Raw genomic sequence first — 68,840 nt, 5'->3', positions numbered from 1 at the left:
TGCCTCTGGTGTGGATGATCTGCTGGGAACCAACCCAGACACGTCGGCGTATTGGACAACACACGTTATCTCGGCCCCCGGGGCAGGCAGTGTCTATGCTGTTGCTCACAAGGCGACCAGTGGGATTCGGTGCCTGGAGGCTGTTGGACTGGGGGCCCCGCTCCTTGCCAGGGGCGGCCCCCTGACCTCGCCAGTGGCCCGCTCCATCAGAGACAACCCAGAACTCGCACCGTATTCATTGGTGAGGCCGAAGTGGAGGATCTGGGGGGCTACAGAATCAGGGTGCGGCCTCTGCTGCCGGGGCTCATTTAGAATTAGGAACACGGGCACGGCATGCATGCGCACATGCCACACACATGCACACACGGCGCCACACATGCATGCACACGTGCACACGCCACATCACACACATGCATGTGTCCACACATACCACACGTACACACACATCACACGTGCACATGCGACAACATACATGCACACCCCACACCACACACACATGTGCATATGCCACCTCAGACATGCACGCCCATGCACGTGCCACCACACGCACACACATCACACACATGTACGCACCACATCACATGCATGTGTGTGTCCACACACACCACATGTGCACACACATGCACACCCCGCACCACAATGCACACCCATGCACGTGCCACCACATGCATGCACACACCACATCACACATGAACACATGTATGCACCACATCACATGCATGTGTGCATGCACACGCCACACCACACACGTATGCACACACCCGTGAGGCAGGAGCGTCTGACCGTGCACGAGGATAAATGCGTCTGGAAAGCCGCAGCGGCGGGCACAGTGCCGGGGGAGTCCTGCAGAGCCGACCCCAGGGTCAGCGGGGGAAGTCAGGGAGCCCACGAGCCTCCCACACACACACACATCAGCCGTCACTTTGCCCTGCACACCTGCACCCGGAAGCATCAGAAGGACACGTGCAATAAAACCAGGGGCCCAACACCCCAACATGTTCAGAGGGATTTTGAGAATTAATGTCGAACATGCATGTCAGTGACGTGTGTCTGGCTCGACTGGCTGGGCCCTGCCTCAGGATACCTCAGAATCACAGTGAGGAGCCCCAGCACCTGGGCAGCCTCTGCCGCCGCACCTGAGCGACGGTGAACACGGCCCGCAGGCGCCCGGTCCTCAGCGAGGCTGTCTGCCCTCCGTCCCCTTCACGGACACGGCGGGGTCGGCAGAGTCCACGCAGAGGAACAGCGCGGCAGGCCGGGTGTGCGCACAGGCGTGTGCGGTGCTCGTGGCTGGGGCGGAGGGAGGGCGGCCCCCAGGCAGCTGTGCCCCACGGCCGCCCGCCTGATGTGGGACGCGGACACGGCCCAGTCGCCGCTGCTCAGCTGGGTCCCTGGAGGCCTCGGAGAGACGTGCAGATGCCACAGCCCCCAGCCCCCACCACCCACGGGGCACGCGCTGTGGCCTTTGCCCTGGAAGGTGTTTCTGCGTCCTTGTGCGCGGTCGGGGCCGCCGGGCACCATCCTTGACCCTGGGCCGAGGGCCCGCAGACTCGGGGGCTTCGTGAGCAGGGGGTCCCCTTGCGCGGGCAGAGCTAGGTGGCGGAGGGGAAGTGCCCGCGGTGCCCGGTGAGCTCGGGGTGACGAGCCCGGTGAGGGCCTGTGGTGCTTTCACCGTTCGCTGGTTTTATGCTGAACGGGAGCAGGGGAGTCTCGGGACGTTACCTTTGCCGATCAAGTGACACATTGAGGCAGAAGCTGTGGGGACCAGAATTCAAGTGGAAGGTGCTTTTGCATGTAATTTGCTCAAAATCATGTTTCTCTGGGTCCCATTTCCACAGGAGCCACGTGCCTCCGGGTGTGGCCGGGGTCACCAGTGGTTCCCCGCGGGCTAGCAGCCGCGTCCCGGTCCTGGCATCCCCGATGCGGTCCCGGCGGCTCTGAGGCGTCACAGCGTGGGTCCTCGGCCCTCGGCCCACGTCCTGCGCCAACACGCACCCGCTCTCTCTTCCAGCTCTGGCTCCCTGACGACTGCTGGCTGCACGCGGACTCCGGCCTGGAGCCTCGGGGCCTCGAGGACCCGCGGCCCTACTGCTTCAGCGTCCTGGTGGGCCACGGCCAGAGCCGCCGCTTCAGCGTGGAGCTGGGCAGTGAGCTGGCCGCGTGGGCGACGTCTTTCCAAAGAGCCACCTTCATGGAAGTGCAGCGAGCAGGGGTGAGTGCCTCCCGCCCCGCGGGGACGTGTGCGGTGCCCGACGCCGTTCGGCCCTCGGCCGCTTGTTCTGGGCCAAGAGGATTCTCACGGCGGAGCCTTCTCACCTGCGTCTCCAGGCCCAATGGCGTCTCCCGGGGGTGCGTGCGGGGCGCGGTGGCGACGGGTCCAAGCCCGGGTGCTTCGCGTCTCTGCGTGGTGCACGTCACGTCTGCAGGGAGCCACGCGCCTTCCCTCCGAGCCCCGGGAGGCGCAGGCCGCCCCGATCCTGGCTGTGCGGCCCCATGGACGGCACACAAGTCCCCGGACGCTGTCACGGTCAGGCGCTCGGTGGCCCTTCCTGGGTCCCGGCGATCCCGGGCAGAGTCTAGACCAGCTTGTGTGGCCGCGCTGCCCCTTCTCTTGACGGCAGACACGTCACTGATGCATCTGCGCGTCCTCAGAAGGCGTCAGAAGGAGTCACGATCCTCATCCTCCTGGATCGCGGGGCCCCCTTCTCGGGGACGTCACCCGACGAGTCAGAGGCAGGAAAGCAGCGCCGTGTGCATCCGGGAGGGGACGTCGGCACTGACAGCGCAGGGCTCCCCGGGCCCCAAAGGCCACCACGTCCCTCCCATCCCTGTGTTTGAAGAGGGAAGATCCTGTGTCACCGTCTGCTCGTATCCCCAGGCGGCTGCCACGGCCGGGGGTCGGGGTGGGGCCTCCCTGGGAAGGCTTGAGCGTCGCTGCCACCTGTGGGGTCCACACGTCACCCTTTGGCGTCCACGACCCTCTTCTTCCCTGGGGCAGCGCGTCTGGGAGTCGGGTTCTGATGCCCCCGGGGACCTGCTTGCCGGAGGTTCTGCAGGCGGCTGAGGGGGCCCCTGAGCCCCCAGACTCCCGGTCCCTGATGGCGGGGACTCGTGGGGACACGTGGCGGCTCAGCGCGGCTGAAGTACCGGAGTGTGGTGGCCCAGGTGACCTCGATGTCCTTGCACAGAGGCCAGCGTCACACTTCTGGCTCCCGACAAGGGGGAAGAAGGCGGCATCGTGCATCCGCCTGGTGTGCAGGGGCTGGGTCCACGCTGTCCCCGGCCGTGCCGCCCGTGAGGGGACGTTCGAGCCCCTGAGGATGGAGCGACTCAGTCACCGTCCAGGAGACTCACCATGACGTCCCGCAGTGGCAGGAGGCTGCGGGACCCACTCTCTCCTTAAAGAATGGGCCTGAGCCCCTCCTCGTGCCCGGGGCAGGGGCAGGTCGGGGCACCGGTGCTTCCTTAGCCGGAAATCCCGCCAGGGGCCGTGGCTGCTCCCTCTGCAGCTTCCTTGGTCTTAGGGTCACGTAGGGGGAGGCCAGGGAAGCCGTCTGACGAGGGAGGCCGCGAACCCCGGGCCGGGACACAGGGGGAGTGCGCCCGGCGAACTCTGGGGCAGTGTCCTCTTGATCAGGGCCAGGATCGAGACGACCAGGGCCTCGTGGGTGCAGGACACCAGGATGACTGTTCCTGGCGGGGACCGTCTGGCGACGTGCGTATGGGGTCGGCGGGCACAGCAGGTGCCCCTGGAGAGGCGGAGTCTCCTCGAGCAGGACAGGAGGGTCCCCCGTGGCCTCCCCGGTGTGCGATCCTCATGCCCACGGGGGCCTCTCCGAGACACGATCCTGCGTGTGTTGCACCCCAGGGGGAGACGTCCAGCGCTGGCAACTGGGTCCTGGACTCTCGGTTCTCGGGACTCAGATGTGGGAAGGAAGGACGATCCGGTCTGGACCGTGGGGGGTCGGGGCCTGGCCTGACCGTTTGTCCCTCCAGGAACGTGGGCAAAGTACTCCCGCAGGCTCCTCCGTTTAACCTGCTAATTAAGGATCGTGGAACGGACGCCGCAGCCCTCGAGGAAGCGGCGTGGATCCCGCTGCGGCGCGGCCCAGCGGTGTGCGGTTGGGGAGGGAGCCTAGGCCGCGAGCCTGCCCTTTCCCTTCACCGGGAGAAGACTCCGGGGTCACCTGGAGGGGAGCCTCGGGCGGCGCGGCCCCGGCGCTCTGTGTCCTGGACGCAGGCTTCCCCCGCGCCCGAGTCGGCCCCACGGAGCAGCCGGAGCCCGGCTTCAGTCCTCGGCACATTTGGGTCTGCAGCGCGCACCGGTTGTTTTCCCTGCTCCGCGTGCGGCGGGCCGCGAGCCGGCCGGGTCCTGCCTTAACGTCCTTCTCGGCGCTTCTCCCTCAGGATTCCCCGAACGAGAGCTCTGGGCGTGGGCTCAGGGCACCTCTGGTCCCGGGCTCGGCGGCGGCGAAGCGGGGGGCTCGCCTCCTGCCCGGCGCGGGCTCAGCCGCGTTTGCAGACTAATGATGTCTTGAGTAATCTGCGTGTTACGCCCCCGCACAGACGCCCGACGTCCAGGCGTCCTTCACACGCGGGGCCCGATGAGGCGCTTCCCTGCTCGGGGCGGCCGGGGGCGCAGTCGGGGGCGTCCGCCTGCTGGTTTCAGCTCAGGTCACCACGTCAGGGTCATGGGATCGAGCCCCACATCCGGCTCCGTGCTCAGTAGGAGTCGCCTTGGGGTCCTCTCTCGCCCTCGGTCTCTCATTCTCTGTTTCTCTTGAAAAAATGAACACAGAAGCGCCCGGGGGCTCAGTGGTTGAGCGTCTGCCTTCAGCCCAGGGCGTGACCCCGGGGTCCTGGGATCGAGTCCTGCATCGGGCTCCCTGCGTGGAGCCTGCCTCTCCCTCCACCTGTGTCTCTCATGGATAAATAAATAAAATCTTTTTTAAAAAATAAATAAATGCCGAGCCCCCTGGTTGTACAGACTGTGCGACTCCAGGCTCAGGTGCAAGGGCAGGTGTCACCTACGTTCTTCAGGTGTTTTTACGTGGACGGCAGCACCGGTTTTTCTTTCTTACTAAAAACACGTTCATCACGCACGCAGAGCGCTTTGTAATGTGCAAAATGTGCATTTTGTCCACGTCAATTTATCTATTTTTTCTTATTTACACCAGCAATGTCCTCTTAGAATTTAAGAAAAACAAACACTGTCTTCCCTCATCCCGACCTGCCGTGTAAAGTACCTGCATCCCGGGCGCTGCCTTTGGCCACAACGGCAGAGACGCCGGCCTTGCCCGACGATGACGCCGGGGACCGTTACCGTCCTGCTGCCGGGGCTTCCCGCGGACGCACCTGCTCTTCCCGCCTGCACCCAGCTGAGCTCCGACGTTCACCCGTCGGCCTGGAGCGTGAGCTCCGTCCTGGTCGCAGGCCGCAGGGACTTCTGCTCACCCTCCCTGGAGGAGGGCGCTTCTCCCCCGTGGTGGGAAGACGTGGGGTCACCCTGGGGCCTGAGGTCGCCAGGTTAGGTCACAAGCCCAGAGCGTTAAGCTGCCTGTTGGGGAACACCGTCCGCTGCCCACCGTCCGCTCTGGGGCCTGGGGTGCGGTTGGCCTCCCTCCCCGGTGGAAGCGGCGTGGACGGTCAGAAAGCTGGCGACCGGGCAAAGCTACGGGGCCAGGCAGGTGCGGGGTTGGCTGTGCACCCCGGGCCCACAAGGGTTCCTGGGTCTCCCACCCGCACCGTGGAGGGCACGGCCCCGCTCCTGCCCTGTCGGGCACCCGAGTCGTTTCTGTGGGTGCTTCTCGGAAACCAAGGACAGGATGTTCACAGCTGTGTGCCCGGCGGAGGAATGGTGGACGGACACCCTGCTCTCCGCCCGCGAGCGCCAGCACTTCCCTAGGGACACAGACGCGGAGCCAGTGCCGGGGCCACACGGACCCAGGGCCCGTGACAGGCAGGCAGGACACCGGGGGGCCCACGCGTGGACGTTCGAGCCAATATCGTTAAAGGTCTCGGCGCCTGGGCGTCACCCCCAGGCACGGGCATCCGCGCATTCTGTGGGATCCCCGGTGGTCCCTGGGCGCCAGGGCAGGGGGCTGCTCGGTGACTCTCACACCTTCTCTGGGCAGAAAACGCAGTAAATCAGCGACAGACGAAGCCTTGCCTCATAGATACTGATTTGTCGTCACCGAGTGTCGGGGAGGGACATCCGCCCCCTACGCTGTTGGACCTGCGGCTCCGCGAGAGAACCGCAGCTCGGCTCAGCGTCCGTCCTTCTGAGTGTCCTGGGTCCTGGTCCCTGCGTCCGACCGGGACGGCGGCCAGTGTGGTCCCGCCACAGCGCACCCGCCTCCGCCCACCCGACCCTTCACCTGGAGGCTTTGTACATGTCCACCGTCACCGCCGTCCGTGGAGGCTCACGGGGCCCGGGTCCCCGTTGCTCCCGGCGGCGTGTCCCTCCGTAGGGCTCCCATCGGCGCCGTCCCTGCAGGCGCAGCAGTGAGGGAGGCCCAGCCACCCGCGGGTGGGTGCAGGTGCCGGGCGAGGGCGGCTCGGGGGCAGCTCCTCCAGACGGAAGCCGCGAGGCCGGGAACCCACACTGCGCGAGGGCTCGGTCTGCTCCGTCTGCCTCCCAGCCTGGCGGTCGGGCCTCAGTGCCCCCGGCCCGCAAAGCAGACGGACGTCCCCAAGTCAGGGCGTGCAAGAGCATGTGGGTTTGGGGCTCATCTGCCGTCGTCGTGCAAGGCGGCCAGGACCTGCTGACCGCCACGGGGACCGGTCCGCGGAGGAGTGAGCGGCCTGTCATCGGAGGCATCCACAGAGTCCAGCTTCTCGGGGACGCAGCCACCGGCTGGACTGGAGCAGCTCCGGTGGGGGAGCAGCCTGCTAGGGCGCCCGCAGCCGGGCGTGTGCAGGGGCAGGGGCAGGGCAGGCCCAAGGACACGTCTGGGTGCGCTGGCGGAGGAGGGGGCCGGGTCTGCGATTGTGCACCAGCGAACTCCTCTGTGCAGCTCCCAAGTGGAGGCAGGAAGGGGGAGCACAGCCGCCCCACCCCCCGCCTCCCCACAGGGCCTGTCCATCCTTCCTCTGATCTGGGGGGGACACGCCTGCAGCCCCCGCCCACCTCAGCTTCGCCTCCGGGTCCGCCCGGCACCTGCCCGCACACCCGCCCTGTCCCTGCCGGGGGAGCCCCTCGAGCGGGCGCTGCAGCCGGGCCCCTGTCCGCGGCTCTGCTGCCCTGGCTTCCGGCACCTCTCCCGCCTTCTACCCCGCGGTCCCCCAGCCTGGGCGCCCCCAGCCCCAGGTCCCCGAGCTCAGGACCCCCCATGGTGATGATTTTGTGACGAGAAACAACTGAGCAAGGTCAGCCTCTGCCTGCGTGTCCTGGGACCCACCGGGAGGATGACGGCGGGTGCTTTAGCGTGAGGCGGTGACCGGGGCTCAGTGGGACCCCAGCCACCTGCTAACCCCACTTGCTGTCCCTGACCTGACGCCTCTGAGCTTCATCATCCTCCCTGGGCAGAGAAAAAGCATTTGAAGGATCAGAAGCATTTGTCTTTGAAGACGCCGTGAGCTGCTGCACCTGCGTTCCCGGACACCTCGGATACGGCAGACGGGACGAAGGGGACGGGAGGGCCCAGGAACACCGGGTCCCAAGGCCATGCAGGGAGCTCGCGGGCCCCACCAGCCCTCGTCCCTCCGTCCATCCATCCATCCGTCCGTCCCGCAGGCCAACCGCGGACTCTGCCCCGAGGAGGCGAGGCCCAGAGCCCTGGGCTGGCGGGGTCAGCGGTCCCGACACCTGGAGGCGGCCCTGAAGTCAGTCGGTCCCATCCGCGTCGGTCCCCCAGCGTCTCCTTGCTCACGTCCTCGTCCGGCGCTCGACCTTTTGGCCGCGTCTTCCTGGTGAGCAGGACACGGGACGGCTGAGCCGGGCGAGCGCCAGGACGGTGCTCGTCAGGTGGACCGGGCGTGGGCTGGGAGCGGGGCCTGGCGGGGGCTGCGGGGAGCGTGGGGGCAGGTGCTGTCCGCGGGGCACGTCCCAGCAGCACGACGGCGCTCCCACCACCCTAACAGGGGTGCGTGTGCTCACGCGCACGACAGGGGCATTTGCTGCATTTTTAAGTATTTTTTGAACTTGTAAGAGTTCAAAATGAGTCACGTTGACTTTAGTCCTTGGTTTCCTTCTCCCTAACGTGATGGGTGATGGCCGTTGTCTCTTGAAGTGACGTTACGAAGTGTAATTAATTGATGTTTATAAGGCGCTTGGTGTTGAAATATGCGCGACACGGTTCCCTTCAGTGCGTGAATCAATCTTCCAGACTCACGACCAAGAAATCCCAAGCTTGAGGCATTAAGCACAAGCCCTGCCGTCCCTGAGCCTTGGGAACGGCACGCGCAGTTCTACAGATACGCTCTTGGCTATTTCTCCCGGAAAAAGTGAACCCGGAGGACCTGAGGGACGACCCAGTGAGATATCAAGCAGCACGTGGGCTAGAATAGATTTATGGGATCATTAAAAGGTAATTATTGGTTCATGACCAGAAGCACCAGTTTAATTACACGATTAAGTTTCAGGTGGTTTTCGTTACGCGCGGGAAGCTTCCCGCAATTCCCGTTTACCTGCTGGTTTTGCTGATGTGGTTTTGCCGCCAGATTTAAGGAAAGTCCGTGATCTAACGGTGCAGCTGATGCTGGTCACTCTCTAAATGCTTTACTTCCCTCAAATACACAACATTCCCCCGAAAGACCTGCAGGGGCCTGAGCTCGGGGCGGGGGAGCCCTCTTCCTCCGTCCAGCATCCTCCTCTCGGACAAGGAGCCCCTGGGCGGTCACACGGGTCTCAGGGCCACTCTCCAGCCCCATCTGAATTCATGTTAAAATTGAGTTTTTTTTCTTTAAAATTTAGTATTTGTTTGGAGGAACAGTCTCTGTGCTCGACTCACGAACAACCTCGTTATTAAGCTCACTCGACACGATACGGTCATATTCAGACTTTCTAGAAAGGTCTGGGTGACCGTTGACGTGACCGTCCCGTGTCTGTCAGGCCTGCCGCTGTGTCCCACACGTCGCAAGCCGATGCTCATCGTTCTGTGTCTTCAGATGAGCCCCAGGGACACACAGGTGCCCGCGTGGCCGGCGGGACGGGGGAGCTCACCTGTCCTGCTCCGCTCGTCCCTGCCTGACGGTCACGTCCCCGAGCCTGGTAGATGCTGACGCGTCCCGGGACGGCGTGTCCCGCCGGCACCACTCCAGGCGGGCAGGTAACTGGGTGCACACGAGCGTCTGTCCACACTGAGCGCGGCCGGGGCTGCTGGCTTGGGCGGCAGGTGGGGCTTCCCGGAGCACAGCTCGGAGACACCGTCTGGGAAGGGCAGGGCTGAAGTGCCGCGGAACGCGACGTCTGTTCAAGGACAAGCCTGAGAAAACCGTTTATTCGCAGCCGACCTTGGGGGGGATTTGCTGAAAGTCACAGAAAATTGGTGCAGAGGCGTCCAGCCAGATGCAGCCCAACACCTGGAGCGTCTGCATCAGCTCCGTCCTGGCTTGGAGACCGAGCCGCCCCACAGCCCACGGGGGCCCTCGGTGCCAAGCTCCCGCTGTGGGCGCAGCTCCTCCCCCAGGGCCTGTGTGCCCGCCGCCAGCGCAGGGGCCAGCGTGTGCCTCAGAGCCACCGGCCCCCCAGGCCCACCCCGTCCTCAGGGCTGCCATTCCCCCTGGGCCCACCCCCATCCTCAGGGCCATCGTCCCACCTGGGCCCGCCCCTGTCCTCAGGGTAGTCGTCCCCCCCCAAGCCCAGCTCCATCCTCGGGGCCGCCATCCATGCAGGGCCCACCCTGTCCTCAGAGCCACCAGCCTCCAGGCCATTCCCCTGGGCCCACACCCCCATCCTCAGGGCCATCGTCCCACCTGGGCCCGCCCCTGTCCTCAGGGTAGTCGTCCCCCCCCAAGCCCAGCTCCATCCTCCGGGGCCGCCATCCATGCAGGGCCCACCCTGTCCTCAGAGCCACCGACCTCCAGGCCCCCCATCCTCGGGGCTACTGTCCCCCCTGGGCCAGCCCCTGTCCTTGGGGCCACCATCCCCCCTCCCCCAGGCCCAGCTCTGTCCTCAGGGCCACTGTCCCTCCCCAGGCTTAGCCCCGTCCTCGGGGCGGCCGTCCCCCTGGGCCCACCCCTGTCCTGAGAGCCACTGGCCCCCCATCCTCGGGGCCGCCGACCCCCCAGGCCCACCCCATCCTCAGAGCCACCAGCCCCCCGGACCCAGCCCCATCCTCAGGGCCACCGTCCCCCCAGTACCATCCTCCGAGGAGGCAGGGAGAAGCTGTCCCCTTCCAGGCTGCACGGCACTGGACGAGGACCAGCCCGGATCGCCTCCACTGCAGGCTCCTTCCTTGATCCCGCCTGCGAAGGATGCTCGTTCACAGGCCCTGGGCCTCCGCCCTGCCCGCCGCAGCGCTGTCCCAGGACACCGTGTCCGCCCCGTGCTCGGCCTGCGTGTGCGTCTGTGTCAGCAGCAGGCAGCCTGCGCGTGGGGCAAACGAGACTGCACACAGCTGGCGAGGGTGGGCATTGAGGCTGGACGCGGGGGAGGCACCTGCCTGCACGTCTCGGGGGACGATGGGGACAGGGAGACGCATCCCTGTAGGTGCACTGGCCCCGGCCCTGGCCGCCACCAGGGGACGGCCCGAGACAGCCAACGAGTGCCCGGGGCTGCAGGTGACCAGCACCCGGTGAGGACGCCGAGCGGGGAGACGGGACGGCGGCCGCAGAGGCCTGTGGACGAGGACGGGCTGGGCCTGCAGTCACCTCCTCTCTGCCTTGTTTAAAAATTAGTTCTTTCTTTTTTTTTTTTTAATTTTTTTTTTTTGTATTCATTTATGATAGTCACAGAGAGAGAGAGAGAGGCAGAGACACAGGCAGAGGGAGAAGCAGGCTCCATGCACCGGGAGCCCGACGTGGGATTCGATCCCGGGTCTCCAGGATCGCGCCCTGGGCCAAAGGCAGGCGCCAAACCACTGCGCCACCCAGGGATCCCAAATTAGTTCTTTCTTAAGTCTTTTTAGTCTTTTTCCTAAAATTTACAAATCTTTATGAAATAGTCTTAAAGACTTCATACCTTTTCTGTAAGGAGATGCTAAAAATGTATAGTTTAAGGGAGCACACGTCCCTTGGGGCGGGATGCTCGTGTGTGAGTGACAGTGTTAGAAAGAAGGTAAGAGCCCGAAGGCACCGCCACCGGCGTGGCGTCCGCGTCCTCCTGGGAAGAAGGTGAGAAGGTGCGTGTCCTGTCCGCGTGAGTCCGGGGGCCCCAGCCTTGGGTCCGTGGCCTCGGGAACCGGCACAGAATCTCTGAGGCCCCTTCCCGCCTGCCGGACCGGGAAGGGCTGCCGGTCCTGTGCTCCCCTCTGGGCGGCCACGTGGGCTCCCGCCCCGTCAGGCGCCCCCACCGTCCCCGTCCGTGCGCACACGTGTGCGGGTTCCCGTGCACCTGCCCTGCTGTGCACCAACAGCCCCACCGCAGCCGCGGGAAGAGTAAGACGCGTTCCCAGCCCGGGCGTCCCTGTGGACCGAGGCCCCACGTCAGACGGAGCGCTGGGGACGCGGACCCCCGGCCGGTCCCAGCTGGGGATTGGCTGACGCCGCGGGAACGGGGTCGGCCTCCAGGGAGAGAGGCGGCGTCAGGAGGCCCACCCGGGTCGGCCGCGCTCCCACCCCCCGGCGCGGTTGCGGCTCCCTCGGGCCCGTCGGGCACCATGGCCCTGTGGCTCGGCCTGCGCTGCTGTTCCCTCAGGAAAACCAGTTTCCGGACCGAGAATCTGACCTACGAGCCCCTGGCCGGTCGGGGCCTCCTGTCGCTGAGTCCTCAGAAACGCGTTAGGTGTCAGCAAAGCGTTTCCCAGGCGTCCCGCGCTCACCCGTCGGCCTCGAGGCTCGCACACGTGGGCCTTCCCCCTGTCTCCGGGCGCGAGGAGCGTGTGTCTCTCCTTTCCCGTGACGCAAACGTGTGCCTGGAGCCTAACCCGGATGCAGACGTACGTGCGGGGCTTCCAGGAACCTGGGGACGTGCACACGCACATGCTTCCACTGGCTAGTGGGGTGGCTTGGCTGCCGTGGGCACGGGGGTGGCGTCGCCCCTACGGGCACCGCAGCCGTGTGTGCTCGCCCCAGTTACGACTCACCCACTCCCTCGCTCTTCCCGGTGGAACGTGGTCCCTCCGAGTAAATGCAGCCGCTCGTTTTTGAACCAGAAATGCACCGAGTGTCCCTAGGATGCCAGGCTTCCAGCTGGGCCCCACGCACGCTGGACTGTAACCCCCCAAGCCCACCCAAGGCGAGAAGTCAGCTTCCGTGTCTGCAGACTGACCCGCGTCACCTGTCATAACCCTCCTGCTGCGGCACCTCCCGCGGCGTCCATCCTGCGGCGTCCCTCCCGCGGCGTCCGTCCGTCGGTGGCCATCCCTGGGGACCTGCCCAGCCTGCAGGCCTCGGCGGAGGGGAGAACCCGCACTCGCCCCGCGCTCGCCCCGTGGAGGGGCCGCAGGTCCATCCTCTGCTCTCGGCTCCCACCAAACACCCGAGCGATGGTCCCCAGTGACAACCCTGCACAGATTAAGCAGCGTGCGCTTTCTTTAGACATTTTTGTTCCATCGGAGCGAAGCCGCGGGTGGGGCGGGGGCTGTGTCCACACGTGAGCGGGCCGGGGCGGGGGACACGGCGCCAGCAGCAGGGGGCCCTCCCGCCTGCCCGCGCCTCCCGCAGCCGACCGGACGGCGCCGCGTCCCCCGGTCACAGAGGTGCCCGGAAACCCTGGACACGGGCCTCGGCTCCTGAAGCGCCGCCCTCCGTGGGTTCCAGGACGGCGCGTGCCCCGCGGTGATGGACAGAGCCCCGGGCCGGTAGCCGTTAAGCAGAGGAGGCTCGCGCGGGAAGGGAGACCGGGCCGTCCTTACAGGCGCCAGGCTCGTCCGCGGGGGTCCAGGTCGGCGAGCAGAGCCTGCGGCCCCCACCCCACAGCTGTGGTGACCCGGGTGGGGGGAGCTTCCTCCTGGCTGTGACCTGTCCACCTGCCGCCCACCACGCTCGGCTCCTTCGTCCCAGCAGCTGCGAGCCTGGGCCCTGCTGGGTCCACCTGCAGCCACAGGACCCTGGGAAACCTGCTAACAGTGCCGCTGCCTCAGTTTCCCTGTTGTGTAAGAGCACGGATCTCCCAGACTTGTTCGGTGTCTGTACGCAGCTGACACCCGTGATGCTGAGGATGACGCGTGGCACACGGTGTGGGGAGGCGTCTGCCGTCACGGCTCCCTCCGTGCGGGTGTCGGCTGCCCCCTGGCCGGGGTTGGGGGTGCTCCGCAGGGGACAACAGGGCGAGTCCATGGTGGGTCGTCCGTCGTCCGTTGGCCACGTCGAGGACACGGCTCTAGAGTCGGGGCCTGAGTCCTGCCGTCACCTGCCGCCCCGGGGGGAGCTCTCCGCTGGTCCCCGAGGCACCGCCCTTCCGTCCCCTTCCGTCCCCTTCTGTCGTCCCCTTCGACCCCGGGGCTCGCTCAGGTTCTCGTGGCGCTGGCACCTCGCGCTCGTGGGCAGGATCCCTTCCGTCGCCCAGTCGGGCCCGACACCCACGCTCCAGACGCCCCTTCCTGCTCGTCCATCTAGTGGCAGCGGCGGGTGGCTTCCAGCACAGCCAGGAGGACCTGGAACGCGCCGGTGGCGCTGTGTCCCCATCACAGCCTCGCTCAGCCTGCTGCCCTGTGAGACCTGCTCTGCTGCGCCTTCGGGACTTTTCTGCGGCCGCCGCGGTGTTCCCAGGCACCGGGGAAGGGGGACGGGACGGCCGTGCGAGCCTCCGGGAGCCTCCATGCGCCCCTGGGCCCTGCGGTGTCAGGTGCGCTCGCCGTCAGGGCCACGGGCTCCGTGCTGCAGGGACCTCAGACCCTCAGCTGTGCTCTCTCCACTGCCGCGCTGGCCTCAGTTTCCCCCCACAGATTGTTTCTGAAGCAGCACATCTGTGTGCCCCACCCCCCCCCAGGGTGCCCAGGTGCATGTGGACCCGTCCCCCGGGAGGCTCACGGGAGGGCACCGGGGCTGTGCACACCGTCACCCGGAGGGCGGGGACCAGGCGCCCGTGGCCGGCGCAGCCCAACAGGCGAGAGCTGCAGCCTCGTGTGAGGGGCGCGTGACGCCCGCCGTGCAACCCCCCCCGTGGCTGTGCTCCTGGCCGTGGGCCCTGACGGAGAGCCTCCCGCGCCCCCACCCGGCCCCCGCCTGGCCCCCGCATCTGCCCCAAGCCCGGATCTCGACAGCACCGCAGCCCTCGGGGCCCTGGGCACATCCTCAGAAGTGATCGAGTTAATTTTTAAGTGTTCAGTTTGTTACGTTAAGTAACGCGGTGGCACAAACTCCGTGATCTTTTAAGAGTTGGTGAGTCAGGAGGGTCCGGGAGGGGCCTCAGGGCGTGAGGACCACACGCTGTTGTCGCTTTTGTTTTATTAAACATTCTACGTGTTGATTCATGAGACATGGAGAGAGGCAGAGACACCGGCAGACGGGAAGCAGGCTCCCTGCGGGGGGCCCGACGCGGGACTCGATCCCGGGACCCCGGGGTCACACCCTGAGCCCAAGGTAGAGGTTCAACCGCTGAGCCCCCGGGTGCCCCTGACCACACGGTGTTGAGGGCCTGCGTGTTCTTTCCTGCGTGTGTCCCACACTTGGCCCAGAAAGGCCGACAGGTGCAGACCCCAAAACCCACCAAAGCCTGCTCCCCGCTGCCCAGGACCAGGACGGGCAGCCTGGTGCCCAGAAGCCTTTTACACGGAACCGATCCACTGCAGCCGAACACACAGACGCCTCACGCCCCCACCCTCAGCAAAGGCCTCCGCCCTCCAGGGGCTGGTGGGGGGGAAGTGGGGCCAGGACGTCCCCATCCAGGGGCTACGGGGGGAGTGGGGCCAGGACGTCCCCGTCCGGGCAGGCACGAGCGCCCCAGGCGGTGTCAGGAGTCTCCCAGCGTTAGTGGCAGGGAGCAGGGGCTGGAACTCCCGTCCCGTGGGCAGTGAGGGTCTGACGCCACCAGGACCAGAGGGGCCCCGGGCTCCCACCCGCCCTGGCGGCCCCGGGACTGGGCTGAGCCAGAGATGCAGCTGGAAGGAGTTGGATGAGCTCGAGGGCCTCACAGCAGAAACAGCCGGGCTTCGTGAGGCCCAGTCCTCGTGCCTCCGACGGTGTGCGGGCGCCAGCACGGAGACGCCGTGTCCCAGCAGCCACGCCACACGGACACCAGGGGAAAGCGGGGGAAGCCTCAGCAGGGAGGCCTGGCCACTGCGCTGGACGTCAGAGCGGGAGGCAGATGGAGCTGGTCACGGCCCAGGAATTAGGCAGCACAGCCCCGCGGGCTGGAGGGGGCTGCCTTCGTGCGGAGGTGGAACCCGGGGGGCGGGGGAAGTTAGGGGGTCCCCTGCTGGGAGGACGGATGGACGGCACTGGTCCCCCGTCCCTCGTGAGTGCGGGGCTGCAGCTCCCGTCTGCAGGCTGCTCACCCGGTTGCAAGGTGATGCCTTGCAGGAGACTCGCGTTCCTCTTCCCGTATTTGCTCCTTGTGTTGGGAGAGCTGTGCACACGCGTACTGCAGGCCTCTGCGTTTCTGTGTTTGTGTCCCTCGCGGGTGGACGTGTGGAGACGTGTGCCTGGGGCTGCGTGTGTCGGGGGGTGCACACAAGTGCATCTGGGGCTGCATGTGTGCATGTGCACGTGCAAGTGCACTGGGGCTGCGAGTGCGGGTGTTTGTGCACGTGTGCACCTGTTCCTGGAGCTGTGTGTGCACGTGTGGGTGTGTCTGGGGCTGTTCCTGGGGCTGCGTGTGCACGTGTGGGTGTGTCTGGGGCTGTTCCTGGGGCTGCGTATGCACGTGCGGGTGTGCCTGGGGCTGCAAGTGCAGGTGTGTGTGCACGTGTGCACCTGTTCCTGGGGCTGCGTATGCACGTGCGGGTGTGTACACAGGCGCCCGCACCAGAGACGAAGCCGGCCTTGTCCGTGTGCCCAAGGCCCAGCAGGTGACCCACCCAAACGAGCCCCCGGGGGGGGACAGGGAGCCACGCGGCCACAGCCTCCCCTGCGCGGGCCCGAGGTTGGACGTGGTGTTGCGGCTCCTCAGAATGTTTTCCCAAAGCACACGTGGCTTCGTCCTGCGGGGCCATGAGCGCGTGGAGGGAGCGCAGCCGCCCCTGCTCCTCCCGGAGGTGTTAGCAGAGGGATCCAGGGGTCTGCGGTTTCTGGAACCCCCTGTGGCCGGGGACCCGCGGGGCCGTGTGCGGTGACGGGGCGCCCGCTGGTGTCCGGCGCCCACGCGGTTGGGCACGTGTGCCCGTGCACACAAAGCGGGAGAGTACGGCCTGTGGGAAAACGTCGGGTCCTGCCAGAACCGAGGCTGTGATGGGGGGATTATCCCGTCAGCGAGTTCCCGTCAGACCGGGCGGAGAGCCCTTCTCAGAGCCGACGTTCTTTTCTAGTCCAGGACGTACACGTGCAGCTGGCAAGGAGACCCCCTGTGCTTCACGGTGGATTTCGCCTTGGGCTTCACCTGCTGCGACAGCAAGACAAAGGTAAGGTGCCAGCAGGCGCGCGGGGCCCCCGTGACGTGCGGCCGGGTCTCCGAGGAGCAGACGTGCGTCCGGCCGCCGCCAGCCCCGCCGGGGTGGCCGTGTGACCTGCGGCGCCTCGTGGCCGGCGTCTGTGTGCCCGGAGCCGAGCCGGGCCGCGCGTCCCCCCGCTGCGTGGTGCGGCCAACACCGCTGCCCCCAGCACGGGCCGGGCGTCCTGCGTCCTGCGTCCTGCTCGCGGGAAGGACCCCCTCCCTCCCCCCCAGTAATGTAAACGCTTGGAAGACACGCGTGGGCTGCCTGACGTACAATCCTGAGCATTTTGCAGAGACACCGCAGGGGCTGCTGGCGGGACTCGGCCGGTGCCAACCCCACAGGGGCCCGGCCGCCTGGCGTTTAGAACGACAACGGGGTCCTCTTGCGGGAACATTTACCACCAAGAAGGTTTCTGTGCCCCATCCAGCTCCAAGGCCACAGAGAGGGCGTGGGCTCCCCGACGGCGGCACCGCTCCCGCGGGACGGGCTCCCTGTGGCGCTGGACAGTGGGCGGAGTCTGCACCCGGGAGGGCGCACAGGGGAGCGATCGAGCATCGTCTGGGGTCTGGGACCAGAGGGACCCTTCTGCGGTTTTGCTCACTGCCTGGGGGCCTGCTGCGCGCGAGCTGGACACGAGCTGCACGTGAGCCTCGTCTGCAAACGAGCTTCCCATCCACATTTTCTCCCACCAACGGGACGGTCCTGCACACGGCAGGAGAGTGACGCGCCTCCGTGGAGGTGATGCACGGGGTCCTCCTGGAAGCCCTCGGCCTGAGCCCCTCTGGGCAGGAACCCAATAGCCCCATGAGGCCGAGGCTGACCTGGAGCAGAAACGTGAGATCTGCGAACCCTGAAGAGGGATGACTTTCCCGTGGGAGCGGGGATGGCCGTTCGGGTCTGGCCAGACGGGGGGAAGAGCCGCTCCTCGTGGCCGCGCAGCAGGATACCGCGTCCCTGACACAGCGTCGTCCCGCGCGGCCGTGGAGGCCCCACTTCCCACCGTCACAAGTTAACAAGTCACATGCCAGGAAGGACGTGGGCGGGGACGGCCACCGCGTGGTGACCCACAACCTGGACTCCTAGCACAGGACGGGCGGCAAGGGTCCTCCTCCGCTCTTGACGTGGGACGGTCCTGGGATCACTGCGACCCCAGGCCCGCGATCCGTCTCCCCGCATCAAAGCCAGCCTCCCCCAGCGGGTGGGAAGACCCCGCACCCGGGGCCGAGCAGGCAGCACCAGCGCTCCCCGCGGCTCCCAGCGCACGTCACCTCCCGACCTGGAAGGGCCACTGGGGCTTCAGAAGCGCTCAGCGCCCCGACACTAAACGAAGGCCTAGAACCTCCGCCAGGTGACACGAGCAGACACAGCATCCACCGTGGAAATGGCACATTTCGTTTCTTAAGGAAAAGTTTGGGTTTTAGGTTCAAGGAAGAAAAGTTCAGAAGGAGTTTGAAGTGACTTGGAAACTGCCCCCCGGGAGAGGAGGTGCTGCTGCTCGGGGGCCCCCACCCACCGCCTTGCTCCTGCCCTGCCATGGTCCTGTCCTGTCCTGTCCTGCACGGGTGGGGATGGGGTGGGGACAGGGACAGGGGTGGAGGTGGGGGTGGGGGCGGGGGTAGGGTGGGGGTGGGGTGGGGACAGGGACAGGGGTGGGGGAGGGGGTAGGACGGGTTAAGCGGGGAGAGAAGGTTCTAGACTGTGAGGCAGCGTAGCCCAGGACTCAGCTGAGGGTCACTGGCAGGGCCTTCCCCGCGGTCACTTCATCCCCCCTTGTCTGTGTTATTTCGACACCTGGCGCCACGTGAAACGTTAATTATCGGGGTTATTCCTAGAACGTCATCCCGACGGGAGTCGGACACCACTGAGCCGTCTCCTGATCCGATCTGAGCCACGTATGGTTTCACCGCGGTCCCCAGGGCCGCTTGGGCCTGGCTGATTTTGTCAGGAATCGGGTGTAACCACGGTGCCCTCGATGCCCCCTGCTTCCCGATGACCGTGTGCAGGATCCCGCGTGAGTGCCAGGGCGTGGCTGGTCTGAACCTTGGAGGCGGCCTCAGAGCCCCGGGGCCCGGGCAGGTGGCCCAGCGCCCTGCCCACTGTCCCCGCTGCGTCGTCCGGTTGCCTGCGTTGGGGTGGCCCTGGGTGGCCCCGGGGTGGGGGCAACGGGCCGCCTGTTCTGGGGCGGAACCTCCTCATTCCGAAGTAAAGAGGCAGTGAGGACACCAGCGCCCCGAGGCCGGCGTAGACCTGCCTTCCTCATCGTGAAACCAAAGACCCGGTGTTGTTCCCGGAGACCCACGGAGCTCAGCACCTGAAGGAGCCTGTTCTGACGCGTTGCCCTGAAACGAGACGGGATTCGAAAACCCAAGCAAGACGTGCAAGACCCGGAGGGCAGTGGGGTCGGGGTCAGCCGGGGCGGAAGCCGCCTGCCCTCTGAGACCCTCGGAGAAGGACGGGCGCTGCTTCAGGACCGGCGCCGTCATGGAACAGCTCGACCTTGCCGGGCTCTCCCGGAGACCACGCCGCTGCCCATGAGCCGTCACCGAAGACTGACTTGTGTAAAGGCCCCGAAGTCTTCACTTGCTGCAGACCCTTCCATAAGGAAACAGTAGGAATCTCTAAAGCAGGTCTCGCCTCTGGAGCTCCTTGGTAACCAGCCCGTAGTGTCTGCAGCGGCGTGAGGTGCTCACTGCCCTCTCGGGGAGGCCCCACGTGGGGCCCGTGGGCGGGACCGGCTTCCCCCGTCTGCACCGTGGGCCCAGCGCAGCAGAGGGGGCCTCGTAGTGGGTTTTAGTCTCACAAGCAGATAAAGGAGCAGTGATCACACGACGCTGGGAGCCGCGTACGGGAAGGGGAGAGGCGGGGCGGGCGGGGGGACGGAGAGGAAGCGGTGGTCGGAGGAGGTCACTTGGCTCAGACGGGCGCGCTCCGGGGAGTTAGCGCACGCTCGGGCCAGGTGAGAAGGCCCAGCACCTGCCTGCGCTCCTCAAAGCAGCGTATTTACGAGGTGCCTAGACACTAGTTCTTGTTCCTGAATCACTCATTAAGTCCCTCCTTTTGCAGGACGTGCTCTGGAGATTTAAGTTTTCCCAGCTCAAGGGATCTTCAGATGATGGAAACACCCGAGTGAAGCTGCTCTTCCAGCACCTCGACAGCCGACAGATAGAGGTGAAGGTAGGGAGCCTGGTGTACGCGGCCGCCCGGCCACACGCGGGTACGACCTCAGTGGTCACGGGATGAGTCTCCGAGCCCCCTGCATGCGGACCGTGGGCACAGGGGTCCCGTGGAAGAGCCCAGACCGTCTCGGTAGAGACGCTGGCGGCATAAGACCGTGGTCACTGGAACACATGAGCAGATTCTGCTGAAAATCACAGCTTCCGTACTAAACGTTAGCAGGAAGTCAGTATTTAAAAATACGTGAGACGGGGCGGCTGAGTGGCCCAGTCGGTGGCGCATCCGGCTCTTGGGTTCGGCTCAGGTCGTGATCTCAGGGGCGTGAGGTCGAGCCCCACACTGGGCCCTGCGCTCCGCTCGGGGTCTGAGATTTTCTCCCCTGCCCCCGCCCTCCCTGCACATGTGCGTGCACACGCTCCCCCTCTGTCTCCAAACAAAGACGTGAGAAGCCGGCGTCGAAAGGAAGTTCAGGTTCACCGCACTGAGCTGTCGCCTTTGCCTGCAACAAGGGATTGGCGTTGTCCATATTTTATGGACGCGTGTGCTGTCAAAAACCCAGTTTTAATATAACTGAAGACAAGTCCAAGGATGAACCCAGGGAACTAAAAAAATAAAAATAATAAAATAAAATAAAAAATAAATTAAAAAAAAAAGAAAGAAAAAACAAAAATGTGAGACCTGTGAGCACATGCCATTTGGACACAGATGCGACACTCGGCCTGTATCTTGCTCCGACGACTTCAGGGGACACGTCACCTCGACGCCATTGTCTCTGAATGTCTGTTCTTAACACCTCTCTATTGAGCTTAAAGAAATAATGTCCCACATCTACTTTTTTAAGCACCAAGCGCCACTGTATGGAATCTGTCAACATTCTGAACTTTAGGGAACGGATAAAATCAGTCTGAACGTAAGCACCATCGAGGCACCTGGGTCATGAGCCGTGTGACACAGCCATGACGTAGGGTATGTGGAGTCCAGGGAACCTGCCACCAGCAGCCTGGGAGCCCCGAGAGGGAGCAGGGACACGAGATAACGTCACTCTTATATTTGGCATTTTCTGCGTTAATACAGCGGCCATGCATAGCGTCAGCACGTCCTCCTCTTCTCATTGATCGATTGGCTTTTAGGGGGTGGGGGGGAGCCAGCTACAGGTTTCCTGCTGAAACCCCACAAACCTCTTATTCCAGTGCGTTCTCTAGGCGTGAGGACAACACTGGAGGTTTGAGGGTTCCCCGCCCCTGCCACCCCAGGGAGACTCCCACCACCTCCTGCCCCTCTGGGGGGTTGAGGCCTTGGTTTTCCCACCTCTGCCCCGTAACCGCTCCTCGTGAACTCTGGGGTCTGTCACCCTTCCCCACCCCGTCCTGGCCTTACTGCGGGTCCTGCTCTTTCTCCCCGGGAGCCGGACTGAGATTAAAACCCCCCCAACCCCTGCCCCCGCCCCTGCCCGGGTCATGCTCCCTCCACAGCTCCCACCCCTGCTGGGTCCCTGGGAGGCAGAAGCGGGGCCCTGGGTGTCCGGTCCCGGTTGTTCCCAGCACCCTCGGATTCAGTCCCACATGCAAGTGTGCATGACCTCATGGGGCGCCTCGTTGGTCCCGGGTGCGCATCTGTGCATGGGGCGAGCATCCCTGTGGGTGTGGCTTCATCGCCAGCTCGGGAGCCGCCCTTGGCTTTGTTGGGAAGAGCCAGGCTGAGGCCCGCGTGGAAATGCCGCGTCGGGGTTGCCGTGGCCGTGGAAGCTGTCCCCTGGGGTGCTGGCCCTGCCGCGTGGCAGGTGAGGCTGTGGGGGGGGACGGCGTGCAGGGGGCTGGCCTGCGCCCATTCTGCGCACACTCCTGTCTCCGTGAATCTCACCGGTTGGTGTCGGGGATCGTGACCTCCGGGGACGGCCCGCCCAGCCCAGCACAGCGTCCTCCAGGCCGGTCCCGGACGGAGCAGGTGCCGCTCCTCCTCCCTTCGTGGGGCTGGATGGCGTGTCCCCGTGACTCTTCAGTAACCACGTGGATATTAGGACGCTGTCGCCGGAGTGCACCTCAGCCTCTTGAACGTCTTGCGTCTCATTACTCAGCAAAAGCATAACTAAACCGTGATCGATCATCAATAATCAAGTGTAGTTGTCAAGGTTAAGGCTCATTTGCATGCAACGGAGGAACTTCGAGGAACGTGGGCTGCAGAAAGGGGCTCCTGGAGCCGCAGTGGCTCCGGGCAAGGGACGGCATTGAGCAGATTCTATGCTTTTTGAGCTCCAAGAACGTCACTCAAATGCAGCTACACAAATGAGGAAGGTTTATCGTCAAAGGCAGAGTCCGGTGATCGAACCCGACCACAGACACGAGATCCCGTCGTGCACGGACACGGACAGGCTGGGTGATTCCTTGCGTCTCACGTATGTAAGGCTCCATCTATGCTGGGTCGGGGGTCACGTGACCCTGACCACTCCCCACGGAGTGTGGGGCCACACCCGCCAGCCGGGTCAGTGCCCAGGTGACACGGTGACATGGATCTCAGCCCAGCAGCTCCTGGTGTTCAGAATAAAGCCAGGACCTGACCGCGCTGTAGCCCGCCCGTGACCTCGCGAGTACACGTGTGTGCATATGCCCCCTCCCGTGTGTGCGCGGCCATCCTCACAAGCTGAGCGCGTTCCCAGCATTTTATTTCATTTTTTTCTTACAGGAACTTGAATTCCAGGACCTGACGGCCGTCCTGCACTGCGTTCACGCCTTCCTCGCAGCAAAGGTGGCCTCCGTGGATCCCGCCTTCGTGGGCAGCCAGAGCATCGGAGGAAGGCGCTTCTGTTGAGCGCTGAACGTTAAATTATTTTCTTAAGAAACAACTCTTTTCCTGCAACTGGTGCAACTGTGTGTGATTTTATAACGAGCCTATAGTTGTGATACCAATAAAAGACGTCACTAGTTTCCAGAGACGGGTCGTTCCTGTTGGGTCCGACGGGCCAGGGCGCCGCTGGCATAGTGTCCGAGTCCCCCGAGGGTGGGCTCTCACCACGCGCTCCACCTCCCACGTGGCCAACAGCGGAAACCAGGTGCCGGGAGATGCCTGGTTCCCCCAGAAGACGAGGGCTTCGTGAGCCTTGGGGTCATTAGCTCCCCTTTTCCCCAAGGAGGGGCTGAGCCAAGGCGCTCATTCGCTCATTCGAAAATGAGTAGGAGAAACGTGTCGGAAAGAAAATTAATTTCAAGTATTTAATGTCAATATTATATTTTTATAATCTATTATATAATTAAATAGCACAGCACTTAAATGCTAATTTAAATTGCTTTCCTAACTCAGGAAGGAGAGCCTGTGCTGGGGTTTCCTTGTCTTTTCGACTGTTTACTGCTTCTGAGAAGGTCCTCTTTCTCCTTTTGTCATTAAAAGTGACTTAATAGGCTCTTGGTCTCTTAGGGAGACCCGCTGTGGTCTCCGAAGGATCCGGGACAGGAAGCAGGTCAACCATCAGATGGTAAAGTTTGGGAAAACAGTTGTAGAGAAAGGTAGGTGTTTCCTGCAGCTCGTGTGGGAAGGCAGGTGCACGGGCCCCAGCCCCACGGCCCCACGTAGCGGGTATTTATGGGCACACAGCGGACTCAGAACAGGCATATTTAGGACATTTCCGTGCGTAGCGTGTACTACGTGTGTCACACACACAATTCCTGTTCCCGCGGTAACGGCTTCTGGGCAAGACCGACACGGGCAGAGGATTCAAAGTGGATTTTAAATAATATTCCAAGGGAACGGTGTCCGCAGAGCGTCAGGCACCGTCCGCCGTAGCGTCTGTTGTGCCCTTCGGTCGCCGTCACTACTCGCGGCCACGACCACGGGGACAGAGCCTCCCCCCGAGCGCAGCTGGGCCCCCCCGTCCTGCAGCATCTCCGCGGCCGTCCTGGCCTCCACCTGCGGCAGAGCCCAGACTCTCGAAAACAGGAGGTGCCCTTCTGCGCCAGAGTGAAGACGCGGCGAAGATTCTGTTGTTTATCTTCATGAAAACTGTAGATTTTTAAAGTGTCCCTTTCCTGGATCATAACGAAGAGAATAATACGTTCCCGGAAGTGTTGATGCTGAAATTCACTTTGTAGAGGCTCTGAACAAATGCACGACTTTTTTAAAATTAGAAAACAGCAAAAGTCCTAAGCGAGTGGTGGCCACAGCCACGTGTCCTTCCCTCTGCGTTCCTGTGGCCGGTCCTGCCCGCACAGGTGACATCCCCGCCCCCAGGAGGCCCCGTCAGGCCCCACGCAGACCGGGGAGGAGGGTAAAATGACAATTATCGCTGCAGGCGGAAGCCGAGCAGGCCAAGGGCACAGTCTCTCCGCCAGGCTGTCGGGTGCTGGGTTGGAAATGGTTTTATTTTCATTCACAATATGTGGCTAATCCTAAAAATCTCAGTTTTGCGCCTTACTCAGTCGGGGCCCCCGCGGATCTCCCGTGCGGGAAGCTGGCTGGTGCGGGAGACGCGCTGAGGGCTGTGCACCGTCCCCTCTGGGCTCACACGCGGGGGCACCCTCGCTCCCGCCGTACGGGGCAGGGCAGGCCCCGGGCTCCACGCAGGACTGAGGCCGGGCTGCTCGCGGCCCCAGGCCAAGCCCGATTCCACGGAGCCGCGTGCGCTGAGCCTCGGAACTCACAGCCCGGCCCCGGGGCTCCTTCTCCTCCTTCTGGGGAAGGAAACCGCTGTCTTGTAAGCGTGGCCTGTTTTCCCTCCCATTCTTGGGGGTTTTCTATCCCATTTCAACAGGAACTATGGAAACCTGCTGACAAGGACTGTGGTCAGAGTGGGGACACGACCCTGGACGGTGGCTTAATCCGGGCCACCGCCCCGGCTTTCATTCCCAGTCGGCCCTGGGGTGGCCGCCCAGCCGGGTGGGGACAGGTGGGGACGCAGCCCCTTAACCCCCCACCTGTGGGATAGGACCCTAAGGGGCTGAGGCCTCCGCGTCTGACTCCTGATCCCACGCCCAGCCCCCCATGACCTAAGAGTAAGCACGTTTATCACACAACATCATATCACCCCCACGTGAAAACAGCACTTTTGTGAAAGCAGAGCACACGTAAATGCTTCTGGCAAAGGAAAACTAAATCCACTTTTCTAAAAAAAACAAATCTCCCAAGGGCTTTGGCAGCCGAGATTAGCAATGACGGAATGCAACACAGAATATGGTTGGGACAAGGATTTCTGTTTTATCCGTTTATCAAATAGTAAATTATTTTTACTGTAGCAAACGGGTGCTTTTTAAAATTAAATTCAATTGATTAACATACGGTGGGTGCATTATTAGTGCCAGAGGTAGAGGTCAGGGGTGCGGCATCCCACCACGTTTGCTCCTTCACGCCCGTCCCCCAGTGACCCCGTCCCCCAGCCCGCCCCCTCCAGGGACCCTCAGTTTGTTTCCTGTCATTAAGAGGCACTGACAGCTCCTGGGTGTTATTCTATATGTTAGCAAATTGAACACCAATAAAAAATAAATTTCTAAAAATTTTTAAAAAAAGAGTCTCTTATGGTATTTTGATAGGGATTGCATTAAACGTGTACATTGCCCTGGGTAACATTGACATTTTCACAATATTAATTCTGCCAATCCAGGAGCAGGGAATATTTTTCCATCTCTTTGTGTTTTCCTCAATTTCTTTCAGAGTGTTCTGTAGTTTTTAGGGTATAGATCCTTTACCTCTTTGGTTAGGTGTATTCCTAGGTATCTTATACCCCTAACTCTGGGAAACAAACTAGGGGTGGTGGAAGGGGAGGAGGGTGGGGGGTGGGGGTGACTGGGTGACGGGCACTGAGGGGGGCACTTGACAGGATGAGCACTGGGGGTTATTCTGTATGTTGGCAAATTGAACACCAATAAAAAATAAATTTATATAAAAAGAAGAGTCTCAAAAAAATAAAAAATAATTAAAAAAAGAGTCTCTTATGGTTTGTCTCCCTCTCTAATTTTGTCTTGTTTTATTTTTCCTTCCCTTCCGCAGTGATCTTCTGTTTTGTTAATTATGGGAGCGAGATCCTATGATAATTGTCTTTGTCTCAGTAACTGACTTCACTCAGCATCGTGCCCTCCAGGTCCCTCCACATTGAAGCACATAGTGGGTATTTCTTGTTTTTTTTTTTATATATAAATTTATTTTTTATTGGTGTTCAATTTGCCAACATGCAGAATAACACCCAGTGCTCATCCCATCCAGTGTCCCCCTCAGTGCCCGTCACCCAGTCACCCCCACCCCCGCCCTCCTCCCCTTCCACCACCCCTAGTTCGTTTCCCCGAGTTAGGAGTCTTCATGTTCTGTCTCCCTTTCTGATATTTCTACCCATTTCCTCTCCCTTCCCTTCTATTCCCTTTCACTATTATTTATATTCCCCAAATGAATGAGAACATATAATGTTTGTCCTTCTCTGATTGACTTACTTCACTCAGCATAATACCCTCCAGGTCCCTCCACGTTGAAGCAAATGGTGGGTGTTTGTCGTCTCTAATGGCTGAGGAATATCCCACCGTACACACAGACCACAGCTTCTCTATCCATCATCTGTCGATGGACACCGAGGCTCCTTCCACAGTTTGGCTATTGTGGCCATTGCTGATAGAAACATCGGGGTGGGGATCCCTGGGTGGCGCAGCGGTTTGGCGCCTGCCTTTGGCCCAGGGCGCGATCCTGGAGACCCGGGATCGAATCCCACGTCAGGCTCCTGGTGCATGGAGCCTGCTTCTCCCTCTGCCTGTGTCTCTGCCCCTCTCTCTCTCTCTCTCTCTCTGTATGACTATCATAAATAAATAATAAAAAAAAATTTTTAAAAAGAAACATCGGGGTGCAGGTGTCCCCGTGTTTCACTGCATCTGTATCTTTGGGGTAAATCCCCAGCAGTGCAATTGCTGGGTCGTAGGGCAGGTCTATTTTTAACTCTTTGAGGAACCTCCACACAGTTTTCCAGAGTGGCTGCACCAGTTCACATTCCCACCAACAGTGCAGGAGGGTTCCCCTTCCTCCGCATCCTCTCCAACATTTGTGGTTTCCTGCCTTGTTAATTGTCCCCATTCTCACTGGGGTAGGTGGGATCTCATTATGGCCTTGATCTGTATTTCCCTGATGGCCAGTGATGCGGAGCATTTTCTCATGTGTCCCTAACAGTAAATTTATACCAGCAATGAGAATATTAAATAATATATATTTTCCTGAGCAAAAGTTTTCTCTTGTAATGAATTTTTCCTTTAAAACTGGAACTCAGGGGCAGCCTGGGTGGCTCAGTGGTTGAGCATCTGCCTCCGGCCAAGGGCATGGCCCTGGGGTCCTGGGATCGAGTCCCACATCGGGCTCCCTGCAGGGAGCCTGCTTCTCCCTCTGCCTGTGTCTCTGCCTCTCTCTGTGTGTCTCATAAATAGATAAATAAAATAAAATGCTCTAAAAATAAACAAAAGTGGAACCAAAGGCAAATGCAAAACCAGACTACCCGGTGTGTCGTCGGGGGAAGGTGGCGGCCTGCGTGCGCCAGCAGACGTCTCTGGCTGCGTCTTACCCTCACACACGGACCAGAGTCTTCCTCACCCTCGGAGGTCTGCTGGCGGATTGCCCAGTGAGACCCGCTGCCCGTCACGGTCCGTGGAATCGCCCCGCCGCGGTCCGGGATCGCGTGCCAAGCCTCCGCCCCGGGAGCTCTGGGGGGCCGTCACGTGGCCACTCGTCCACGGGCGAGGGCTTTTGTGAGCCTTCGTAGGAGCACAGCCCCGACCCAGAGACGCTGACACGGGGCGAGGTCGGGCCCGGCCCTGCGTCATTGGCTTCAGGTCGTGCGTCCTCGGGCCTGAGGGAGGTGCTGCAGCTGAGCCCCGCAGCCTCTCCCGCCCCGGAGGGAAAGTGGGGGCTCAGCGCACAGGTGCCCGGACGGTGGAGCCGGCCCCGCGGCCCCGCATTTCGGGCGATTGCTGGCGCCCACTTACGTGTATTCTGTTTGGAAAATAAAGTCGCTCTTGGCTTATACTCTCTGATTTCAAACTCAGGATGTAAATAATTTGGGTGGTTGCCTCTGCTCCTTTTTTTTTTTTTTTAATTAATGTGTGTCTTGATGTTATTCGAGAGCAGAGGACAGGAAAGCCCGAGGCGTGGGCCACGTCCAGTCCAGGGACGGTATTTGTAAACGCAGCTTCATTGCAATGTGGCCACGTTCATTCACGGGGACCTTGGTGGCCGCAGGGAAGCCAGGGCGGCCCCGGAGTCCCGAGCAGGTGCCGCCGCCGCAGGGCCCTCCTCACCGCAGGCTCACGGAGCACGTACTCGGACCACTTGCTAGTTACGAGATCCCGAGCACAAAACTCACGTAACCGAGTCCGTCCTGGGCGCTGGGCCCCCAGACACAGGGACATGGCAAGGACCAGGTGGTCGCACTGCCCCGGGCACGGTGCCCCCGGGCTCAGAGCAGGGCCCGCTGCTTCCCCCCAGGAAGGGACCTTACAAACCCCCGGGCCCCACAGGTGGTGGAAAGAATGTGACTCGTCTTCTGTGACGCTGTGGGTGCCGCCAGGGTGGAGGGAAGCGTCTGCGGGAGCCGAGGACAGATGGAGACTGCCGGGGCCGCCCCAGCTGGGGACCTGCGGGACTCGTGGGAGGTCCTCCCCGAGGGCAGCGCCGCGTTCAGACGCTCGGCATGCGCTGGGAAATGCGAACTGTCCGGGTGGGCAGAGTCGGGGGGCTCGAGCCCCCGAGAGCCGCAGCAGCAGGGCCCGTCCGTGGGTCAGGGAGGCAGGTGGCAGGTGCTCTGGACAGACAGACGCAGCAGGGCTGGTGTGAGCGGAAACTCCGGGAAGCCTGCGGGGAGCTCCGTAGAGATGGGCTCGCTCGCCTGAGCTCCGGTCGCCCCGAGGCTGGCGGCCCAGCAGCTGCGGCCCCACGGCGGGAGGAGGGGCCCCGTCCGTGCAGTGGCCTCCATCCCAGGATGCAGCCACCTCGGCCAGAGCAGGGCCCGCTGGGCTCCGCCCCATGGGAGTCCCCGCTGCAATGTCACTGGCGGGCGAAGAGTCAGACCCCCCACACCTGTGCCACGGGGGACCCCGAACCCAAACCCGGAGGTTGTGCCCTGGCACTCAGCCTCGTCAGCCCCCACCGGGCCTGACCGGGTTCCTGCAGCTCTTCCAGGCCAGGCCCGTCTGCCCCGACGGCCAGCCGCCCGCGCTCGGTCCCAGCCCTCCCACCCCTGCCCGCATCAGTCCGTCCGTGTGGGCCCGGGCCCTCTCCCCGCTAGACCTGGCAGGTGCCGGCTGACTTGAAGCGAAGCGTGGGGGACGCGTGGCTCCGGGAGGAACTCCCCGAGTGTGAGGCACGTGAGCCTGGGCACAGTGGGCACCTCGCACCCGGGAAGGTCACACGGCCCTGAGACGGCGGCCGGCACACGCACCCTGCGCCACGGCCTGTTCCAGGTGCCGGGGCCTTCCCCGCACACCCTCCCGCCGCCTGTTCCGGGGGGGCAGGAGGCAACCCAGAAACGTGCTCCCAGAGCCTCTTACAAGCAGTCCCTTGTGTCAACCCTCCAAGGTGGTTATTTTCACTCTCTCAAGGTCAGCAACAAGCCTGCAGGAAGGTCGACGACCTCGGAGAGATTTTCTTAGAAGAAACAGAATGTTCTGGAACACGGTGACGACATGGAAAGGAGAGTGTGTGCCCCACTCCGCAGGTGGACGGGAGCCAACCCTGGGGCAGGGCGCCTGGCCTCACCGAGCCTGTGAGTGGCTCTTGTGGTGGAAGCTTCTGGAAGGATTCAGGGGAAGCCAGCACCCGGAGGCTCTTGGCTGGGCCCTGCCAGCGAGGCCGTGGTCCTGGGACCGCCCCAACCCCGGGCGGAGGGCGTCCTCTAACGCAGGGCCGGGGATGCTTCCAGGAGCCGAGTTGTGCGGTGCAAGCTCCACTGGTGGAAAACGGAACAGCCACGTAGTCCCGCGGGAAACCTGCTCTTGACTCGTGCGGGGCCGGGACCCCGGGGCCGCGGCTGCCCCGTGTGCTGCTGTACGGCCCCTTGACGTCAGAGCCCCCCAGATATCCAGCTCCCGCTCCGCCCGCGCCAGCCGCGCCTTCTCAGCGGCACTCGCCACGGAGAAGACGCGCTTCTGTGTCACAGCCCGGGCGGACACGCCCCGTCCCTACACGCCGAGAACTGGGTTCATCTCACACGCGGTTTACAGAGACGAGCTCAGGACATTTCTATTGATTTGAATAAAAAGAAATACCCCTTGACTCTTTTTTTAAACGATTTTATTTATTCATGAGAGACCCAGAGGGAGGCAGATCCTGGGGTCCCGGGATCGAGTCCCGCGTCGGGCTCCCCGCATGGAGCCTGCTTCTCCCTCTGCCTGTCTCTGCCTCTCTCTGCGTCTCTCGTGAACAAATAAGTTTTAAGAAAAAGAAAGAAAAAGAAAAGGAAGTCTTTGGTAAGAAACCCCACTGGGTCCACTGGGGTGTGGACGACCGTGTGCTCCCCAGCAGCCCTCGCGTCAGGAGGGGAGCACACAGGACACCCAAGGGAGGAGGCGTTGGGAGCAAAGCCAGCACCCCGGGACTCGCCGTGGGCCGACTGGGAGCCGCCGCGGAGCCTGGAAAGGAGGTTGGATGGAATCTTCCAGAACCAGGCAATGGCTCGCTGGGCTGCAGCAGGAATGGGAGTGAAAATCAAGCTTCTGGACCCCCGAATCCCGGGAGTGAGGGGCGCACGAGCACCAGCCTGAGCAGACCTGCGTCTCCCCAGCAGCGAGCCCTGGGGCCGGGACGGGGGCCTGAGGGCGGCGTCCTGCACACTGAGCACCCCCAGCCCGGCTGCCTGGGTGCTCGGTGCTCGGTGCTCGGTGCTCGGCCCGGGTGTGGGGACGTGTTGCCGTCTGTGAGGCCCCGACGCCCCGGACATCCCACCGCGCTTCGCCGCTTCAGGTTCTACCCTGAGTTTCCTTGTTTCCACTGGAACTTCTTGTCCACCTTTGTCTTGGTGGAAGAAGAAATCTATTCCTTCCCGTCACGTTCCTCCTACTGTCGTCCTTCTCTGGGAGCACCTGGCGTCCTTCCCACGCTCGCCGTTCCCCCCGTTCCCCCCGAGCCCTGGCTGCCTCCCCGCAGAGCCTGTGATGCTTGCAGGATGCTTACGGCACCACCTCCTTGTAGAACTCCAGGCTTTTCCGCACAGGCTGCCCCACCTGCACCGCCTGGACCTCCTGCCCCCCTGGACCTCCTGCCCCACTCGCCCTACCCACCCCACCTGGACCTCCTGCCCCTCCCGCCCCACTTACCCCTCCTGGCCCACCTGGACCTCCTGCCCCACCTGGACCTCCTGCCCCCCTGGACCTCCCGCCCCTCCCCGCCCTCCCACTCCCGGGGTGCTGCGTCCTTGCATCTTCCCCCAGGGGCTCTTCCCGGGGAACCTTCCTGCCAAAGTCTCTAGAAACGGACGCGCTGCCGTCCTGGGCCTTTGCCCCTTGCATCCCTCGAGCCTCCGTGCCGCGCGTCTTCCTTGCTCCCTGGCCGCACCCTTACTGGGCTCAGTGGATCTTGGAAGAAACTCACACAGCAACAGCTAAATACGCGTATTTCTAGCCGACAGATTATTTCTGCAGTTGATGCTGGGCTGGAGGTGAGGGCGTCGCCTGAGAAATGCTGCAGAACGGCTGTGTAGACGGGTTGGGGCGATCGAGCCTCCCACGGGTGTGCGTCCCCCTCCCCAGGCCCCATCGACGCGGGGCTTCCCGCTGTCACCGTGACGGAGGGGACGGGCGCCCGTGAGCCAGCGACGGTGTGGCTCAGGCTCTGAACGCCGCCCTCCTCAGTCCCCGGGCGTCCCTGACTGCCACCGCCCGCCCACACGCGTGCCCCTGCCACACACCAGCACGGCTCCGAGCCTTGGCCAGCACAGACCTGGTCCCCGGGGTCCTGCAGGTCCGAGCTGAGGGCGCCGCAGGGGACCAGATCCGGGCCGCAGGGCTGGTTCCTTCTGGGGCCCCGGGGGAGAGTCCACACCACGATCCTTCCGGCTCCAGGGCACCTGCGTGGTCGTGGTCCCGGTCCCAGCCCTCCAGCCCCTGCCGCCGCCCCCAGGCCTGCGGCCTCCGTCGCCCCATCTTGTGTGCCGGGTCCCGGGCTCCGGGTTCAGATGTGACGTTGCTGGACCCCTGCTGCCCCTCGCCCCTCAGGGTGGGTCTACGTGTCCGTGAGGACCCGCGAGGACCTCGGCGAGGGAAGGCCGGCCCACGGCGCATCGTTAGCCCGAGGGAGGCCCCGCGGCCGCGAGCTAGGCTGACCACATTCCTGCTGAGTCCGCGGCCGAGACGAGGCCCACCCCGAAACCCTGCCCCCACCGGCCAAGGGGCCCTGGGCCCGTCTTCGGCCCGCGATGCAGACCGGCCCCAGGTCGGCGGGAGCCCTGCCTCCTGCACCCGGCGTCCGTGCCCGCCTGGCCCGGGACAGGCGCCCGCTGGCCGCACGGACCCAGGACCGTGACCCCAGGCGCCCGGGCTCGCAGCCCACCGGGAATGGCCGCATCCGAGGGGCGACCTGCTGGCTTCTCCCCTCTACACGCACACCCTTCCCCCCTTCTTCCATCGTGGGGCCGGGGCTCCGCCTCTCGAGGACCTGCTCAGGCGACGCCAACCTGTGACGGCACCAGGCAGCCTGGCGCAGACCCAAGGCCCCGGAGCCGCCGCGGCTCCTGACGCTCGAGTGGGCGCCGGAGGGTTTATAGGGCGGCAGCCTCGGCCCCGCGCAGCCGCACCCTCGGTCCGGGAGGCGACCAGAGTCTCCCAGGGCTTCAGACGCAAGCTGTGGGGTCGGGGCCGGTGTCGAGACGAGTAGGGAAGAGCCGAGGAGAGAGCGTCCAGCTGACGACCGAGTTCCCGGAACAGCCGCCCCGAGGACGCTGCCCCGATGGTCGGCCTGGTCCCCGCCGGCTCTGCCTGGGGGGTGAGAGCACTCGCCGTCCTGGGCGTCACGCTGCTGGTGGCCCTCGCGCGCGGCCTCCTGCCCTTCCTCCTCGGGGGCCGGGACCTCCTGTGGGGTGAGTAACACGAGGTCTGTGACCATCGACCCTCGGCGAGGTCACTGTCCACGGCCGCCGTCGGGGGGCTCGGGGGACCCCAGCACAGCCCCACGCGTCCTCTGATCATTGAGAATCCCCGTATTAGGGATCCCTGGGTGGCGCAGCAGTTTGGCGCCTGCCTTTGGCCCAGGGCGCGATCCTGGAGACCCGGGATCGAATCCCACGTCAGGCTCCCGGTGCATGGAGCCTGCTTCTCCCTCTGTCTCTGCCTCTCTCTCTCTCTCTCTCTCTCTCTGATGACTATCATGAATAAATAAAAATTAAAAAAAAAAAAAAAAAAAAAAAAAAAAGAGAATCCCCGTATTACCTGCTTGAATATCTAAAAAAAAAAAAAAAAAAAAAGATTTCTTTGGGAGAAACTGCTTATGCCTTTGCCGTAGAAGCATTTCCTGTGAATGATGCATGTCCTGGAAGCAGGGTCCTGGGTGACAGACGGGGCTGAGAGCCCACCCCAGCCGCCCGCGCCGTGGCTGTCCCGCAGACGTGCTGCCAGTGAAGGAGCTGGTCCTCTTGCTTCCTTCCATAAAAGCCACAAACTAGCAAAGCCAGAAGTCGGGTGGCAAACGTGACCAAGTGGTCATGATCGGAGCCGTTCGTCAGACCGTCGCCGCCTGCCTGCAGCACATTTTTAGATTCGGGAATCACAGTTCAAAAAACCGGGACGTGTGGTCTCTGCAGCGTCGCTAGAGCGATACTGTCATTGCCCCGTCTCCCGGAGTCGGATTTTCTTCCTGCTTAAACCCGGAACACGTGTGTGAGTGATGCACAATGGTCGGTGTCTGACCAGGACGCTGCGCTCTGGGGTATTTTATTGCCAAATGCCGTATTTTGGAAGCTGCCTTATTAACTGCTCACGTTACTTAGAAAATACGTTTTCTCTCCCAGTGCTCCCAGTTTACATTCACTAATATAACGGATCATTTTTTTCCGGTCGACGACCAGCTAACAGCAGCTTAGAAACGGCACGATCGCTCCTGGGGAACCTTCAAAGATCATGTTCATCGGTCACATTTCACTGCAGCCGAGTTAACTAGTGATGCTGCTGTGCTTCTGCGTGAGTTCGGGTTCTTATCACCGGACCGGGTGGGGTCTTCGTCGGGCTGGCAGCCGGGAAGAGGACGCCACCCAAGGGGGCCCAGCGGCCCGGGTCCGGGGTCCGGTCACCCCCGGGGGCCCCAGAGGCCAGAGGTGCAGCTGTGTCCAAGCTCACTGTCTTTCTGGGTCCTTCCATGGAAGCCCCACACCTGGACCGCAGACCGGCTGACACACGGTCAAGGACACATGTAGGTCCTGGACACGCACACCTGAGGGTCAGGCTGTGGCCTGCGGCAGTTTGGGGGCAGGAGCGAGGCCGGGGCCCCCTTGTACTAAGGCACAGCTCCAGAGTGGGACCCAGGCGGGCTCAGCTCGGGGGGCAGTAAACGGCGGCGCCTGAACGTTCTGGGCAAGAATGAGTTGGTGGTGGAGGGAGATTTAGGGGTTTTTTCAAGATTGTATTTATTTGTTCACGAGACACAGAGAGAGGCAGAGACCCAGGCAGAGGGAGAAGCAGGCTCTATGCAGGGAGCCCGACGTGGGACTCGATCCCGGGACCCTGGGGGGGTCATGACCTGAGCCAAAGGCAGACGCTTGACCGCTGAGCCCCCCGGGCGTCCTGGGAGATTCCATTTTTGCTTGAAAATACCCGCATGGCCCCACGAGCCTAAGGAGAGGGCAAGTGCCCACTGCAGACCAGTGGAGGTCCCCACGGAGGTCGTGTTCATCAGCACAGGGTGGGGGGGTACGTGTCGTCTGTGCAGAGTCGAGACCGATGCACCATCACCCCCACGGCAAGTGCCACAAGCTGCAGCTGCCACGGAGAACTGACACCCGGGAGCCGCGGGAGGCACCGCAGGCCCCACGGGAAGCTGTGAAGCAGCTGAGGCCAGGATGTGCCGCGCCCGGGAAGGGGGCAACCTCCTCCGGCCCATCGGGTCTCGGCCAGCCGCCTCCGTCAGGACGGCCCCCGGCGCAGGGCTCGGAGCCAAGCCAGTCCCAGGTCAGGGTGCAGCGACATGGGGGGCCCCGCGGGGTGCAGCCTCCCGGAAGGCAGGTCCGGGCGCTCCTGCCCTTGCCTGCCGGTCACGAGCACTCCGGAAACGCTCCACTTGCTTCCTTGGGCAGCACGGGGGTTACTGGCCCCGGCCTCCCAGGCTCCAGCCGCCCACACGTACACGATTATGTCCCGGGGAGCCGGGACCGCCTCGGAAGGCAGGTGTCCTCCGGTCAGACCCACCCTGGAACTCTCCAGAAGGAAGAGGCAGGTGCAGAGTCGCCAGGTCTGAGACGCTGGGGGGTGTGGGGCGCGGAAGGAAGGACGGGCCTGCGGCCCCAGGCAGGACAGAGGATCTCAGGAGTCGCGTCTGCGCTGCCGTGATCGCACAGGACACACGCTCAGTCCTCCGACGCCAGGACGGATGTCTCCTGGGTGGACAGTCTGCTCCCCTTTCTTGCTCACAGGCCCCTAAACACTCGGGGTCTCCCCTGATAGCGGCCATAGGATCCCTTTGTGACATTAATAAGGAGAACGTGGAAAGCTCTCAGGTGACCCGGGGTGGGGGCTGGTGGCCGCAGGACCCGCCATGGGATGCGAGGCCCCAACCCCGCCTCTGGGGAAGGAACAGGCCGGAGGGTGGACCCGGCACCAATGGCCAGAGACTTGGTCACCGTGACTCTGTAACGAAGCCGTTACAATCCCAGAGGCACGGGGCTTGGAGCGCGTCCGGGTTGGGGAACAGACGCCCCCGCTGAGCTGGCCCCAAGCGTCATGGGGACCTCACCCCACACATCTGTACTCCGGCTGCTGACTTGCATCCTTGAGCAAACTAGTGGATCGAGTGTTTCCTGAGCTCCGCGGGCCACTGCAGAGTCGAGGGGCTAAGGACCAGGTCCTCGGAGCCCCCCGGGGGTGGCCGTGGGCCACAGGCACAGCTGCCGGCCTGGGACTTGTGACCTGTGTCCCGTGGGCTGAGCCCCCCACGCCCTGGGCTGTGATGCCACCTCCAGGCGGATCCTGCAGGACTGAGTGGAAATCGGAAATCTGGGACGGCCAGCGACGGCCGCTGCGGGGTGTGGGGAACCCCCTCCCAAGCTGGAGCCGGCCCTGAACCCGAAAGCCCACCGACCCAGCTCCCGCAGACGCGGCCAGGGACGGTCACACCGGAGAACCAGGTTTCCCTGGGCGAGGGTTGTCGGCACCAGAACGTATTTCATACACACACAAGCCTGTGACGCTGATGTGAAAATGCCAGCAAAGGCTTGGTCGGAAGACAGTGGAGGAGACAGGAGGGGGGAGAGGAGGCCCAACAGGATGCGCGGAGCCCCACAGCCCCACTAACGGCCGCCAACGTCCGGGGTCGCCTGCGCCGCGGACCCGCTAACTGGCCCTGGCCACTGCCCGGGAGAGCCAGCGCTCGGTCTGCCACCGGGAGGAGACCCCGACGCGGACGAGCTCAAGCCCACCCTTCAGGAGCCCACGCGGGAGGCGCACACAGGGGGGAGGACGGACTGAAAAGCGTTTCCCGGTGCCGGACCCCGTGGCATGTCGGGAGGAGCAGCCGGGAGCACCCGAACCCGAGGTGAAGGGTGCGCGGGGCTGAGAAGTTGTCCCCAAGGGGACGGGCTCCAGCCGACGGCGAGCGCGGTGCCCCAGGGAGGCCCTGCAGGGTCCCCACGGCCCCAGGGTCCTGGCGGCCGCCCCGCGTGGCACAGGCCGAGCAGCTGTTTGCTCTACGAGGCTGGCGCAGGTGCCGCTGCCTACCGGGCCGCAGGTGGAGGCCCTCCCAGCCCCGCGGCAGGTGAGCAGGTGAGCGCGGGCCGAGGTCAGCACCGGAAGGTGAAGGAAGGGACGAAAGGCCGCCGCTGAGCTGGTCCTCGCCGGGCCTTGCTGGCCGGGAGGCCGGGAGCCACCGAGGGGTCACGGGTCGGGCCTGAGGAGGGGCGCTCGGGGGGCTGGCGGCGGGGACCGGGGAGCAGAGCCGCCCCTGACGCCGGGAGCACCTCCCGCCTCCGTCCCAGCGATCCCCGGGCAGCGGAGCCGACGTGAGCACTGGGCCGGCGGTGCAGCCTCGGGGGGCTCCCGGGGCCTGGCTCCAGAGCTGCTGCGTGGACCCGCAGGCGCAGGGTCCCGTGGGCAGGGCGCCTGTTGCCTCTGCGATTGCCATGGATTTCCCGAGCCCCCGCGCGGCCCCACAGCTCGCGTTGTCATCCCCAAGGCCAGCACGGGGCCCCTGGGACTGTGCTCACACGGCGCGCAGGGGGTTAGGCCTCAGTGTACCAAGTTCCCGGGCACTGAGCGCTCGGGGCATAGGACGCGGTAAATGGCTCCAGCGTGAAATAAAACACAAGTCTTGTCGTTGGAAACCGCTGCCGTATGGGAGTAATTCATCTTGGTGAAACGCGCAGCTTAAATCAGGGAAATATCATGAATTCACCGCGTCACTGGTCAGGTAACGGGACTCAGGGCTCTCGGGGTCACCAGAGGGCGTCTGGGCGGCGGGCGGGCGGCTCTGTGGGGGGAGCCCCTGCCCCTGGGACGCGTGGAAACAGGGCCCACGGGGCACCCGGGTCAGGACCCCGCACACGGCCCCGGAGCCCGTGGGGGACACTGGCCGTGGCAGAGGGTGACACACTCGAACCTGCCTGGTGGCGCCTTGTCCCACAGGACAGAGCGGAGAGGCCAGTGTCCTCGGCATCGTGGAGGAGAGCCGGCGCCTGGTGGACGGCGCCATCCAGCACACCGTGAGGAGGTAGGTCTCTCCGCGGGGCCGGGCAGGGCTGCGGAGCCCCGGGCCGGGGCAGGGCACCGTCCACCACCAGGCCCCATCTCCAGTCTGCCAAGGAGGAGCTCACCTCCCTGGCTCCGTGGCAAGATCCTCAAAGAACGAGGCACAGAGCAAAGCAGGGTGATCTCGCCGGGACTCGGCACCGCGGTCCCAGTGGCAGGCGGGGGTCCGGGCGGCAGGCGGGGGGTCCCAGTGCCCAGTGGGGGTCCAGGCGGTAGGAAGGGGTCCCGGTGGCAGGTGGAGGATCCAGGTGGCAGGTAAGGAGTCTCGGCGGCAGGTGGGGGGTCCAGGCAGCCGGCGGGGGTCCAGATAGCAGGCAGGGGGCCCAGCAGCAGACAGGGCTTCTCGGCGGCAGGCAGGGGGTTCCAGGTGGCGGCAGGGGGGGTCCAGACAGCAGGTGAAGAGTCTAGGCAGCAGGTGGGGGATCCTGGTGGCAGGTAGGGTTCCAGGTAGCAGGCGGGGTCCCGGCGGCAGGCAGGCTGCTCTCCTGGGGGCAGAGAGGAGGAGCCGGGAGGCCAGAGCGGGGTGGGCTGGACACGGCCTCACGCGGGCGTTCGCTGCAGGACCAGGTCCACCTGCTCCAAGTCCTTGAGAAGCACCTTGGTTTTAGATGCGTGAGGACATCAACACTAAGGGGCTGAGGTCACAGGAGGTGTCGTAGAAGCAGCAAGGAGCAGGTCTTAGCCTCAAGCTCCTCTCGTCGGCCCTTGACTCATAACCACATAAGCTCCCACAACGGGTCACAGGCGGAGTCGATTCTTTCCAAATTGCCATTATTTCGCCCGAAAAACCCCCTGCTGTCCATCTTGGCTGCAAGCCAGTTTTTACTTGTCTTCTAAGCGCTTGAGTCCACGCGGGAAAGAGAGAGACACCACGTTTCTCGTGCCGTCGGGGGAGCGGCGCCGTGTCAGGTTACCCTGAAGAACGGGGACGGTCGTGGGGGACGGGCTCGCGTCCCCGAGGATGGACTGCGTGCTGGGAGCGTGTGGGACTCAGCGGGGGCATTTTATGGGAAAGATCTGCTTTTGGAGGACCCTCGAATCATGCTTGACTCACTCAAACTGTTTCTTGAGCCAGTGCCGTCTGCAGTCCACGCAGCGGGCTGTGCACCGGGTGCCGGGCCCGCAGGTACCGGCCGCGCTTCACGCCCCCACTGCACACGGGCACGCGGCACCTGCCCCTGAGGACAGACGCGCTGCAGGTCACCAGACACGTGTGGCGCTCGACCAGCTGCGGAAGCATCAGCTTGCAGGAAAAATTTTAAAGATTTTATTTATTTATTCACGAGAGACCCAGAGAGAGGCAGAGACCAGGCCAAGGGAGACGCAGGCTCCCTGTGGGGAGCCCGATGGGGACTCAATCCCGGGACCCTGGGGTCACGCCCTGAGCCGGAGGCAGATGCTCCACCGCCGAGCCACCCAGGGGCCCTAAAACATGTTAATGATGAAATATTTTTACGCCTCGAAACAAATCTAATGATTTCGCGGCTGGAGAAGAAAACGGCTTTCTCATCGCGATACGCAGAGTAGGCGCCGTGACGAGCCGGCCCCGCCCTGCTGTGCCGGTGGGAAAACAGACGAGGCCCTGCCCGTGTCAAGACGGCGGGGGGTCTGCGCGTTTGTGGACAGGCCAGCGGCCAGCCCGCCGCGCCCCGTGCTGATGGCAGAGGCGCTGGGGACAGGGGCGTCACGCTGTCACCTCAGGGGGACCTGCAGGGTCCGTGCGGCCCGAGGCCCCTCCCTCCCTAGACGCCCCGAGCTCGGGGACCTGCACTTTGTCCGTGCAGCGGGCACGTCCTTCGCTCACCGGACTCCCCGGGGCTTCCACGTGCGCCCGGCTGGGTGGCGGCGGCTCGGGGGCTCTGGCTGCCGTACCTGTGGGTTTGCCCAGGTTGGGGATGGAGGTGGGGCTCTCCCACAGTCTCACTGTTGACCCCGTCGCCGGCAATTCCAAGTCTGCGTCCCTGGACCTACGATGGAGGCAGCACCCTAAAGTCGCCAAGATGAGGTCCCCCACCCAGCGTCACCTGCTCTTCTAAAGCTCCCGCGGTGCCCCGGGCGCCACCCCCCCCCCGGCCCCTGCCCTGGACAGGACGGTGGGACGTTGTCTGTGCTACGCTGGACGGTTTGGCGGGGGAGACACCACCTCCGCCTTCCGACGCTGCCCCCCTTTAAGCAGACTCCACGCCCAACGTGGGCCTTGAACTCATGATCCTGAGCCCGCCAGGTGCCCCCAAAGCTGCCCCTTTCCTAAGCGTCCCTGTGAAGGTGGACTGGGATAAAGGAGGGAGCATCCTTTGCCCCATAAGGTGTTGAGAGGCAGCCCAGAGCTCCAGGGGATTGTCCCCAGCCGCGTCTGCCCCCGTGCACACGCCGCCCCGGCCTCCGCAGGCTTTCCCACACGCCTGTCCCCGGGTCACGGCTCCCGTGGGTCTGAGCACCAGGCCGGGGGCACATCCACGTGTCCCACAGGCCGTCGGCGGGGTCAGCAGCTGCCCTGTGCCCAGGCTGCAGGTGAGATGCCTGTTTCCGGGGACCTCCCGCTGCACAAGCCGGGCCATGGGGTCTGCCTCGGGATCAACGGCTCCTCCCTGGGCCTGGGGGGACCTGCACCCCGGGCCCAGGCGTCACGGGTGCGCAGGGAGGCAGCCGCCGTCTCAGAGTCGCCTGAGGCTTGTTCGGCTGTTGTGCTCTGAGGACCAAGGACCGGGTCCCTGGGGCTGCCCGGGCCGGCCACGTCCGAAGGAAGGAAGGACGTTCGTCTCCCTCCTCCCTGCGCCCTGGAACTGGGGCCCGGATTCCTTCTACCCCCTTGATTTGTGGGGAGGCTCCATGGAAACGCCACGACGATGAAACCAATCACGGACGTCATCGGCGAGGTCTTCTGAGGTGGCTTCTAGATGTTTCTTCAAAAGTCTTCTAGGACCAGCGTCCAACGGGAAGTCCCTGCAGCTGCACCCGGGGGCCACCTGGGGGCCTTGGGGATTCGGATCCAGGACACGCAGGAACCGGAAACGTGCTTGGAGGGGAGGCAGCGTTTGCACGGGCGAAGCCGGCGGCCTCCGCGCTTGTTGGAAGAACAGGGACGGGGGGGAGGCAGGTCAGCGCCGGCGGGTCCGGGGTCCGCACGGCGGGGCTGGGCGCAGGCTCGCAGGACAGAGGGGGGCGGTTGGCACCGCTCGGCGCTCGCGCATCAGGTTGGGGAGCCGCCGGGCCGCCCCCCGCAGCCTCCCTCACGGCCCACGACACCCTGACCCCGTCCCCCAGCCGCTCTTCCCGCTCGAAACGCCGAGAAAGACCCCTGACCCGTCGTCGCCTCCCAGTTACCGTCAGCGAGCTAACGGCCGTTCGCTCCTTGCTCACTAACCAGGGGAAGCGGCGGCGTGTCCCAGGAAGTCATCCCACGGCCGCGAGGATCCGCCGACACTTCCGAGCTCGCTCACTTGGCCTGTGAAACAATGAAACGCGCAACCCGCGTCCTCCAAACGAGACCACTTCTCAGTATTTTTATCCTGATCCCTGAAAGGCTTCCAAAGCGCGTCCTAGGCTAAAGCCGCGGTCCCTGCGCCGGGTGCCCGGCGGCTCTCGTGAATTCTGCTAAAACCAGGAGAAAAGTCCCATCTGTGGGTGCCTGGTGGGACTGGAAGGATCGAGCGCCTCTAAGGTCTTCATTCCCCAAGTGCATGACCCCCATGACCTGATGCAGGCGTCGCCCCCGGCCACCACGGGTCCTCTGCTGGAGGAGGGAGCAGCCATGGTCCTGCTGCTTCGGAGAGAGAGAGACAGACGCACAAGGAGGTGGAGAAGGGGTGGGGGGTACCCGGAGGGAGCGGCTGCAGACTCAAGGAGGAAGGTGCATGAATCGGCCATGGGACCCCTCGTGCCCACGGCCAGGACCCACATGCTCAGGACTGTGACCCCACGTACCCCAGGCAGTGACAAGGGTCACCGACCCATCAGGGGCAGGAAGGTGCTGGCTGCAGGCAGTAGTGGGAGGGTCCTAGGGTCTGGGTGCAGGTGGTGGGGGGAGGGTCCTGGGATCTGGGTGCAGGTGGTGGTGGTGGGGAGGGTCCTGGGGTCCAGGTGCAGGTGGTGCTGGGGGAGGGTCCTGGGGTCCAGGTGCAGGTGGTGTGGGGAGGGTCCTGGGTCAGGTGCAGGTGGTGGGGGGGAGGGTCCTGGGATCCTGGGTGCAGGTGGTGGTGGCTGGGGAGGGTCCTGGGGTCCAGGTGCAGGTGGTGGGCTGGGGAGGGTCCTGGGGTCCAGGTGCAGGTGGTGGTGGTGGGGAGGGTCCTGGGGTCCAGGTGCAGGTGGTGGTGCTGGGGAGGGTCCTGGGGTCCAGGTGCAGGTGGTGGTGCTGGGGAGGGTCCTGGGGATCAGGTGCAGGTGGTGGTGCTGGGGAGGGTCCTGGGGTCCAGGTGCAGGTGGTGGTGCTGGGGAGGGTCCTGGGGTCCAGGTGCAGGTGGTGCTGGGGAGGGTCCTGGGGTCCAGGTGCAGGTGGTGGGGGGAGGGTCCTGGGGTCTGGGTGCAGGTGGTGGTGGTGGGGAGGGTCCTGGGGTCCAGGTGCAGGTGGTGCTGGGGAGGGTCCTGGGGTCCAGGTGCAGGTGGGTGGGGGAGGGTCCTGGGGTCCAAGTGCAGGTGATGGTGGGGTGGATCCTGGGGTCTGGCTGCAGGCGGTGGTGGGAGCGTCCTGGGGTTTGGGTGCAGGCAGTGGTGGGGACATGTTGGGTCCCGGGTCAGGGGCAGACGGCGACCTGGGCTTGGGCTGAGGTGATACGTGAGACGCCGGGGACCGTGCAGGGCGACCCCCCCCTCCACCTCCCGGGCCGTCTGGGCTCTCCCACAGCAGCTTTGTCGCCGTGTTCGCCCTTGGGGGTGATGCTCTGGCTGGAGGGGAGGAGCCGGGCTGGGAGCACTGGCTGGCCCGGGACCCTTGACGGGGTGCACGCGCCCAGGGCCCCGCTCCCCGGGAAACCACGACGAGGGCGTCCGCCTGGACTTTGGGAGGGCATCCGGGGACGCCCACCCTCCAACCCGCACGGTGCTCGGTGCTGCTCCCCGGCTCCTGCCCCCACGGTCCGCTCGAGAGCTTAGCGGTTGCTTCTGAGTGACCCACTTTATGTCCCCCTTGTGCCGTAGAGACCTCAGCAAAAGGGGGCTCCCTTCCCCGTCGCAGCTTCTGTCTTTTGCCAAACTCCCCGAGCCGACCAGCCGAGCCGTCTCCCGAGCGGCGGAGATCATGGAAGCCTCCGTGCAGGCCGTGAGGACGCGGGTCTACGGGAAGCTGGGGCGATCTCGGCCTCTCACCGGTGAGCGCCCCGAGGGGCAGGCCCCAGGGCCTCGACCCAGGACAGCATGGCCAAGGGAAGGTGTCTGGGTTCCCCTGGGAGGTCCTGCGGCCCCCTCCGGACCTGGGGAAGCTGCTCAAGCCCCGGGCAGCCCCGTCCTGACGTCGGAGACCGCGGGGGTGTTGGCCCGGCCCGGACGGAAGGTGGGGGGTTTGCAGGAGCCCGTCCAGGAGGCGCAGTCACGTGGGAGCAGCGGGTCGGGTTGAGAATGGGGGACAGCTGGGGGTCGGGGTGAGGATGGGATCATCTGGGGGTCAGGGCAAGGATGGGGGCAGCTGGGGGTCGGGGTGGGGACGTGGGGAAGCTGGGGGTCGGGGCAAGGACACAGGGGCATTGGGGGTCAGGGTGAGGATGTGGGGGCACCAGGTTGGGGTGAGGACATGGGGGCATCGGGGGTCGGGGCGAGGATGGAGGGAAGCTGGGGGTCGGGTAAGGACGTGGGGGCGTTGGGGCAAAGACCTGGGGCACCGGGTGGAGGCGAGGACGTGGGGCACCGGGTTGGCAGGGGCTCGGCGGCGTCGGGCCGGCGGATGGCACCTGCTGCACAACAGTCACCGGCGGCTCCACGCCCTGAGCTCTGGCTTCTTTGCCGCGGGTCGTGGAGCCGCCGTTGACTGTCAGCCCGTCTACGCAGCAGGAGGCGCGGGTTGATGAGCTGCAGCCTGAAGGAGAAGCCGGGCCCCCGCGGGGAGCGACCGGGCCCACGCGCGTCCCCAGCGCAGAGGTCGGCCGAGGAGGCAGCAGGGAGGCCGGCCGCTGCCAAGGGGGATGACGCGCGTGGTGCTCCCCTAGACACGCTGCCCGAAGCCGTGCTGGACACGATTGCCAACGCGTCCGGGTGCCGGCCCCACATGCTGCCCCCCAGGTGCCCGGACACCTGCCTGGCCCGCAAGTACCGGCTCATCACGGGCGCCTGCAACAACAGGTGGGTGCGCTCCGGCTTCGCTCCGCTTCGGGGGCAGCGGGGTTAGAGGCCACCCGGAGGGGCTGCGGGCCCTGGGGGCTCTCCTCCCGCTTCTCAGCACCCTGGGCCCCCTCACACGGCCGGTCCACACGTGTCCCCTGGAGCCACCCCATCCACCGATGTCACCGCATCCTGGACACCAGCCCACCCCATCCACAAGTGTCCCCCAGGCTCCTGCCTCCCCACCCGGGGTCATCATCCAGGCCCCTGTCACCCTACCTCTGGGTGCCCCCCAGGCCTCAGACCCCCACCTCTGGGTATCCTCTGGGCTCCTGTCCACCTGTGGGCATCCACAGGTCCCTGTTCTCCACCTCTGGGGGGCACCCAGGCCCCTGTCCCCCCATGGGTGTCCCCTGGGCCCCTGTCACCCCACACGTGGGCATCCCCTGGGCCCCTGTCCCCCACCTCTGGGCATCCCCTGGGCTCCTGTCCACCTGTGGGCATCCCCAGGCCCTGTGCCCCATCCAAGACCTCTCCTGTCGCCCCAGGCTCCTCCTCCAGCCTCCGCCCCCCGATGGCGCTGGGTGTGCCCGAGGGACAGGCTTGCAGCGCGGGCGTCCCCAGGACACACGGGACACCACACACAGGGCAGTTCCGGGAGGCGGGTCCGTGCCGCCCACCGGCCTGCGTGTGCTCTCACCGCCCGGGTCCAGCCCGCTCCGCGGGTTTGTCCGACGGCGGTTGTGCAGGGAGGGGACGACAGGCCGCCTGGTGTCCTCCTGACGCGTGTTCTGCGCCCCCGGATGGTTGTGGCCGCCCCCGCGCGGCCGGCTCGGACTTCGGGCTGGAGGGCACGTCTGGGGTGAGCAGGACGCAGGCCGTCCGTCCGTCCGTCCGTCCGTCCCAGGCCCCGCGGCGGCCGGACTCCCCTACGCGGTTTCCGGGCTCCGGGCTCGGATGTGCGGGTCGCCCCCCGCGCGCCCTGTTTTTCACTACAGTGTTGGCGCCGTTGGTTCCTTACTCCCTGGGGCCTGCCCACGGGTCCCGGCTCCCCTGGACGGAGGGTGGACGCACAGTGGCCTGTTTCCTGCTCCCCTCACCCCTCCTCCGTCGCGGTGCTGCCGGCTCGGGCTCGGGTCCTGCCTCCCGGCCGCGCGACCGTCTCTGGGCCACATGCGCTCAGGGCCCCGCCGCGTGAATTCTGAGTTCCCGAGGGCTGGACCTAGAAGCTCCCCACTTCTAGCTTTCCCGCAGGGGCGCGCGGGCCGGGTGTCCCGTGGGGTGTGGCCTGGCCTTCGCTCGCCGAGACTGTCCGGTGGCCGGTCACACCACACGAGGCATTAGCGGCAGCGGCAAGGAGGCCGTCCCGCCGGCAGTCCTGTTGCCTGACGTGATCGGCGCTGCGAGGGCTGCTGGCGTGGGAGGGGGGACGGCGCCCGTGGACGCGGGGCCCTGCTCTGCGCTCCGGAGCCTGGTCCTTGGTGGGGCCTCGGTTTCCCTCGTCCGCGCGTGAGCGTGTGGGCAGCCCCCGCCGCCGCCGCCGTCGTCCCTGGGAGCAACCCGGTCTCCAGATACGGGAGCAGGGTGTTCGGTGGGCGGCGCCGTCGGGTCGGGCCGCAGGACGGGGCAGTGGCCGCCCGGTGGCTCTCGTCGGCCGTCTGGGCCGTTTCTGCCTCCACGAAAGGCGACGGCGCGTACCTGGCGCAGTGTGCCGGGTTCTGAAGTGCCTGCCTGCAGCCCGCGACCGCGACCCCGGAAGGGACATCACCGCGAGATGACCGGACGGGATCTGGCCTCTTGGTTCGTGGCCCGAGGCTTTGCCACAGGCCGTGAGCGTGACCGCTGAGGCCGTGGGGAGGCTCCCGCCGGGCGGCAGCTGTGACCCACCATGCGCGGCCACGGCTGCGTCTCCAAATCGCACAGAATTGTCACGGCCCGGGCTTACGTGGGTCATCGACGACGGCCTGCCAGCCCGGCCCGCGCCCACCGCCGCCCACCGCTCGGATGGAGACCCAGAGGCCATTGGCATCGACGTGGCGACGGAGACGCGGCCCGTCAGCGGGTCCATTCCCCGACCTGCCATTCCCCGACACTGGGGACACCTCGCGGCTGCGGGACGTGACCCCAGTACCCGGTGATTCTGCACGGAGCCCCCTCGCCGGAGCATCTGGCCTCCGAGCACGGAGTTCGCAGACGGAGGGACCCGCCCGAGCAACGCCTGACGTCTGCTCCTGAGGCACAGGCCCGGGGACGCCGGGCGTCAGGGCGTGATTCCGTGACAACGTAATTCTCGGGGTTCACTTGTCGAAACAATTGTCAAAACCCAAATTAAACGTGGGCTCCGCCTTCCGAGCGTGAGCAGGTGAGGGTGCACGTGCGCCCGCCCCTTCCTCTCCGGGCACTGGGTGCTCCCAGCCAGGTGCTTGCGGCTCCCGCGCCGAGCGTCCTTCCCAGAGCGGCGGCCCCGGGGCTGCACTGACACTGCTTGAACCGGCGGCCACCGGACAGGACAGGCCGCCCGGAGCACGAGGTCGGGGGTGGTGGTGGGCGAACCCTGAACTTGAAGTGGAACAAGAGCCGGAACCACACGGGACCCGTACGGGGCCGCGGCCACCCCGGCCCGGGGAGCCCGACCCTCTGAGGAAGCGCGTGTGTCGCTGCCGCTGCTGCTTGGATGGGAGACGTGGGGCCCAACACGGGAACAAGCGTCGCCAGACGGGTGAGGCTTCAGGGGTTTTGGTATCGACCCCACACCCGTGATGGGAAGGCACGTCCTGGGCCCGGGCGTCCGCCCGCGTGGATCCCGCCCTCTCGGGGCTTCGGCACGTCCGTGCGAGCTCCAGCCAGAGGCCCCCGCGCCGTGCACTGAGCTTTCTCACACCTCACACCGAGACGGGGCGTCAGGCACGGTGGGAGCCACGTGGGAAGGGCCGTCACTCAGAGGTCAGAGCTCCGTGAGGCCCCCAGGATGTGACACCAGGTGACACCTCAAGACACCTCAAGAGTGTGCCCCCCCCCTGCCGCCATGGCCAGGAAGACGCTGCCTGAAGCCTCCAGCCTCCAGCTCGGACAGGCGGGAGGGGACCTGCCTCTGTCTTTCTGACCCGGGACGTCAGGGCATCGGGGTGCCCGAGCCTCGGACGGGGCACGGGCGCGTCCCGCTCATCACAGCGATTTGGAGGCGCCGCGGCCCTGGTAACGTCTCCGCCAGAGAAGCTCCCGTCCGCTCACCCGGGTCAGCTCGTGACCATTTCCCCAACGCAGCCAAGCCCCCGAGCCTCACGACCCGCGATGTGCAGCGGACCGGGGACCCCACGGCGGGCAGGGCCAGTGACGCGTGAGCGACGTCGGCTGCACCATGCTGGGGCGGCCCTGTGACAGCCACGTGGGCAGGGTCCCACCCCGGCTGAGGACCCGCGGACACGGGCAGACGCCCCGGGGCTCTGGCGACAGCCTGGAAGCTCCTGGACGATCAACGTCCATCAGCAAGACACTCCCCACGCGGTGAAGCGAGCGTCTCCTTTGTTTAATTGGGTGACGCTGCACCTCCCCCGGGCGGCACGTCCTGGACTGTCGGTCACGGTGAACCCGTGAGGAGCCCGACCCTGTGTCCAAGCGCACGCCCGCGTCCACGCGGACCCATCCCGCCCCTTGTTCTGCAGATCAAGCCACTTCGGTGTCCGGAGTCAACAGCGGATCGATAGTAGAACGAGGCCCCGTGGGCCCTGTGGACGCGCACACGCCCGTCGCTCCTGCCGCCGAGCCCCCCCCCAGGCTCCCGGTCGGGGCAGCGGCCACCAGGGACACGGTGGTCAGTCCGGGGCCGCGTGGCGCCGACCGCTCAGTCTGTCCCCGACGCCAGGACCGAGCGTCCCCATCAAACGTGGCAAGTCTCCAAGGCCCAGACCGGCGACGCCCTCGGGGGCACCTGGTCCCCTTCAGCCCTCAGCACCGCGTCGAAATCAATCCCGTACGGAAGAAGGATCCACGAACACGCTGTCCTTGATAGCGCCGGCACCTCGGTCGGAGCAAAGCAACGGGCGTGTGAATATTTATATTTCTGAAAACTCCAAAACCTGTAAGAAACCGTTCACCTCGTCACGATCCTGCTGACTCGGCTACATGGGTGTCCCGAGTGCCTGCACCTCGAGGCGCAGGCCAGTTACCGAGTCTGGGTCCCGATCTCTGCCAGCTCTCGCCCCCCGGCCACGTGACCTCCCGCGCCGGGCACTTGTCCGCACGTCGCCCCAAAGTGGCCGCCTGACGCCGTTCCCGGCAAAGACCCTGCAGCCACCACAGGGACGCCCGCTGCCGGGGGTGCCCACGGGGTCTGGTTGATGAACGCCAGGGAACGGGAGCACCCTGGCCATCTTAGGCCCAAAGAGCCATTTTAGAAAATACCAAATTTTTCTCAACAAGAAAATTTGCATTTCTTTCATGCGTTGCACTGATATTTCCATTCTAATGCATCTATCAGTTGTTTTGTTTGTTTGTTTTTTTACAAATACAGGGTATTTTGTGATCGAACGTGTCACGTTTGTTTCCACAGAGACCACCCCAGGTGGGGAGCCTCCAACACAGCGCTGGCGAGGTGGCTGCCGCCCGCCTACGAAGACGGCATCAGTGAGCCCAGAGGGTGGAACCCCCACGTCCTGTACAGCGGCTTCCCACTGCCCCCGGTAGGCACCGTGGCCCCACTGCGCACACTGCGCTGGACCAGGTCCCCGAGACGCCCCCAGACCGCCCGCCGTCTATGCCAGCCTGCTGCTGAGACCCCGCTCAGGACGGGGGCTCCCCGCGGAGGCTCAGGGCTGGTCCCCTCCATCCCCCCAGCACCTGTGCACCTGCTCAGGACGGGGGCTCCCCGCGGAGGCTCAGGGCTGGTCCCCTCCATCCCCCCAGCACCTGTGCACCCGCTCAGGACGGGGGCTCCCCGCGGAGGCTCAGGGCTGGTCCCCTCCATCCCTCCAGCAACTGTGTACCCGCTCAGGACGGGGGCTCCCCGCGGAGGCTCAGGGCTGGTCCCCTCCATCCCCCCAGCACCTGTGCACCTGCTCAGGACGGAGGCTTCCTGCAGAGGCTCAGGGCCCGTCCCCTCCATCCCCCCAGGACCTGTGCACCTGCTCAGGACGGGGGCTCCCCGCGGAGGCTCAGGGCTGGTCCCCTCCATCCCCCCAGCACCTGTGCACCTGCTCAGGACGGAGGCTTCCTGCAGAGGCTCAGGGCCCGTCCCCTCCACCCCCCCAGCACCTGTGCACCTGCTCAGGACGGGGACTCCCCAGGGCCCGTCCCCTCCACCCCCCAGCACCTGTGTCTGGCAGCTTTGCTCAGGGCTCCACGTTTTGGGAGCTGAGGTGTGGAGGGATTAGTGTCACCGGCCAGTGACCAGGACAAAACGGATTTAGATCCAGGCTCATCTAACTCGACATCATTTTGCCTTTTCTGGTTTTTTAAATTGTTTTATTAAGATTTATTTCTAAGGGTGGAGGGGAGAGCGGAGGGAGAGAGGGAATCCCAAGCACGCGCCCTGCTGAGCCCTGAGCTCAGGCCCCAGACCCTGAGGTCATGACCTGAGCGAAAACCACGAGGCAGTTGCTTAATGTACGGAGCCGCCCGGGGCCCTTCATTTTTGACATTTCGAAATCAACCCCTTTACTCCTTTACCCGCCGGCAGAGGATGAGGCGTAGCAAAGACACTTTTTAGTGTTTGGTGTCTCACTCACCGATGCCAGGGGGTGGCTTTACCCCGGCAGCACATTATTTGGTTAAGCAAGCCGTGTCCAACCCACCGATCGCCCTGGTTAAGAAGTGGGCATTTTGCCCTCCATCCGACCACTTGCTTCCGTGACTTAGTCTGTGCGGCCTCGTGCCGTGTGACGAAGGACGTCTGCAGAAACATGACAGCGACGCTCTGTTCGGCCTGAGAGGTCGGACCTGACCACAGCAGCTTGGGGACCAGCAGGCCGTCCCCCACGAAGCCATCCCCTTCCCCGGGCAGTTCTTGCCGGGGGCCACTGAGCAGGAGGACAGGTGCTCCTCGCAGCCGGGGGCCCTGTGGGAGGGCACGGGCCCTCGGGGGTCTGAGGTCCCCCAGCCTCCGTCCGCCCGTCCCTAAAGAGGGGTAACACCTTCCCCTTCCTGCTCGATGCCAGGCTGTTCAAGCCCCGCGCCCTCGGACTCAGCGCTCAGGGACTAGGGTCTGTAAACCCGTATTTGCCAGAATTTCACGGCTACTTAGAACAGTGGGGCTCAGGAGTCCTCACACGGGCTGGTGATGTCCTGCTCCTGCTGAAACTACTCAGCGCTACCACCGTCCAGGCGCGGGGCTCACGGGGCCACCGTCCAGGAGTGATGCTCTTGGGGCGACCATCCAGGTGCGGGGCTCACAGGGGGACCATCTGGTGTGCACGGGGCTACAGGGCATCCTCTTCCCCGGCCCCCGAAGCCGCATCCCCTCTGATACAGGCGGGAGAGGCTCTCAGAGTTTAGGAACCACACGGTTGTGCTGGATCCCGTGGAAACCAGGCTCGCCCCCATCTCAAGGTCTGCAAACGTGTGGCGGCCTGGGAACAGCCCTCCGGGCCCCGGCCCTGCCCCGAGTCACAGCCATCACCTCACCGATGGCCAGACGTTCAGTAAACGACTCTTGGTTTGATCCCGACGACAACCCCAAAGGTCAGCATCTCACATCCACTCAAGAAATTGAGACTCAGAGCAGTTACCTAAGGCCCCAAATCACCTCAAACCGGTGCGTTAGGCTGGACACAGCCCACACGTGCCTTCCCCACGAACGCCCTGGGCTCAGGGTGCTGTCACCTCACTGACCCTGGCAGGACCAGGTGGGGACGGGCCCCTTTCAACTCGCTGACCCCACAGGACCGGGTGGGGACAGGCTCCTGTCACCTCACTGAGCCTGGCAGGACCAGGTGGGGACGGGCCCCTTTCAACTCGCTGACCCCACAGGACCGGGTGGGGATGGGCCCCCACACCTTGCTGACCCCACAGGACCGGGTGGGGACAGGCTCCTGTCACCTCACTGACCCTGGCAGGACCAGGTGGGGACGGGCCCCTTTCAACTCGCTGACCCCACAGGACCGGGTGGGGACAGGCTCCTGTCACCTCACTGACCCTGGCAGGACCAGGTGGGGACGGGCCCCTTTCAACTCGCTGACCCCACAGGACCGGGTGGGGACGGGCCCCTTTCAACTCGCTGACCCCACAGGACCGGGTGGGGACAGGCTCCTGTCACCTCACTGACCCTGGCAGGACCAGGTGGGGACGGGCCCCTTTCAACTCGCTGACCCCACAGGACCGGGTGGGGACGGGCCCCTTTCAACTCGCTGACCCCACAGGACCGGGTGGGGACAGGCTCCTGTCACCTCACTGACCCTGGCAGGACCAGGTGGGGACGGGCCCCTTTCAACTCGCTGACCCCACAGGACCGGGTGGGGACAGGCTCCTGTCACCTCACTGACCCTGGCAGGACCAGGTGGGGACGGGCCCCTTTCAACTCGCTGACCCCACAGGACCGGGTGGGGACAGGCTCCTGTCACCTCACTGACCCTGGCAGGACCAGGTGGGGACGGGCCCCTTTCAACTCGCTGACCCCACAGAACCGGGTGGGGATGGGCCCCTGTCACCTTGCTGACCCCACAGGACCGGGTGGGGACGGGCCCCTTTCAACTCGCTGACCCCAGCAGGACCGGGTGGGGACAGGCTCCTGTCACCTCACTGACCCTGGCAGGACCAGGTGGGGACGGGCCCCTTTCAACTCGCTGACCCCACAGGACCGGGTGGGGATGGGCCCCCACACCTCGCTGACCCCAGCAGGACCGGGTGGGGACAGGCTCCTGTCACCTCACTGACCCTGGCAGGACCAGGTGGGGACGGGCCCCTTTCAACTCGCTGACCCCACAGGACCGGGTGGGGATGGGCCCCCACACCTTGCTGACCCCACAGGACCGGGTGAGGACGGGCCCCCTCACCTTGCTGACCCCAGCAGGACCGGGTGGGGACAGGCTCCTGTCACCTCACTGACCCTGGCAGGACCAGGTGGGGACGGGCCCCTTTCAACTCGCTGACCCCACAGGACCGGGTGGGGACGGGCCCCTTTCAACTCGCTGACCCCACAGGACCGGGTGGGGACAGGCTCCTGTCACCTCACTGACCCTGGCAGGACCAGGTGGGGACGGGCCCCTTTCAACTCGCTGACCCCACAGGACCGGGTGGGGACAGGCTCCTGTCACCTCACTGACCCTGGCAGGACCAGGTGGGGACGGGCCCCTTTCAACTCGCTGACCCCACAGGACCGTGAACCAGGTGGGGACAGGCTCCTGTCACCTCACTGAGCCTGGCAGGACCAGGTGGGGACGGGCCCCTTTCAACTCGCTGACCCCATAGGACCGGGTGGGGACGGGCCCCTGTGGCCTAGCTAACCCTGGGCCCCTGTCACCTTGCTGACCCTGGCAGGACCGGGTGGGATGGGCCCCTGTCGCCTCGCCCTTGGCCCCTGTCCCCTCATTGACCCCACAGGACCGGGTGGGGACGGCCCCCTCACCTCACTGACCCCGGTGGGAACAGGTGGGGACAGGCCCCTGTCACCTCGCTGACCCCATAGGACCGGGTGGGGACGGGCCCCCTCACCTCCCTGACCCCATAGGACCAGGTGGGGACGGGCCCCTGTCACCTCGCTGACCCTGGGCCCCAGTCGCCTCACCCCGCAGGACCGGGTGGCCCGCTGGAGTGAGGGCAGGACACAGTTCCCGCCAGAGTGCAGGGGGACGGGCCAGAGGGCCGCCGGCGTCGCAGGCCGCGGCCCCTCCTAGGCCCGGGGTCTCTGCAGAGCCGCCTGACCGCCCTGTCCCGGCAGCTGCCCCCCGACGCCTCGGGGCCCGCCTGCTTGCCCTTCTCCCGCTCCTCTGCCGCCTGCGGCACCGGGATCCAAGGCGCCCTCTTCGGCAACCTGAGCTCGGCCAACCCGCGGCAGCAGATGAACGGGCTGACGTCCTTCCTGGACGCGTCCACGGTGTACGGCAGCTCCCCGGCCTTGGAGAAGCAGCTGCGCAACTGGACCAGCGCCGAGGGGCTGCTCCGCGTCAACGCGCGCCACTGGGACGCCGGCCGCGCCCACCTGCCCTTCACGCGGCCGCCCGCTGCCCGCGGCCTGTGCGCCTGAGCCCGGCACCCGCGGGACGGCCGGAGCGCCCTGCTTCCTGGCGGGGGACAGCCGTGCCAGCGAGGTCCCCACTCTGGCGGCCCTTCACACGCTGTGGCTGCGCGAGCACAACCGCCTGGCCTCGGCGCTCAAGGCTCTCAACGCTCACTGGAGCGCGGACACCGCCTACCAGGAGGCGCGCAAGGTGGTGGGCGCCCTGCACCAGGTGCGCAAGCCGCTGGGGTGCCCCGCGTGCTCGGTGGGGCGGGATAGAGCGTGGGACCCCGACACGCCCACCGACGGCCCGAGGCTCACGTCACACACGCAGCTGAGCCCCGACGGGCCGGGCAGCGGACGGTGACCTCGCGGCGTTGGTGGGGTGAGCGGGAGCCGTGGGGGCTCCGTGAGCGGGCTGGAGCCCACCTGCGGGACGATCCACCACGGCCTGAGGCCCGGCCCCGTTGGGAGCACGATCCCTTAGCTCGTCAGACGGGATCCGACCGTGAACAAAGTGGGGTCTCACCCAGGCTCAGGGGAGCGGTTCTCGGGCCCCACCTGGGGGTGTCTGACCCCTGCCTCCGCCCCGGGCAGTCCTCCCAGCTGTGTCTGCCGCCGGGGCTGTGTCCGTGCCCCTTCCCCACGCGTGAGCTCCGTGGGCTCTGCTGTCCCGGCCCCTGGACCGGCCGTGCCCAGCGAGGGTGCTCGGGGGTGTGTGCTGAGCCTTCGAGGGAAGCCGGGCCCCCAGCGTCACCCCAGGAGTCCCGCCCCGCGTCTGCCCAGGACCTGTCAGCCTTTCCTGGCGTCACCGTTTACTTCCAGGTTCCCTGGCGTGATTTTTCAGCCAATAGCTTCTCTTCGGTGTTTTTTGCAAATACGGTCGAAACCCTAAAATAACGCGAGGTCGCGTCCAGCGTCGATAAAACCCTTGCCGAGAGGTGGGCTACGTCTGAGGGATCCCTGGTGGCCCGCAAGACTGTCCCCCTTCCCCGCTTCCCTGGCCTGGATCGCTCCCTCCTGACAAGCGACATGTCGTTAAATAAGTGTCTGCAGATTAGGAGAAGAGAGAGAGAGAGAGAGAGAGAGAGAGCGAGCGCCCAGCCCCGCGGCCGCCACCCCAGCTCTGACCAGCCAGGCACAGGGACACGCAGCAGGGGCTGTGGCTGCTGCTCCCCCCACGCACCCGGAGCGGAGGCGCCCCTCTGCCTCCTGCACCCGCCCAGCCCCACACCAGCCCCGCTCCGTCCCCCAGAGCCCCACGCCGCTCGCCGCGGAGGCCTCTGCCCAGACGTCTTCAGCAGCGCACCGCCCGGACTCCCCTCTGCCCCGCGACACACAGCCCCGGGCGGCACGTCCCCGGGGTCTCCCTCCCCACGGGGCCTGTGTGGGTCTGCAGGGGGATGTGCTCAGGACCAGGCGCCCAGTGCCCCTGGGAGATGGAGCAGCTGTGGAGCCCGGTCCACGCCGGGTGGGAGAGGCCGCCTGGACCCCTGGGCAGGTGGGGGAAGCCCCGGGACGTGCCTGGGACGCCAGCCTGGGCTGAGGACCAGGTCCTGCACGACCAGGTCGTCACGGGTCTGCGTGACCCCCCATGACCCAGGGCCGCTCTCTGGTCCCCAAACCTCCCCGGGATGAGCCATCCGGCTGGCGGCGCTGGGCCAGCGTCCATTCAGCGTCCATCCGGCGTCCATCCAGCGTCCATCCGGCGTCCCCTGGCCCGGAGGCGGGGGTGCTCCCCGCGGCTCTCCTGCAGAGCACATCCAGGCACTCAGGAAACACGTCCTGTGTGGGAGGGACCCCGATAAGGACGTGGGTGGGGCTGCTGCTCCTCCAGCAACCGGGGGCCCTGACAGGCTGACCCCCGAGAGCCCCGTGCCCGGACGGGACGGCTCCCCTCGGCTGACCCGCCCTGGATGCCCCCCGTAGCCGAGGTCGCTGCAAACACCGGAAGACTCCGACGCTGATTTTTACAGCAAAGAGAACGACTGTTGAAGCTGCAAGCAGAGCCCTCGTGCCCGGTCCTCCCAGGACCACACGTCAAACAGAAGCCACGGGTGCTGGCGGCCTCGGGACCGCTGCCGGGACTCCGGGGCGGCAGGGGCGCTGGGATCGGAGCCCAGGGCTCAGGCGCTGCAGGCCAGGCCGGGCCCCTGCCCCGTGAACCCGCAGGCCGAGGGCCGGCCGCGTGGCTGCAGGATGCGCATCTTCCCGGCGCCACCGGCCCCACCACGCCCTCCCCCCTGCCGCCCCCAGCACGCCGCTGCCCCCAAGAGCGCCAAGGGCCACGCGGCGCGTCCTCCAGGCCGGGAAGTCGGTGGGAGGAGGCCTGGTCTGCGAAACCCATGCACGCGGTTTGGGCGCCCGCCGAGGAGACCCTGCGGGGGGGCCTCCTTCCGTTCCGCGAGGAGAGCCCACGAGCTCAGACGCAGCCCGGGGAAGGAGGAAGGACACGGGCCAGCGTCCCTCCTAGTCTGCGAGAGCCGCTCGGAGCGCGGGTCACCCTCTCACCCTCGGCGCCCGGCACTTCCTCCCCACAGGGGGCGTCCCGCGGCTCGCAGCCGCCCTGGCAGTGGACGCCCCTGCCCCGTGGGCACCGCGCAGGCCTAACCCAGAAACCCCGGCAAAGAGGCTTCGGGTCCCAGAGCGCCCGGGGCTCTCACTTCCCTTCTGAGCTGCGGCGTCGACGGGGCGCCCGGGGTGAAGGGGTCGAGGGGTGGGGTCAGGGGTGCAGGGGCAGCCCGGCATCTGTGCGGTGCACCCCAAGTTTTGTGGGGCTGCCTTGCCCGGGCGGCGTTTGGGGGTGTCGCTGACATGGCCCCCCAGCCCCATAAAGGTCCGAGTTGTGAGGATGCCCGTTGGATGCACTCACCTGTCCCCTCGCCTGGACAGCCTTTCCCTCCCGGGACCAGTCTGGCCCCCTGATGTGCAGCAGGAGGTCCTCCCCAGTCGCGCGTGTCGCCCAGGGCGGCACCCTCCCCGCGGCCGGTCGCCCCTGCTCAGAAGCCGTCCCGCTCTCCCTCCTCCTAGATCATCACCTTGCGGGACTACGTCCCCAAAGTCCTGGGCCCCGAGGCCTTCCAGCAGCACGTGGGCCCCTACGAGGGCTACGACCCCACCGTGGACCCCACTGTGTCCAATGTGTTTTCCACGGCCGCCTTCCGCTTCGGCCACGCCACGGTGCACCCGCTGGTGAGGCGGCTGGACGCCCGCTTCCAGGAGCACCCCGGCCTCCCCCCGCTGCGGCTGCAGGACGCCTTCTTCAGCCCCTGGAGGCTCCTCAAGGAAGGTGCGCCCCCCCCCCCCCGCCGGTGCTCCCCGGATCCGCCCGCCACCCGGCGCTGCTCCCTGTCACCTCCCGGCCCCGCCAGCACACTGCGCTGAGCGCGGTCCCTTAGCTGTGCTCATGGGAAAGTGGCTCCAGCGCTCGGCCAGACACCTCCGTGGGCTCTCTGACGCTCCTCGGGGCTCCCGGGCTCCTTCCCTGGGTCCCTTTGGGCCCTGAGACCTGCTCCCCACACTGCCGGTCAGTCCCGGGGCCCCACCGGGTGCCGGCTCCCCGCAGGCACGACCCACGCGGTCCCTGAAAGCCGCAGAACCGCACAACGTGAATGCGTGGCCTTGAGGGGTTTTCTGTTAAGCACAAGCCGGGTTGTCCACGCGAGGACCCTCGGACCCCCTCCCCTGTGCCCTGATGTTTTGCAGGTGGTCTGGACCCCCTGCTGAGGGGCCTTCTCGCGAGCCCCGCCAAGCTGCCGGTGCAGGAGCAGCTGATGAACGAGGAGCTCACCGAGAGGCTGTTCGTGCTGGGCAGCTCGGGCAGCCTGGACCTGGCGTCCATAAACCTGCAGCGGGGCCGGGACCACGGCCTGCCAGGTCTCCCCACTCCCGCTCCTCCCCGGGCTCCCCCCCCGACTCACCTGCCACCCCAGGGCTCCTCACCAGACTCCTCCCCAGGGCCACCCCCAGGCTTACCTCCCACTCCCCGGGCTCCTCCCTGGGTTCCCCCCAGGGCTCCTTCATGGGCTCACCTCTCGCTCCTGGGCTCCTCCCCATACTCCTCTCCAGGCTCCTCCCCTGGCTCACCTCCCACTCTCATCACCTCCCCAGACTCCTCCCTGGGCTCCTTCCTGGGCTAAACTTCTACTCTCAGGCTCCTCCCCAGGTTCCTCCCTGGCTCCTCCCCATACTCCTCCCCTGGCTTACCTCTCACCCCCAGACTCCTCCCCAGGCTCCTCCCTAGACTCCTCCCTAGACTCCTCCCCAGGCTCCTCCCCAGGCTCCTCCCGGGCTCCTCCCCGTACTCCTCCCTGGCTTACCTCTCACCCCCAGGCCCCTCCCCAGGCTCCTCCCCAGGTTCCTCCTGGGCTCCTCCCCGTACTCCTCCCTGGCTTACCTCTCACTCCTGGGCTCCTCCCAGGGTTCCTCCCAGGGATCCTTCTGGATTTCCTCCCCAGACTCCTCCCCAGACTCCTCCCTAGGCTCCTCCCGGGATCCTCCCCATACTCCTCCCCTGGCTTACCTCTCACCCCCAGGCCCCTCCCTAGGCTCCTCCCAGGCTCCTCCCATACTCTCCCCTGACTTACCTCTCACCCCCAGGCTCCTCCCCAGGCTCCTCCCTGTACTCCTCCCGGTCTTGCCTCCAACCTGGGCTGTGGTGCTCACCACGAGTGCCTGTGGGGTCAGAAGCACAGGGCCTCCAATCCCCGGCCGAGTTCTAGGGCTCTGGTTTGTCCACGGTTGACCGTTCAGCGCTGCTCAGAGGCCGGCAGGGTGCCCAGGCCTCCCAGTAGGGCAGGAGCCCGGCGTTTAGGAAGAGCAGCCCCCAAAGAGGCAGAGGGAGGGGGTCTGGCCTGGTGCTTGTCGGGGCGTCACAGGCCCACTGACTGGCCGTCTCTCCCTCTCACCACTCCCGGGGCCAGCACACGTCCTGCCACCTCCAGGCTGTCACCCACTGGCAGTGCCATCTCCTGGCCACTCAGTGGACCCGGGATCCACTTCCTGGGCTGCCCCCAGCTCCCCACTCCATCCCCGGCCCTGTCACCTATCCCAACCCTCCCCGCCCCTCTCTGACCCCTGCCAGCCATGGCCTTTCCTCCAGGGGACCCCGTAGTTCAGCTGCATGGTTGACCTTGCTCACCGTGCAAGGCCCCTGCCCCCAACACCCTGTTTGCATGTATGGACCTGCCTGGTGCCTGGGGGCTCCTCCGGGCCAGGGGCACCCCTCACGGGTCCCCTCTGCTGTGTAGCGGGGGGTCGTGCACCGGCCACGGGGAGCTAGTCCCACTGCCTCGGGGCCCCCCCAAGCCCCCGGCGGCCGCACTCTGGTCACTGCAATACGGTGTCTGGGGTTCATCCTCACTGACTTGCCGGCATGTTACGGGGCAGGGTCCTCAGGGATGCCCTGACTCTGGGCTGGACTATTCCGGCACGTTCCACTCGGCGGGGACGAGGCAGGGCGGTGGCTCTCCGTGGGGCCCAGCTCCGGTGAGGTGGCGGGTGGACGCGGAAGGACAGAACGGAGCCCCTGCCCGCAGGTTACAACGCGTGGAGGGACTTCTGTGGCCTGGGCCGGCTGCACACGCGGGCCGAGCTGCGCTCCGCCGTCGCCAACGCCACCCTCGCCGGCCGGATCATGGACCTGTACGGGCACCCCGACAACATCGACGTCTGGCTGGGCGGCCTGGCCGAGCCCCTCCTCGTCGGGGCGCGCACGGGCCCGCTGTTTGCGTGCCTCATCGGGAGGCAGATGAAGGCTCTGAGGGACGGAGACCGGTGGGTGCCACCGCCCGGCACCTCTGCGGCCCGCGGTGCGCGGGTCCCCAACCGGGCACTCAGGTCACCCGGGCACTCGCACGGCCCGCCAGGCCGTCCCTGCGGGGCCCTGACCCCGGGTCATCGCACAAAGGGAGCCCGAGCGCGCTCAGAGCTTGAGCCCGGAGCCGCTGTTGACGCGTGCGAACCGCGCTCACGCCCGATCTCACGCCCGAGCGGCCGTCGCGTGGGAGCGCGTGTTCCGACGCCTGGCACCCACCCTCGGCTCTTTCCTCGCCGTCTGCTGCACCCGGCGGCTGCGCGCTGACCGAGGCGTGAGGCCCACCCGGGGACGGCGCCCGAGCGCGGGGGGGGGGGGCGCGCTGTCCCCCTGTCCGCTCGGCCCAGGCCCCGGGGGTCCCCCAGGGAGGCGGCCAAGCCACCCCTCGCCCCGGGCCCGTGGGTCGGGCGTCAGGCGCGTGGCAGCTCCGGGCAGCGGCACAGGACACCCCGTGTGGCTCCCTGCAGCCCTCGGCGCCCCCCCCGCAGGTTCTGGTGGGAGAGCAGCGGGGTGTTCACCGCCGAGCAGCGGCGCGAGCTGGCGAGGCACTCCCTGTCCCGGGTCATCTGCGACAACACGGGCCTCCCCAGCGTGCCCGCGGACGCCTTCCAGGTCGGCAGATTCCCACAGGACTTCGAGCCGTGCGAGAACATTCCGGGTCTGAACCTGGACGTGTGGAGGGAGGCCCTTCCGCAAGGTGACCTGAAGCCCTTTGTTGGATTGTGTCGTAGCACGTGGATTGTTCAAGAGTGTCGTGTGCCGCAGGCGCACCCAAGGAGGGGGTGAGCCCCCAAGTCAGCCACGCACGGGACCCTCAGTAGGGCGGGGCGGTTGGCGTGGGGTGTGGGGCACGGGCTGTCCCCCGGCCTCCATGGCGCCGTCGCAGGATGCCCTGGTGCCGACAAGCTGCGCGGCCACAGGGCGGTGCAGAGGCGGCTCCGGCTGCATGGCAGGAAGGGGGGAGGTGAGGGAGTCAGGAGGGGAGGGGAGGGGAGAGACGGGGTGAGAGGGAGGAGGGGTCAGATGGTGAGGGGGGCAGGGGGCCAGGGGGTCAGGAGGGAGAGGAGGTCAGGGAGGTGAGGGGTCATACAGGAGAGTGGTCAGGGAGGTGAGGGGGTCAGGGGGCCAGGGGGTCAGGAGGGAGAGGAGGTCAGGGAGGTAAAGGCTCAGGGAGGTAAAGGGACAAGGGGAGAGGTGGTCAGGAGGTGAAGGGTCAGGGGGAGTGGAGGTCAGGGAGGTGAGGGGTCCTACAGGAGAGTGGTCAGGGAGGTGAGGGGGTCAGGAGGGAGAGGAGGTCAGGGAGGTGAAGGGTCAAGGTGAGAGGAGGTCAGAGGTGAAGGGTCAGGGGATAGGTCAAGAGGTGAAGGGTCAGGGGGAGAGGAGATCAGGAGGTAAAGGGACAAGGGGAGAGGAGGTCAGGAGGCGAAGAGTCAGGGAGGAGAGGTCAGGGAGGTGAAGGGTCAAGGTGAGAGGAGGTCAGGAGGTGAAGAGTCAGGGAGGAGAGGGATCAGGACAGTGAGGGGTCAGGGAGATTGGGGTCAGGAAGGTGAGAGGTCAGGGAGGTGAGAGGTCAGAGAGGAGAGGAGAGGGGAGGTGAGGGGTCAGGGAAGTGAGGGGGTCAGGAAGGTGAAGAGTCAGGGAGGTGAGGGGTCAGGGGGCAAAGGAGGTCAGCAGGTAAGAGGGTCAGGGAGGTGAGGGTCAGGGGGGAGAGGGGCGCTGGTGGGCGCCCAGAGGCCTCAGCTGGGGAGGTGCGTGGCGCGGTCGTGGCCGCCGCCCCCGGACGCGGGTGCTCTGCTGCGGGGACCGGGCGCGGGGAGCCGGCCCGAGGACCGGGGTGGGTGTGGCTCGACCCGAAGCGCCTGTGCACCCAGGCGAGCGCGGCCCGGACTGCACGGTGGGGCGTGGGGTCCGTGCGGGGGGACCCGGGGCCGGCGGGCAGCGAGCACCTGACGGGCTCCACCTTCCATCTCTGTGCAGGCGACGCCTGCGGCCTCCCCGACGGCGTGGACAACGGGGACGTCGTGCTCTGCGGTGAGGCCGGGCAGCGCGTGCTCGTCTTCTCCTGCCACCACGGGTTCGAGCTGCAGGGCCCCGAGCAGGTGGCCTGCTCCCCCCGGGGCAGGGCTGTCCGGGCCCCCGTGTGCAGAGGTCAGTGGCCGCCAGGACGCGCCTTACTCACTTTACCCCCAAATCGGCGGTCCTCAGACGGGAGGTGAGGGCCCGTGTCGCTCACCAGGAGGGGCCTCTGCACGCCACGAGGGGCCGCGGACCTGCTGGGGCACCGAGGAGCGCTCCCTCCCTCCCGGCCACCACGCGCCCCGCTGGCCTCTCCTCGGCGAGCGGCGGGCCCGTCCCAGCACGGCCGTCAGGGTGGCGCGGGCAGGGGAGGGGACGAGCCAGGGACCCACAGGAAGGGCCTCCAGAGACAGTGTCTCCACCGAAACCGAAAAGAAATGCTCCACTCAGAACAGCCCAGAGCAGGCTTGACACCCGCCGTGTCATCCCCCCGGGCCCCGGGCACGCTGCTGCGGACGTGCAGCCAGGACGCGGGTGCCAGTGGGCGACCAACACCTGTCACCTGGGGGCCCCGAGCCGCCTCCCAATCGCCTGTCACCGGGGGGCCCTGAGCCGCCTCCTGCTCGCCTGTCACCTGGGGGCCCCGAGCCGCCTCCCACTCGCCTGTCACCGGGGGGCCCTGAGCCGCCTCCCAACACCTGTCACCCAGGGGCCCCGAGAGGCCTCACAACACCTGTCACTTGGAGGCCCTGAGCCGCCTCCTGCTCGCCTGTCACCCGGGGGCCCCGAGCCACCGCGCATGGCCACGGCCGCAGTACGGAGCGCCGGGCTCACAGCAGGATTTAACGCGCAGACCCGGGAGACGCTCGCTCTCCTCTTCCCTGGACCGCTCGCTGCTCCTGCACGACGCACCCCCGCCCCACGGAGGCTGAGGGAAGGAGAAGCTGGCAGATGAGCAGCGACGAGGGCTTTCCGGAGGGAATGCGGGGCCGATAACGGGCGGGGTGTCGCAGCCCTTTTTCCTTGCTGCCCAGAGGACCAGGAGCCACGGCTCCGTCTGGGACAGTGGGGCCCCGGCCAGCACCCTGTGATCGGGGGGACGCAGCCCCGGGGGTTGGCACTGGGGGACTCGGCGGGGCTGAGACCAGTGCACGTCTGTCCCCTGCCCTGCGGATCCCCCCGCCGGGAGACCACGAACATGGGGCTGCTGACCCGGGCAAAGCGTGTCCCCTGAAGGCCGCTGCTGTCCCGACCCCGACCCCGACCCCCGACCCCTCGAGGGCGTATGATTACGGCCAGTCCACGTGGGACAAGTCCGGCTGGGGAGACGCCCTCACCCCCGCCCTACACCCCACACGCACGTGCTCCGCGGACAACACCGGGGGCTTCCATCCGCCACTGGGCTCTGGTCACCCCCCAGCCCTGCAGGGGTCACCTCCCCCGGCGAGTCCCCATGTGCCTCGTCCCCACGTCGTGCAAGAGTGAGGGCGGCACAGGGTCCAGGACGAGGGCGAGGGCCCAGCTGGTGTCACGTCGCTCCCCGAACACGGGTCGGTCCAGCGCTCGGCGGTGCGTGTCCTGGTCGCCCACCACGCACTCTGTCGCCCGTAACACATGTGGTCTCGACACCGAGACCGCTGTGTTCCCTGGAGCTGGCCAGAAAAGAGACGTTACTTGAGGGAAAGCTGACGCGGCGAGTGACCTGGAAGCGCAGTCAAGGACCCAGCAGGGGGCTCAGGGCCCCCCCCACCCCCCTCACCCTCGGCGGCCTGGGAGCCGAGGACGCAGCCAGTGCTGCCCCGCGGGGCAGGGGCAGGGGCAGGGGCAGGGGCAGGGGCAGGGGCAGGGCTGTGGCCCAAGGCCTCGCTCCCTCGCTGAGGGTGAGCGCGGGGCTGGAAATCCGTCCACCGGGCGCAGACCCAGCCCCGGCCCGGCCCGCGCTCCTGCTCTGCACGGCCGAGTGCTCCCCGGAGGGGAAGGCGCCAGCGTCCCCAGGGAGGCTCTGGCCCACGCCTGACGAGACGCCGCTGCCCACAGCACCCGTGACTCCACCGCCCACCCCGGCCGCACCCCAGCTGCTCACCTCACGCTAAGCACGAGCACGTGGCTCCCACGTGATCAGCCTCGGCCTCGGCCGGGCCTCCCGTGTGTCAGGCTCACCCCGAGCAGCGGGACACAAAGTGGCTGGTCATCTGCGGAGCCGACCTCGGGGCCGGGGGCCACCCGGCGAGAAGGAAGCCGGTGCTCGGGGAGGGGCGGGCTGGCCGCCAGGGCACGAGGGGCTCTGGTGTCTCCCACACGGTGCAGGGAGCGTGCGGTGCCCCGAGGTGAGGGTGGGAGCTGGGGGGCATCGCCTGGCCTCTGTGCGCCCTGAATCCACGTGCCCTGACCTCTACGTGCCCTGACCCCTCTGTGCCCTGACCCTCCCATGCCCTGACCTCTACGTGCCCTGACCCCCATGGGCCCTGACCCCTGCATGCCCTGACCCCTGCATGCCCTGACCCCCGTGGGCCCTGACCCCTGCATGCCCTGACCCCCGCGTGCCCTGACCCCCACATGCCCTGACCCTCCTATGCTCTGACCTCTACGTGCCCTGACCCCTCTGTGCCCTGACCCTCCCATGCCCTGACCTCTACGTGCCCTGACCCCCGTGGGCCCTGACCCCAGCATGCCCTGACCCCCGTGGGCCCTGACCCCTGCGTGCCCTGACCCCAGCATGCCCTGACCCTCACGTGACCTGACCTCTACATGCCCTGACCCCCACAGGCCCTGACCCCCACATGCCCTGACCCTCCTATGCTCTGACCTCTACGTGCCCTGACTCCCGCGGGCCCTGACCCTCCTGTGCCGTGATCCCTACGTGCCCTGACCCTCCTTGTCCTGACCCCCACGTGCTCTGACCCCTGTGTGCTGACCCCCGTGTGCTGATGCCCGTGGGTCCTGCCCCCTGTGTGCTCTGTGCAGATATCAATGAGTGTGAAGACGCGAGTCACCCCCCCTGTCACGGGTCGGCCCGGTGCAGGAACACCAAGGGTGGCTTCAGGTGTGAGTGCACAGACCCTGCGGTGCTCGGGGAGGACGGAACGACGTGTGTAGGTGCGAGCCGCCCCTCGTGCGCCCCGAGACCCAGGCGTGTGCAGGGCTGTCCCCCCAGGCCTCTCTCCCAGGCCCGAGGACGGCATCTCCTGCCGTGTCCTCACCCGCCGTCCCTGTGCCGTCGGGGTCCTGATGGCCACCCGTCTCCGGGATTGGGGCCCAGCCTCGTGACCACTGACCCCAGGTCGCTCCTCGGACCCGTCTCCGTACAGCCACGAGGAGGCTGGGGCACATCCGGCAGGTGGGGAGGGCCGGGGCCTTCCGGGTGGGCCCCGTTCCCACTGTCCGCCCTGGAGGCCGGGGCAGCTCTCCCACAGCGCGCACCTGCCACCTGCCGTCCGGGCGCACAGACCCCGGTGCGCGTGTCTGAACGCGGCTCGTTCTTGTTCTGGAAACAGCTGAGCGGGGCAGCCCCTCCCGGTGTCCTCGCCCGCACCTGGACGATGCCCGGGCGCGCCGTGCTCCCCGCGGGGCCTGCTTTACACGGGCGACGGTGTCTAACCTTTAACTTGCGAGGGGATTTCCCTCCTCCTGTGTTTGTCCTTGGCCTGTGCTGACCCCGGCAGACCCGGGGGCGGCTCGTGTGCGGGACCCGCACCACACACAAGGGCCGGCGATGCAGGGCAGAGACCCCCCAGGTGTGGCACAGGCGCTCCCCAAGTCCCATCGCTGAGACGCTGCATGTCCCGGGGATGCCAGCAGCCCCTTCCCTGGCCTCGCCCCGTGCAGACGCGCCCCTTCCGCTCTGCGCCCGCCAACCCTGCTCACTGCTCACAAACATCGGTCCTGTGGCTGGGACACCTGCTGCATCTGGCCCCCACCCGGGGCTCTGAGTCCTGCCCGACACGTGCCCCAAAGTGTGCCCTCGACGCACTTCTGCCAAAGGCAGGGCTGCCGGGGGCGCGAGCTCGTGGTGTCCCAGTGCGCGTCCCACCACCTGCCCGCCCGGCCCCTGTCTGAGCCCAGGGGAGGCAGGCCGGGTCCCCAGCCCCTCCGCCAGGGGCTCACATGTGCCCCCTGGCCAGTCCTCGCGGGAGGGCCTGTGGCCTGAGGACGGGCGGGCACCCCGTGGTCTCCACCCGCTCTCCCCACCCGCGCGCTCCGGAGAGCCTGTTGGAAGGGCCCTTTGGGCAGATCTGTGCCCCCGGGGTGCGCACCGACGCGGGGAGAGGCGAGCCCCTTGGGACCCCGGCTGCAGCCCTCGGCGGGTGGGCTTGGCTAACCCGCTCCTTCCCCCCAGACTCCGGGAGGCTCCCGAAGGCGTCCTTGGTCTCCATCGCGTTGGGCATCGTGCTGGTCGTCGGCCTGGCAGGGCTCACCTGGACGCTGGTTTGCAGGTGGTAAGTCCTCCCCGGAAGCCCACGCAAGGCCGCTTCCTCCCCCGAGGGCAAGGCTGGTCCCGCATCGGGCTCCCTGCATGGAGCCTGCTTCTCCCTCTGCCTGTGTCTCTGCCTCTCTCTGTGTCTCTTGTGAATAAATAAAATCTAAAAAAAAAAAAAAAAAAAGAAGCTCGGGGTAATAGTGCAGGCGGCCCCGTGGCCTCGACCTCGCACACGCCGTGACGGACGCCGGGGTCAAATCCGCCGAGTACCCAGCAGCGGAGAAGCCTCCAGCCCCGGGGCGCGACCGGGCTCTCGGGTCTGTTTCTTCGTCAGGACGTGCACGTGAGTGTCGGGCCAGGTCTCTGCGGAGAGACGGGGCTGGTGCCGGCGGAGGGGCCGTCCCACCGCAGAGTGACCGGCTCCCTCCCGGACTGTCCCGCCGCACGCAGCGGCCCAGAGCCCGCCTTGCCCTTCCAGGCACGGAGGTCCACCTCCCGCGTCGCTGTCAGGACGCCGGCAACGCCCCCGAGGCGCCCGTGTGCGCCCTGCACAGCGAGCACCGGCTTTGAACTCACAACCGCCTCCCGGCTGTGGCTTGTCCTCGTGTTTTTAGTGGATAAAACGTTAACTAAGGACACGGCACAGCCAATCGTCCTGCAAAAGACAGACGTCCCCCTTGCTGAGTCTGCTCCGACCTGCGCGCGGGCTCCAATTTAGGGGCCTTCAGGCAGAGGTCATCTACCTGCAAAACCGACGGCCTGGGGACAGCGAGACGGTGTCGTCCTACCCGCCGGGTTCGGCGGCCGAGGGGGCAGCCTCCAGCCCACACCCGCGCCCCGACACCACCCAGCACACCGGCCACGGGAGGGGCAGCCGGGGTCTGGCGGCCGGCGAGGGCTCGGTCCTCACGGCCACGGGCTCTTCCGGGAGAAAGCGCAGCGGCAGGAGCGGGGCGCCCGCGTGAAGGGGTCTGTCCCTGCCGCCGTGCGGGGAAGGGCCCAGCCCCGAGGCTGAGGCTGCGGGAGCGCAGGTGGCCTCCCCCCGGACGTCGGTCACTGAAGCAACCTGGGGTCAGGACTTCGCAGCCGCGGCATCCTTGTGGGGCCGGTACGGATGTGCAGGAAGTTAAGGCTCAAGTGTCTCGAGTGGATAGGACAGAGGCGTCGTAGGAGGGCGGAGGCCCGCTCGTGGGCCCTTCACGAGGCTGTGAGCGAGGGGACGTGTGAGCCGCGGAGCCAGGCCCTGCCTGCCCCTCCCATCCCCGGAGACACCGAGGCCGCGGGGCCGTCAGGGGGCTCGAGCGTCCTGTACAACGTGCACACGCGTGTTCCCACCTGAGCCGACCGCAGGGAGCTGTGCACTGAAGCCACCCGTGTCCCTGTCTCCGTGCACCCGGGGCCCCCTGGATGGATCCCAGGACTCAGGGCTCCACTGGAAATGGCAGCAAATCACAAATAGGCAAAGAGCAAAGGATGACCTAGTGGGGACCCCACTCCAAGGGGGCCCTTGGGGCGGGTGCTGCAGGAGGGCGCCGGGGGCGGTCCTCGGGGAGCCCATGCCTGCACCCTGCATCCAGACGGAGGGGCAGAGACCCCACGCGGGCTTCGAGAGCGCGGCCGTTGGGAAGGAGGCCTGCCCTGGGCTCCCCACTCTCCCTCTGCAGCCCGGCCCGGCCGGTGCTCCCTGTCACCCCCCCCCCGCCCCCGCCTGGCACCCCTGCTCTGGGCTCCCTGCCGTCCCTCTGCAGCCCAGGCCCTGCCGGTGCTCCTTCTCGTTCGCGGCTCCGTGCATCACTGGACTGTCCCCTCCGTGTGCGGCGTCCTCTGCGCCCTGCAGGGTCCCGGCTTATCTGCTTCCATCTGCCCCGCGACGTTTGGCTGAGCCCGGGAACCTAACACGGCAACCGGCAGCGGGGGGCCTGCCCGCAGCTCCGTCTCCCCACCGGGGACTGTGATTTGCCGAATGCATTTCTGCACCAAGTAGACGTGCGATGGGATACGGACGGCGGGACTGGGGTTGGGGTGCTCGCTGGGCCGCTCCTCCGGGCTGCAGCCGGGGCTCCGGGCGCCCCTCGGCCGATGGGAGAGCCGAGCAGGCCACGCTGTGTGGACCAGCAGCCCCGGGGTCCCCCCGGCCGGTCAGGGAGGCGCCCAGCACCGCCTGCAGTCACAGTGGCCACAGGGCACGGGCGTGACGGGCACTAGTGGGGTCCTCTGAGGGGCGCCAGCCCTAACCAGGTGCGCGCTTGTCCGCAGGGCACACGCGGGCCGCAAAGCCTCACTGAGCATCGCGGAGTCGGGCGGAAGAGGAGCCCCCCCGCCGGGCCGTGGAGCGGGCCAGGACGGCGCCTCTGGCAGCCTGGTGCCCCCCGTCGGGCCGCAGGGCAGGTGGGTGCGCGCCGGGGCGCGGGCAGGGTCGCCACACATCGCCTGTTCCCATTCGGACCAGGTCATCAAGGAGGTCCCGGTGCTGCGACCGGGCTGCTCCCCCCCGCGGGTCGGGTCCCACTTCCCACCTTCCTGCTCTGCGTTTACTCCTCATACAAACCGTGTTTACACGGGAAGGACAGTTCGTGAAAATTTTAACCGACTGTTCAAAGAGCGTAGACAAGTTAGGATGAGCGAGCCCGAGCGAGAGCCCTGAAAATGCGTTTCCGTGTGTACACACCAGTTTGAAATCGAGGGCCGATTGGGCATCGCCTCCACGTCGCCCTAGTCTTGGCCGAGGACTGACGGCCAACGATCCGGAAGCTGACAGGAAAGGCTGACTTTGAAAATGCATTTTTTTAAAAAAAAAAAAGGGATCATTGTAAGAGGTGTGAAAACAACCGGTCTAGACTTGATTTTACTCTTTTTTTTTTTTTTTATAAACTTTGTACGCACAACCGCAAGAGAGGCAGCGCCGGCAGTCACTGGGCAAGTCCCCGGCCTTTGGCGACGTAGACGGTCCCCGGCCTGGGACACCCTGTGCCCGGGGCGTCTGCCGCAGAGCAGGGGCTGCGTTTGCTCCCAGGCAGGGACCCCACAACGGCCCCGTGGGAATGCACCCGCGAGCCCCCTCGGCCACCCTGAGGACGCGTGTCCCCGGGCCCCCAAGCAGCCCGACCGAGGCCTGGGGTCCCACAGGTTTCCGTGTGCCCAGCACCTCTTCTCCTGCAGGACCCGGACCGTGGGCCCCACATCCAGTAGGAGCCACGTGGCGCGGGGAAGCCCCGAGTGAGCTGGGGCAGCTGCGGGCCGCCTCCCGGGAGCAGAGGTCGGTCCCCAGCACGACGGGGCACGGTGTTCCCTCTGGAAACAACCCCGACCCCCACGTTTCCACCTAATAAAGTGTGTGCCGCTTCCCGAGCCAGAGTCACGTGCCGTTCGCACTCGCTCCCGCGGGACCGGGCCGGGGCACCTGCCCGTCGTCAGAGGCCCGGTCAGGACCGCGGTTCATGGTCCCAAAATCGCCACTGAGGCTGCTTTCCCGTGTTGCCTGTGCCCTAGTGACGCTCTAGCTCGGGCCACT

General features: G+C 65.9%; 2 protein-coding genes across 2 annotated transcripts in view; both read left to right on the top strand.

Annotated features, from left to right (window-relative positions):
• SNTG2 (syntrophin gamma 2) overlaps positions 1 to 22,731 on the top strand; it is a gene marked incomplete at its 5' end in the record, with an annotated part of 125,754 nt that extends 103,023 nt beyond the window's left edge. Inside the window, 4 exons of the mRNA XM_041757031.1 lie at positions 2,012 to 2,212; positions 16,509 to 16,601; positions 19,698 to 19,808; positions 22,488 to 22,731. Coding sequence (XP_041612965.1) covers positions 2,012 to 2,212; positions 16,509 to 16,601; positions 19,698 to 19,808; positions 22,488 to 22,613 — 531 coding nt within the window. The remainder of the gene's footprint in view (positions 1 to 2,011; positions 2,213 to 16,508; positions 16,602 to 19,697; positions 19,809 to 22,487) is intronic.
• A 9,959-nt stretch (positions 22,732 to 32,690) lies between these two features.
• TPO (thyroid peroxidase) lies at positions 32,691 to 68,549 on the top strand. The gene is given in 16 exon segments (XM_041757028.1): positions 32,691 to 32,820; positions 37,565 to 37,649; positions 42,821 to 42,990; positions 43,822 to 43,954; positions 48,483 to 48,612; positions 52,776 to 53,087; positions 53,089 to 53,313; positions 56,112 to 56,370; positions 56,787 to 56,957; positions 58,619 to 58,856; positions 59,385 to 59,593; positions 60,874 to 61,044; positions 63,877 to 64,008; positions 65,249 to 65,348; positions 67,586 to 67,717; positions 68,489 to 68,549. Coding segments are annotated over 16 exon segments (2,658 nt in total).
• Positions 68,550 to 68,840: the final 291 nt, after the last annotated feature.

Source organism: Vulpes lagopus, chromosome 5 (assembly GCF_018345385.1).
Source record: "Vulpes lagopus strain Blue_001 chromosome 5, ASM1834538v1, whole genome shotgun sequence".
In the NCBI taxonomy this organism is placed as follows: Eukaryota; Metazoa; Chordata; class Mammalia; order Carnivora; family Canidae; genus Vulpes; species Vulpes lagopus.
This window is presented reverse-complemented; position numbering and strand designations above follow the sequence as displayed.